Source organism: Sphaeramia orbicularis, chromosome 2, assembly GCF_902148855.1.
Source record: "Sphaeramia orbicularis chromosome 2, fSphaOr1.1, whole genome shotgun sequence".
Taxonomy (NCBI): domain Eukaryota; kingdom Metazoa; phylum Chordata; class Actinopteri; order Kurtiformes; family Apogonidae; genus Sphaeramia; species Sphaeramia orbicularis.
Window position 1 is genome coordinate 8383474 of NC_043958.1, and position 72089 is coordinate 8455562.

Below are 72089 nucleotides of genomic sequence, written 5' to 3' on the forward strand. Positions count from 1 at the left end.
CATCATCTGGTAGTTTAAGCTCACTCTCCATCCCTGCACAACATCCACTCTTTCTAAACATGATTTTGATAACTAAGTTCTGTTTTTTTCTTTGCATAGATCACAATTAGAGACAAACCAAATCAGAGTATTTGTTTTGAGTGACTGTGTTAGGCCGTGAAGAGCCTGTCAGCTGACAGGATGTAAACAGGAAGCTGGGAGACATCTGTTCATCAGCTCATCTCGGTAATTATATTGGTAATTCTCCCTGTGATCTTTGCAATCAGTAGTCATGTGGGTGTAAGATAAATCAATCTCAACCCCCACCTCAACACACGCTAGGACTGGGTTTTATAATCTCTCACAAAGCAGATTATACTTGAACTTTAAGGTGTCAGTGTGAATTAGATTGTATAGAGACCCTGCTTTAATTCCTTAATAATGAGCCCCCTTTAAACAAACGCATAGATACTGCAGATTAAAGGTAATCCCCCCTCTTTAACAACTATTGTTCTCATTATTGTTATTGTTGATGCCTCTGTGTGTGTGATCCTAGTGCCATTTGGCCAATGCCTATTTTTCTGTTTTGCACAAGTGTTAATTCTTCGGGGTTAAGCTTGGCCGTAGCATGTGTTTTCAGCATTAAGCAACACCTTTAATCTGAGATATGAGCAAAAACATAAACACTTCCACAGGGATTTAGTCGCACAATGAATTTAAGCTCAGATATAAACAGCCTGAGGCCAAAACAATAGAGCAAAAAGATTATTGTTGACATTTAACTGGCAAAGATGGAAAGAAACTGGCAACAATACCAAGGGGAATTTCGCTGAGCATTGAATACTCTTGCGTTTGCCACTCTGTGCTTCATGGCCTGGTCTTAGGAGGTGGCATGGTGTTGCCAAAGAGTGCATTTTTGGTGCCTCTGCAAACCAGCATCCTTTTATTTGTGCAACAGTTCAAGTTTACAAAAAACTTTGTGTTTATCTGATTCAAGATTTTTCTGTCACATGCTCATGGTATGAACAAGAAATGCAAGATCTGTTCATGAGGCTGTGCAATAAAAATTAGACGAACCGATAAAAACATAGTCTTATGGAGTGGAGTCATATAAATATAAATTTTAAGGTAACTGTAGTATATTACAGTGTTAAGTGTATTGTGCCATGTTGTTGAGTCATGTTGTTTTCCCTTTGAACCTTATCTGCCTTTACTTATCAAAGTACAAGTAACACACTATCTTTTACTACATGTACAATTTGTTATGTTACTTTTACAAAAGCATGTTTTTAACGTCACTAAAATAAAACATCAGCAAACTATAGGAGCCCTTCTAGTCAGCAAGATTCAGTTTTGTGCCTCCGCAAGTCACTTAGTCCAGGTTTTGTGCAACACTTAAAATGTGGAAGCATTTTTATGATCTTATGATGATCATTTGTATTGTTTTTTTCTCATGCATTCATTCTCATTTGCCTTATCAACATTTACAAGTACCTCACTACTCTTTATTATATTTACACAAGGCTTTTATTACTTATGTAAAACCAGATGTTTAATTTCCGTATTGTAATTCAGTAAAGCAAACTAGGAGCATGTCTAGTCAGCAGGATATTTTGGGATTCTTTCCACTAGTGGTTAATGTTCAACTCTTTGAGGCTGCCACGTTTCAGTACCTCAATGTGAAAACATAGGACACACACTTTTATCCTTATTCCTACAAAAACTCCCACACTGTTGTCTTTCCATTAGATTATCTGAAGCAGCTCCAGCTTTTGAATATCTCCTCTCTGGATGAGGAAACTCTACAGACAGACTAGTTTTACAACAAAAAAAAAAATTGTGGTTTGTCTCTGAGTCAAACCACAAATGGCCAGAGGTGGCAGAAGTAGACACATTTTTCACTCCAGTTCAAATATTTGCATAAAAAAGACAGTAAAAGAAGTAGTATTGATTCATTGCTCAGGTAAAAGTGAAAGTAGAACCCATTTTAACAGCTTTTTTCAGTGCAAAGTGAACTCAACCTCACATGATTTTTCAAGAAAAGTAATTGTCTGAAGAATGTGGAGTGTAAAATACAGATATTTGTTAAAATGTAGGGAGTTGAGAGAAAAAGTCTTAGAAAAGTAAATATTCAAGATACATATAAATACATGAAACAGTAATGAAGGGTTTTTTCTGGTTACTTTCCACCTATGCAATGCTTAATACTTAATACTTCAGCCTTGCTTGATATACTATAGAACAAGGGTGTCAAACTTGCAGCCTGTGGGCCAAAACCAGCCTGCCACATGGTCCAATCCAGCCTTTCAGTGCAAAACATTGTCAAACTCGTTTAAGTTCATGGGGCACATTCAGCCCAATGTGATCTCAAGAATAATAGCATAATGACCTATAAATAATGACAACTCCAAATTTTATTCTGGTTTCATGTGAAAAAAGTAAAATTATATTATGAAAATATTTTCATTTAGAAACTATCTTTTCACAATAAAGTGTGAAGAACATGAATGAATATGAACAACCTGAAATGTCCGTAGAAAAATAAGTGTAATTTTAATTACAATATACTCCTGTTAATGAAGGTTTTGTAAATTTGTGATAAGTTGTGTTAATGATAAGCTGAGAAATAATATTGTTGAAATTGCACTCATTTTTCTTAATAAATCTCAGGTTGTACATGGTTATTCATATTTTCATAATGTAATTTTACTTTTTTCACACTAAAACTAAGAGAAAGATCAGATTATTATTTATGGGTGATTATGCCTTGGACTATTTTACCTGACTGGCCCACTTGAGATCACATAGGGCAGTATGCAGCCCCTGAACTAGGGAAGGAATTGCCTGTTTGCCCACTTTGTTGACTGTGTAGTCATTGTCAGTACATAGCTGTGAACACATGAAGTAGGTAGGGCACATTCCCACAAGGCCTCTGCTCTCAGTTCTCTCAGGAATAAGTGGCTGGAGAATAAAGTCTTCTATGTTCATTGTAACCGCCATATCATCAAAACACAAAGCTGCTTTCAGTGTGCAAAACAAATGCATATCAGTGCATCAGAGGTTAACGCATGAACCTCAAAAACAAACATTAAGTGCTCTGAGGGACACAAAGCCAGTTCATAGCTTTCACAATTGCATCTTTAACATTTAACACCTCTATGACTGTTGCTTGAGGCATGAAAAATTTGTTTTACAGCAAATATGATTATGTCCCAGTGCCTTGAGGTTTCTGTAGGGAAGATATGGATCAAAGGTCTTGAAGTTAAATACTCAGTTACATTCATGTGTTCTCATCTTGAGATACATCAGAGAGCCATTCACTTAAGGGCTTATTTAAAAAAAAAAAAAAAAAAAGATACCAGGAAAAAGAAAAACTATTTACATCATAATTCTTCCATATGTTCAGGTGTTTGAGGTTGTTTTGAGGCAGTTGCCAATTGATGTTTGTAATAATGGTCAAATATTAAACCTCTACAATGTGAAAATCAGGAAATGGTCACTGTGAAAAGGTTTCCAAATGTTTCTAAAGTGTTTTAGATAATTGTTTGGGAAGAAGGGCATTAATAAATGTTCTGTGATGTGTTAATGAGGGCTTTTTCAGGTGTCCTCTGTGGTTGCTTTGTAAAGCTAAAGTATGTGATCTGAAATTATTCCACACATATCAGCAAATATGTTTCAATGGTAGAAAAGTTCTGTCTGAGGTTTTTCCTCTCTGTAAAAGAAGTTTTTCTTCCCCACTTTCTACCTCACACTGGGATTGCTCCTAGACAATTTGTTGGATTCCCTCTCCATCAGACCTCTTTAAGGCCTTGATCTGAATTTGTGATGTGCCTTGAGATAATCAAGTATTATGATCGGTCCTATTTACATAAAATTGAATAAGGAAATTGGGAAACAAGTGATCAGGTATCTTTGTAACGTGTTTTAGGTTACTGACAGACCATTTGTCTGGGGTTTTTCAGCGTATTTTGACATTGTAAAAAATTATTCCCTAGTATGTCTCTAAAGTGTTTTGGATAATTGCTAAGACACTATTGCATTCTCCCTGAGGTGTTTCAGATTGTTTCAGTGTATTTTTAGATGGTCATCAATCCATCATTCATTTATTCATCTTCTGAACCCGCTTTATCCTCACTAGGGTCATGGGGGATGCTGGATTCTATCCCAGCTACCTATGGGTGAAGGCGGGGTACACCTTGGACGAGTCGCCAGTTCATTCAGGGCTGACATATAAAAACAACCAATCAGTCTCACATTCACATCTATGGGCAATTTGAGGTTGACCAATTATCAATCAGTCAAATTTTATTTATATAGTGTCACATCATATCAAAAGTTATCTCATGACACTTTACATTTAGAGCTGGTCTAAGGGAGAAGGGGGGGGATGGAGGGAGACACATGGATGCACAGCAAACTCACTACAGCTGTTAAAACTAGAACAGCTGTTGCAAGTATAATTATCAATAGCTAGAACAAATGTCCAAAACTCTTAATATTACTACTCTAAAAACATGTACTAACAGTGGATCTATTACTACTACTACAGCTGTTCGTAACAGTAATAGAAACCTCCATCATCTATGTAACTATTTAATAAACACTATATGGCAGTAAGGCCACATATTAGCCATATCTAGCTTTCTGTAGTTATCATTTACATAATTATTTAATGTTTAAATATAAATTGAGATAAATGTTTCTAAACATGAACTGATCAATTTTTTTTGAAAATTTCTGTAGTATTTATGAAAAAAAAAAAAAAAAAAATTGCATATACAGCAATAGAACTAATCACATATCCAAGAGCACCATCATCTGGAATGTCATGGTAACAGCACACAAGTTTTTTACTGAAGTACAATGTGGAACATACATAAGAAACGTCAGAATCAAGTACACAGGCTGAACACAGGCAAACAACAAAATACAAACATACAACAGCATGTGGCAGAAAGACTGAAAAACCCTGCATAAATGAATAAAAATGAGAAGATCATGAAAGAGCTAAATCAATCAATCTTTATTTGTACAGTACCTTTCACCCAGATTGGTGCAGCTCAGAGGGCTTTTCACATGATTTATATAATGATGCAACACAACAAAGTGTATTAGAATGATGGTAAATAGAATAATGTAACAAACATACAAAAAAATAGCATAAAGCAAACTAGAATAAAGAGACATATTAGAAACATAAAAATAAACTGGCAGTAATAGAAACAAAAAAAAAAAAGAATCAACAAAATAAATTTAGAATAAAGGAAATAGAATAAAATCATCAATAAAACACTGTAAACCATAAAAGAAAGCACAAAATAGCCTACAATTAAAGTTGAAAACAAGGAGATATTCAAAAAACGTTAGAAAAATTAAAAAATTAAAGAAAAGTGTGCAGGGGCAGGATGCATATACATATAATTATTGAACTGGTCAAAGGTTACATAGGAAAACGTTTCATGAATTACATAACATTGCATTTAAAGTGATAGGCTTGTAAACGTGTTAAATGTGAATTTCTACTGATATAAAATAATTTTAGAACGTAATTAGAAATAGCTTCAAAGATGCCCCTGTATTAAAAAATTAAACTTTTGGAGAATATGAAATTTTGTCCGTAAAATGGTTACTAATGGTACGTTTAAAATAAGTAATCTCAGTGAATAAGTCAAATTTATTTTATTTTATAACATTTACATAAACCTTTTATTTTAAAAACATAATTGTATAGACTTTCCAGAAATGTCCACAAAACTTAAAATGTTTTTTTTTCTTAAAAAATAAAATTGAAAAACTGTTATCGTGCGTCATTGCGTCATTTCCTGTTTTAGCTGCAGCGTGAAGGTGGTTTACAACACGCGAATCCTCTACTTCAAAATAAAATGTCTGCAAAAAGTTTTCCATTATTTTGCACCCGATACAAGTGTGGATGTGGGTAATAAAATACGTAAATGTCTAAAATGAAATACTGTGTGATACAGCGGGTTTGTGGAGCCTACTTTTCTCCTTAATCGATAAAACACCATTCTGCGCATACACGCTGCGTTTTATTTTTATACTTCCGGTTCCGCTGCTGCTGCCTGTGTTAAACGTTTACATCCGGCTGCTACACCACAACAGCCGTTGCTTCCTGTTGGTGATAAATGTAGGTTAGCTTTTAGATTTCAGATAGACGGACGGACGGACAGGGCTGAAACATGGTCCCCGGCGTGGTGCTCCTTCTCCTGGCCGTTTGTTCTGTCTCCGGGACGCCTGCTGCTGATAGGAAACTGGTGTATGTCACAGTGGTGAGTATTGTTGCTCTGTTTTTTCTGATGTTTACTTAGGTTTGACCAGAGCCTTGCGATAGTTAGTATAGAAATCAGCACGTTTTATGTAGACCTTTGTTATCTGTTAAGATGCACATGTGTTTGTACGCGATTTCGGGTTTGTAGTAATATTTTAGGTGTTTCTGTCTATTCGGCATACAATTAATTAAACTGCATGTGTTTTAAAGGCATATTCTAGGACGCCACTGTATTAGACTGACGCTAACGTGTAATAAATGTGACATATACGTAAAAAAAAAAAAACACGATCACACTTCCAGCTACACAACAGACTTGTTTTGCAAGTGTCAAGAAAAAACAGAAGTAAGCTATCTGAAGTCTGCTGTGCTATCAGGTTGTTTGTTTGTTTTTTATTATTGCGAATAAAGCGGAACAAACATTGCATTGGTAACTAATCTGACATATCAGGGTTATACTTGGTGTTTTGAAGAGGAGAAGGTCTGATATAAATCAGTGGATAGGTTATATGATAGAATAATGATAGGAAGTTTTAGTCAGCAGACAGTCAGCTGAACCAACAATAAACCACAATAATACCAAACAAATATAGTGCTTCCAAGACCTGGGTCAGAGCCTAAATAATCAGTGTGAAGGATTTGATAATTTCCCAAAATCTTAGATTATATGCAATCATCATCACATTTCCCCTTTGTTTTCATTTAGTGTGTTTTCTCACCTTGTACTTAAAACAAGTGAGACTGTAATAAGCATACTCTAAGTGTTGAATCTGTAGAATAAAAGTTACGCATTGCTAAGTTCACCTCAGGTAATGTGTCTGTCTGGCAAACTGCTCAGAAAATTTTGTGAACGAGGTGCAAGCCTCAACTTTGCTCTTGTCGTAATTAATCCTAACCAGTTTAGTGGTATCAGCACCGGGGTTAATTCCCAGAAACATTAAAAGAATCATTTAAGTAAAGCCGTGAACATGCGTAAACGCATTTATTTATTACATCTTGATTTTGAACATATTGTCAATTTCCTCAATATTCTCTTTTTAGGTGATGAGAACTTAGAGTTTGATCAAGCACATGGAATCTGTCAAGGATGTGAGAATTGAAATGGCTTAAGGTTAAGTTGTCTCCCTTGTTAAAGCCATGGCATCATGAGCCTAGCATGTCGCGGTGTAAAATATGTAATTAAAGGAAGGTTAGAGGGGCTGCTGACGCCCTGTGAACCCATTGATACTGTCACTGTCCCATGCAAAAGTTGTAAGGTTTTCAGAGCGCAGAACTAATACTGCACGCATTCCAGGAAACTGAGGCTTAAAATGCAGGCTAACTCGATATCCAACCCCAGTTACCCATTAATAGATCACAGTGGGATAAGATTACGACTTTGAAAGGGATAATCCACCCTTAAATAGAGTTTACACACTTTTTCAGCTATTTTGAACAGATCGGTCACACAAGTCTGACCTGTTTTCCACACATGAAAACCAGGAACCTAGAATTCTCTCTGGTTAATGGTTGCTCTGTTGTCATTTTACAAATTGGTAATGTTCTGATATAACCTTAGTTAATATCTTTCAGCACTTAGACAGAAGATGGTTCAAATTCACCAAGATTAAGTGTTCAGGAGTTACTCATATCACCACAGAGGGTGTTTAACATGTGAAGTTCAGTTCATAAATAAGCTTTCCTGTGTAGAGTATTGTCATTTCTCTCAACTGCACATGCAATGAAAACATGCTGATTCCCTTGTTAGTTTTGTTGAATATGTACACAAGAACTGGATGACCAACTGTGAAGCTATGCAATGTGACGTAATATGAATAGGTTTGTCATAGAGTTATCAGTGGACAGTCAATGAATTAGTGTGATTTAATGCCTTCGTTTGTTCTTCACTCACATTTTCCAAACACCAAACCCTTTCTTAAGCCTTCATTATTAATGCAGAGACCAACAATAATTATGTGTAACCTCTGTAACCTTCTTTGTCCAGTTGTTTCGTCATGGTGACCGGTCACCTATCAAAGCCTACCCTACTGACCCCTACCAAGAGAGCGACTGGCCACAGGGATTTGGGCAGCTATCACAGGTACCACAAAGGGTTCTGACTCTTAATACATAGGTTTCATTCCGTTTGAGGTTAGACAACTCTATCCAGAGGTGATGAGTTGGTTGTGTTTTCTTTTAGGTGGGAATGAGGCAGCACTTGGAGCTCGGACAGTTTCTGAGGAAGCGCTACAATGGATTCCTCAACGAATCCTATGACAGACATGAGGTACATGGACTCTCGCCTTCTCTTCGCCTTCGGGCCATATGACCTCACTAGGACCTTTACAGACAGATGATGATCTATATTAATATTTAGGCCAAGGGGCCCTTTTGCCACCTTAGTGTTATACAGGGTTCTTGCTGGCGTGTAAATTCCGAGTGCATCATGAAAATTTAAAGGGAATGTACAGGAAGCAATTCTGTATGTTTTTGTAGTTTACACCCAATTGTCTCTAACCTCCAGCGTCTTTTTCTTCAGATCTTAGTTCGCAGTACAGACTATGATCGCACCCTGATGAGCGCCGAGGCCAACCTTGCAGGTCTGCTCATCCTCGTCAGCTCTTCATACTTGTGATCCAACTTTTACTCTATTCTTATGCATCAATTTTCTGACCTTCATCATATTTCTTCTTTTTCATCCAGGACTCTACCCACCCACTGGTGACCAGATCTTTACACCAAACATCAAGTGGCAGCCAATACCTGTACACACTGTGCCGCAAAATGAGGAGGACGTAAGTAGATGTGAAAGTGTCATTTTTATTAATTTTTTTGGTCCAGTGTGCATTTTTGGCTCAACTCTTTGTCCATCTTATTTTAGCTTCTTTCATTTCCACTGGGTGAGTGTCCTCGCTACAAACAGCTGATGAATGAGACTGAACACTCAGAAGAATTTCTTAACATCACAGCTGAATACCAGGTATAGTCTTTTCTTTTCTCACCCTTTTTTCCCCCTCATCTCTTCACTTTGCTTCTCTTTCTTCTCTTTTCTTCTTCATATATGTGGTTTTTCACTTGTTTGTCTTTCTTTCCTCAGGACTTCATAGATATGGTGAGGACTAAAACAGGACTGAATAAGACTAATGTGGAATCAATCTGGAGCGTGTATGACACACTCTTCTGTGAGGTGAGAGAGGACGCACACAGAAAAACACAAAGTGAATATTAGAGAGGAATTGACAGTATTTGTCATGATTCTACAGTGGTTTCACTCATTGAGCTTAAATTCTTTATCATGTGTTATTAAGTGGACATTAAAGTTTAGCTCTGTACTTAGTGGAAAATTAAGAAGCACTTTTTTTTTAAACTTATATTTTATTGATTCATTTTTGAAATTTTACAACACAGAAATTTAGAACATAGTGTCAGTTGTCGTCCTGTATATTGTTAATTTTTTCCATCGATCTTCGCATGTTGCTTGTTGTAGTCTTATGATATAAGTAAGTCTTTCCATGTTGTGAATTTCTTCTACAATGTCTCTCCAGTTATTTAAGGTAGGGGGTGTCCTCTTTGCATCATTTTTGTGTGATGGCTTCTTTAGATGCTACCAAGGGGATTTCAATCACATATTTATCTTTACTTGGTATGTCTTTTCCTGTTAAATGACCCAAATATAGCACAAAACATGTCCTTGGTAGTTCATATCCCAATATTTTCCCAAGTTCTTTGCTGATATTATTCCAATATTGGGATAATTTTGTGCACTGCCAAAAAACATGCGCATGACCCACATCCTGCTCACCACACAACCTCCAACAGGGCTGAGGTAATGATAGTGACGCTTTTTTGATCTTTAGTGTTATAAAAAATGTCATTATGTTTTTCCAACAAAATAATTTCCAATTTCTAGAATTAAATGTAGTCATTTGACTTTCACATATTTCATAATGAAGCACATTTACATATAAAAAATAGCAAGTGCAACCCATTACTGCCCTCAGATAAGACAGTAGAAATTCAGCAGAATGATTTAGAGAACTGATCATTTTAGGCTATTCATCATGTGCATTGTTACAGAAAGGGTTTCGGAAACGAGACTGTTAGCAGTACATATAGTTCTGAAAAATTCTGTCATTTATCTGTTTCTTTATCATTCTCTGCAAATTTATATGGTGCCTTTTTCTACAGGGCATTTTGATGTTAAAAATTATGCAAACGGAATGTGGCACATAAGTTTACTCAAGTGGTATTATGTGTAAGCTACTTGTGGCCATATTGAGGTTTTTGTGTAGTCTCGTGACTAAACATGACCATAGATTTGTTGAGAAACACACAGACGGCTGGCAAACTCTTTGAGGAACTGTGGCAGTAGCAGTTTCACATCTGTGTTTTTGTCCTTTTCACCATTGTCAGTGCATACATTTCTCCTGGTTTTGTAGAACTGATCACCCTTGGGTGTTCAATACCTACTATACTCAGTGTCCTACTACTGTATATCCACAATATGTTATTTTTCATTGAAAAATACTGCAGTGTAGTTCGTAAAATATGATTTGAATATTAAATCTGGGCCAGCCGGGTCACTGAGTACAGTCACCGGCTAACGATGCAGCGGGAGAACTGCTGACCAAGTGCCACCAGGAATGAAAAGACAGTCAGTCACGTTAACTGCTGCTTAATGAAAACTCTTTATGCCAGTATGTGTGTGTGCCAGGTGTTCTGCCTGTAGTCTAGCCTTATTTTTGTTTGTTTTGGCATTGTGTTTGACTCTGCTGCGTCTCTCCAGTCCCGTCACAACAAAACCCCACCACACTGGGTGACTCCTACTATTATGGAAAAGCTGAAAGTGCTCAAAGACTTTTCATTTCAGGTAAAAGAAGTAAGAGTATTCATACTGTTTGGAAATGTTGTTCCAGAATGCGTAAATGTAATTAACCTGTCTATTTTCACAGATCACATTTGGAGTCTATAAACAACTGGAAAAGAGCAGGTTGCAGGGAGGTAAGTGTGTGTTACTTTGCTCTAGATTTCTTTTGATTACATGTAACTTACACCGATTATCTAGGTTCCTGCGGGATCTTAAAAAGTCTTAAATGTCTTGAATTTACAAATGTGCATGTGACCTCCTGAGACCCAGGAAAGTACAAGTTTTTGCTTTTTTTTAAAATTAAATAATTGCCTATATTGGAAACATCATGATGCAAGAGTTTTTTTCAGATGCATTTTTATTTTTATTTTGTTTTAATGGAATGTCCTTTGCAGTGGACAGTTTTTGTTTTTTTTTTAATAAAGCTATGGAGGTTAATACCATAAAAAGTCTTTCAAAGGTATTAAACTTGATACGGTAGGTCTTAAGTCATCTTGTCATAAACTTGTTCACTGTATTGTGTTTAAATGTGTCTGGGAAGTGTCCAAGCTGCAAAGAAAGTAATGTTAGTCTACTCAGTTACACCCACCCAGACAATTTATATTGAAATTGGGAACTAATTGTCCAACGTGAGTAACCAAGGGGAAGTGCAAATTTAATAATGCCTGTTTGGAGAAAAGATCATTCTTGACCTGGTTGACACTAGTGGAGGGGAACATGTTTGAAATCAATTCAATTCAGAACAATGGGCATCAAGGCGTCAGAGTAAATAAATACCTTTTCCTAAACACTAGAAGTCATGAATTTTTGCCGGTTTGGCTGTGAAATGGGCATTAAATTGTATTCTAAGTAGTATTAAAAAGGCTTTAAAAAGTCTTAGATTTAACTTGGAACCCTGGATTGTCCTGTTTTTCAACGCATCATCATGACAGGTGGGCCCTGTTTCAGGTAGCAGATTTGACTGAAAACTCTGAGATGAGGGACACTTGGGTTTTTGGTTTGAGGAGAAGTCACAAACTGAGTCATTGAGTCTGTTCCCTTAGTGATGTACTATGTGAAGCTAATCTGCTCGTTGACATGCTTTCTCCTACACTTTGTCTCCACCCTTTTGGATGACAGGGCACACATTCATCAGGCTTTTTAGGTTTTGTCAGTCAGCTTACTGTGGTAACCAAAATGTGTCACAGGTCGTATCTGCTTCTTGTCTTTGTAATAAGACTGATTGGTTTGATAAGCTCATTTGTCTAAACATAAACAAACATTGTGTTTTTTTCCCCCAGGTATCCTGTTGGGTGAAATACTAAAAAATTTAACAAAAATGGAAATTCCAAGCCCCCAGAAAAGACCCAAGTTGATGATGCTTTCAGCGGTGAGAATCAGTTAATTATGTCAGTTTTAAGCTATAATTATAGACAAGACTTGACAAACAAATTGGTTTGTGTCTTCCACAGCATGACACCACTGTAGCTGCTCTGCAGGCCAGCATGAACATTTTCAATGGAAGACAGCCGCCGTATGCCTCCTGTCAGATAATTGAGCTGTACAGGGATGACAAGGGGTAAACCTCACACACATCAAGGTTTACTGTGTTTACAAGACTCACAGCATGCGAACTGGACTAATTTGAAACTGATCAAATCAACAAAATGCAATGCAATAACTGTCTTGTTTCACTTTATATCCAGCACTCTGTCCGTGTCGATGTTTTACCGGAACGACAGCTCTGCAGAGCCCTACCAGCAGCAGTTGCCAGGCTGTGCCTTTGACTGCCCCCTAGAGGACTTTGTGAAAATAACAAAGCCTTGGATTTCAGATGACAGGGAGAAAGAGTGTCAGCTTCCTTCTGGGGGAACAAACAAAGGTGAAGAGTAGTGCAATAGTAACTGTTTGCATTCACATGGAAAAAAAAACAGCTGGATGTAACGAAGTGGACATCTAACATTTTCTTTGCCCTACACTTAATCCTGTTGTTGCCTTAATCAGTGAATTTCCCTGTTGTGGGATCAATAAAGCTTCATCTCATTTTATGTAGATTATTTGCAAGATAGTTGTATGTACGTATGTATGATAAATATCAAAGGCATTAAGCCAATCAATTAAACCAGTTATAACGTTATTACTATAGAATACCCACCGTTGACATGCCAAAACATAACTTATTTTACCACTGTGTTCATTCCTCTGTAGAGGTGATCATCAGTCTAGCGGTGTCCGGCTCTCTGCTCTTCCTCCTCATTGTCCTCCTCCTCGGTGTAATATGTTGGCAGAAGGAGCCGGTCAGCAGCCGGGGCTACCAACATGTGATCAACGAGGGAGGAGAGGGGTCCTGACAGACGTATAAACTCCTCCCTCCAAGATGCACAGGCCTCACATCTTGGGACAGCAGTGATGACGACGATGAACTTTGACCATTTTTGTGTCCCTTTTGAAAGTCTCAGACTGTAACTTCACAAGGGACAACTGTGATTTTTGTGTGTCCCTTTTTTGTGCATCATGGGTCCAAAATGATCCTGTTTCTGCTGGGTCGGATGGAAAAGAACATCTTTTATCACTGTAAACTATGATTAGTAATGAGTGGTACAGCTGATTTCTACATGGGGGGGGGGGGGGGGGGCACAGCAGGGAAAACTTTCATTCTTTTAACTATTTTTCATAAACCACTTAATTTCAGTGGAGAACGCCTTTTTGATTAGTGATGGGTGGTCGTATTAGAACAAGTAAGACTTGTCACTTTTTCATCAAAAACATTTTTCTTGAGTATTGATTACTCACATTTGTGGTTTCTATAAATATTAACTCACAGAATAATGGGTGACCCCCCTGCAGACACTTTGATTAAAAAAAAAAAAATCTAAGAATAGCAAACATTGGTCTAACACACAGCCAATTATGATGGTTTCTTAGGTACAATGTGTGCAGGATAACATGATCAGCTGAAGGTGTTTTGATCTCATATGTAACCAGGTCATTTTATTTCCAGTAGGATGGATCTGTATCTATATAAGGGTCTGTAAACACTTATGGTATTGTGTTGATGAGTGCACAGATGTACTCCTTATCTGCATCAGCTGGTCTGTCTTGTGTGTTGGACCATATTTTTGTTCTGTGTGTTTTCATGTTTGAGGCCTAAACACCATTGTGCCTTTTTTTTTTTTTTAGAATATCCAACAAGAAGCAGGGCACTGCTGATCTGATCGAACCAAGTGTCCTCCTCTTGCATGTCTTTAAAATACCATCTCATTAGGTGGCTTAGCTGAGGCTCACCTTTGACTTTCCTGTTCTCATAGCAACACGAAAGAAGACTTGTATAAATCAAGCGTGCACAGATTATTCTGCTGTTTTTCAGCCATTTTAAACTGAGTGTTGTGAATATCTGAAAACACTGGAAATCTGTACATTTTATTTTTCATTAGGATGATCCAATTTGGGCTCGTTGAAACAAGTAATGCCTACAGTCAGAGTAAAGGGCATGAAGGGTTTTTTTTAATGTCAAAGCATCTAAAAAATATAATATATTGCAAAGTATGCACAGATGCTGCAAATGTTCCAAAACAGAGACTATTTCAAGATGTGGTCATTGTATTGACACACTGGACATAAAACAAAGCACATGTCGTCTTAAAAAATATCTGCGTCACGCAAGTATCTGTCAGGATGGAGCAACCTTTGTCCAAACTGTCATTTCAGAATTTTTCATGCCCAACGAGACTATTCATCGAAATGTTATTTTGGGAAAATAAAGGATTTGTCAGCGATGTTTGGAGGTGAACAACAGGAAATCTTGTGAAGTCATTTGCATAACATGCTCTGTGGACTTAATGTTTATGTGTCTTTCTCCAGAAAGCTGTTTTTATTTATGCAAAGAAACCAAGGAAGTTAATTTACATTTCAAAGCAAAATGATTTGAATATTTTGTCACTTTAACACTAAACTGGTTTAATTTCTGTGAAAACTTGTCTGAAAAAGCGTCTCCCAACTGGTGGATTATTTTTGCTTGTTCAGCAGCAGGATTTCACTCATACCTTCTTTATAACTTGGCTGTGTTTTGCTGAAAGCCATCCAGTCTGCTTTGACTTAATTCGGATGTTCCTCAAACTTATTATCTCAGCCACATGACCAACTGCACATACTGGTGGGAAAAATCAGAGGTCAGACACATGCCAGGGAAATGCAGTCAATCTGGTTAATGTTCAGTGCTGAATATTTCACGTCCAGTGACAAATGCTGCGTTGCTTTAGTTTTAAAAACAGTGCAGTAGGCCTTTATTTCAACATGGTAGTGCTTTTCTTGCATACATCATTAGTGATCTGTCATACAGTAGGTTACATTCAGTATTGCCACAGATAAAACAATCATTAACAAAACAATTCAGAATAAAAACAATAACCATTGCTATCTATAGCAGATAGAGCAGAGAACATTTCTACACAAATATCACATTGGAAAGGAAATATGACAGAGTTCTTGCAATTTTATGTAGAAGCATGCACTGTAAATGTTACTTTTTAAACAATAGCTGGACCCAACAGTGAGAACTTAACGTCTTCATTACAATGACGGCCTTAAACGCATCCACAGCTGTCTGCTTCTCACAGCTGATGCAGAGCCAGTCACAATTTAGCTTTTTCATTTGAAAGTAAGAGCTAACATGGTGACATTTACAGATTATTTCACGATGTGTGAAGACTTTAAACTACAAAGTGTCATTTCAGAACATATGGGCACCATTTGTTTCCTTCAGTCCAACAGTAATGTAGATAAAGTTCAATTTTGGTCTGTTAATTACATATGAAATTGTTCCACCAATGACAAATATCGCTCATAAGCTGCAGTTTGTCATGATATACATAAAATTGATATAAGATATATATAAAAAAAAAAAAAACCAAACATGTAAAATGCACTAAACCTAGAGCTCTAATGTCACACATACCGACTCAACATGACACGCTGGATTAGAAATTTATTATCTTGGACACACACAAACACTTAAACATTTCTTGTGCAAAAATATTTTCCTTAAGGAATGAAACCATTACATATGACTTAGTGTGATGGCACATCGATATTTCCTTTCACAAAAGGATAAATAGTAAAATATAAAATACAGAGGATTGCCAGGGAAAATACATAAAATAGGGTAGGAAATGAAATCCTACATTCAGGCACAAAGCCTCTTTTCTATAAGGGATTCATACGAGTGCAAAACGCCTCTCAAAGGATCAAATTAAGCTACACGTTTTTGGCCAAAAATATGCTTCAGAGTCCCTTCCCACTCTTTTTTTTTTGAGTGAAAAATCTCAGTTATATATATAATTATTTCAATCGATTGTACACTGTCCAAAAGGACCCCTCTTATGAAAAATCACATCTAATGTTGGTCACAGTTTCCAAAATATAGATAGATGTGGATAAGCCTGGACAAAGTCGCTGCTGTTGAACATTATGAACACATTCAGAGTTGTTTTGTCAAAAGCAGCTGTATAGACTTGTAATTGTGCAGCTTAAGTGTGAATTTGTAATACTTAGGTTTGCACTGTTTTACCACATTAGTCACTGATGGAGCTTATGGCAGCTTTATCAGAACAAGGCATATCTTGTTTGCAGTAGTTATGGATATTTGTGGATACTGGGAGAAAACTGAACAGTATTTTACTAACAGTATATTGTGGGTATTGGAAAATGGCTATTTTACATGTTGAACAACAGAAAGTCGTGAGTAAATAGTACTGAGGATATAAATCCTGTAGTCTTGGTGATGTACATAACAGCCTGTAGTTAGCTCCTAGCTGCAGCCAATGGCAAATCAGCAATCGCTAATTCCTGTCAATGTAAACACCTCAGAGTGCGAACTGCCAGAAAACAGCTTTTGTGGGTGCATATCCTTCAGGTTCAGGTGGAACAGGCCATAGACATCCAGCATCTTTATCTATGAAACAAGCTTGCAAACAATCCCCTCAAAAATGACAGATTAGTACCATTAAATGTCTAAAATCTTTGACATATGTAAAGACTTTGTGTCTTTCTGCCTGCTACAGATGTTCACACCAGCCATTTTGATCCCAAGTCACAGTTTGACCAGTGTGTGGTGAATATTGTGAATAGTCTGTTGGCTGACAAGTAGCTCCTGCATTAGCCACTTTAGCTTTGCAAGACTCCTGGATGGCCCCTTTCTGTGCAGAACTGAAGAGCGTTTTAACAAGATAATTTACAGATTGAGGGTGAAAGATGACGATTTAGTCCCTGATGATTCCAGTTTCAGAAATCTGACCAAAACATACAACGGAACAGATCCAGGTTATGCTGATTTCCAAAACTCTGGTCCATGTGGCATTTGATTGTTTTACTTCTGGTCCACGCATGCTGGTTAAAGACATTGCGAACAGTTAATCATCAGCATTTTATGTCCAACTTGGTCCTGAGCAATGTCACTCCTGCTTTGATTTAATGATGATGTTAATGAGTCAATCTTTATGACGGTCCGTGATTAATTCTGGGGGGTGCAGAAATACGTCTGCGACCCACAGTAATAATTCTGCGGTGTTGAGTAGTAGTTACTGTGGTGATGGTGGTGGTAGTTGTTGTTCTGCGGGGTGGAGTAGTAGTTGTGGTGGTGATGGTGACTCTGGATGTTTCCGTAGGCGAAGAGAAGCGGGGCTGTGGAGGAGGAGGGCTGGGTGGACGCCACACCTGCAGACAGGGTCCCGTTACGCTGAATGGAGCCGTACCAGCTGGATGTACCCAGCTGAGGGGTGGTGGAGAGGAGGCTGAGAGGTGAGAAGATGAGAGGACAAGAGAATAGTAAGTCATTAGTCTGAAAGGACTGCAAATGTTGACTAGGGGTGTGTATTGGCAAGAATCTGGCGATACGATACAAATCACAATACTAGGATCACGATATGATATATCACAATATATCATGACACTGTTAAAAACACAATTTTTGTTTTTTTCTTTTTTTAAAATGATTATTTCTTTGAAGAATTGAATTACACCCGAAATATGCACAAATACTGAACACAGTTTTATTTGATCATAACAGGATCTAATGCTATATCACAAAATGTTCTTGTGTCAAAACTTAGATTATGTTTTACAGACATTACAGATTAAGATCCTGCTCAAATGTTTATATTCTATTAGTTCATAACTAATATTATAATATTATTTTTGCGCAATCCAAACAAAGGAACTAACATTTGATAGTTATATATGCTTACATTTCCATATGTATATTTTATATATTTTATGTACATTTTATCTTATTATTGCTAAGCACAGTTTGCACAGGGGTGCTCGTTGCAATTTCCTTTCACTATGAGTATACCTGTGCATCCACACATGACAAATAAAGATCTTAAATCTAACATCTGCCTCTCAGACAGTAAAAAATGCTTTTAGGATGCTTCAAATAACCATTATTTAATAAAACAGTGTTAAATAATGAGAAAAACAAAAAACAAAAATAAACCTACGTCATATATGCATTTGAATAAATACCTAAAAATATCAATACAGAATGATGAATTGAAATATAGCGATATATTGCAGAACCGATATTTTCTTACACCCCTAATGTTGACCAGTAGTTCCCATTCCTCTATTAAGAGTCAGTTCATCATCAGAGTTTTAAATATTGCTTATTAGATGAATTTCACACTACAATGAACGAATGATATATAACTGGCTCAATTTCTATACTAACCCTTGTGTGGTGGTCAGATTTTTGTTATTCAGCCAGTGTTCGTGGGTGTGGTGGAGCTGCTGCATTTGTGGGTTTTTAATTCAACATAAACAATTTTATGTTAAAATACTCAACAGATGTTTACTTCATCCCATTTACAAGAACATAAAGAGCATATATGTTTAATATTTGCCTTTTGCCTTTGCTAGATCACATTTATAATTAAAGTGCTACTTATTTTTAGCTTGTTTTTTTAATAAAATGTAATATAATCAAGATATAAAAGGAAAACATTTATAAAAAAAATAATTTCTTGTAATAAAAAATGAAAACGGGTCCCACAGACCCAAACACCATACAAGGGTTAAAAAAACATATCTATAAATATTTGTAGCAATTCTTAAAAAATCGTACTGTAATTTTTTTACCATGTAATGTGCGGGGTTCGTACACATTTTTTAAGGTCAAATTCAAGTACTTTTAAGGGTCATTTTAATTTTTTCCAGCACATCATCATCTTATTGCTAGGGTTAAATGCATATCTACAGGAATACATACATTCATGATTTTTTTCCCCCAGTTTTATCACAATGATGTACATTGAATTATACTATAAAAAATATACAATTATGTTTTGTCATAGAAAAAAGTTTAGAAATTAAAGGAGAACACAAAGTTTTATTCAAAAAAAGGGAGGCCACTTGCCATTCTTCAGACACACTCACACCGAGACAAAGATTAAGATAAAAATGTATCTGGAGTCTACGTAACAATATATATATATATATTTTTTTTTAAATTTCACAAAAGTAATAAAGTCTTGTTAGGTCCTCCAATGACACAGGCAGATTAAAATGTTGAATTGAGTGACCTATAAAGAGTTAAAAAATTTTTAGAGTTATTTGTTATGGAAATATAAATACAAATCCTCTGCAAACCTTTTACAGTACACATTGAAAATCATGAAAAATACTGTAGGTGTTATTTGTAGTAATTTAAAAAAGGTTTCAAAATGGAAGTCATGGATGGTTATTTGCACCTGCCAATACTGGTAGAAACTGAACCAAGAGAAATAATATGTGTGTTTGTGTGTCTGTACCCACCTGCCCCGGTCAGCTCTACTGGTAATGCTTCTGGACAGGTCATCGTCGCTGTCATATCGTCTGGGGTTGTCAAAGAAATAAGCTCTGGAGCTGAAGCTGTGGCTGTTGATCATCCCTCCTGGAGCCTGAGAAGTACAGGGGAAAAAAATGTTCAAACATCCCTCAGGGTAAATGTACAGTCTCGGTTACTGTTTTCTCTGTTCACATGTTTTGTTTACCAGGTTTTGGTTGGGTTTTTGGACTCTGAAGAAAACCACCACCAGGCTTGTTGGCAGCAGCTCCCAGAAGAATAAGATGATGCCAAACATAATGTAGGCTTCACCACTGATTTCCTGCACATCTGCCTGCAACAAACACAAAAAATACCATGGTAAATGTTTCTAGGGGCCTCAATTTTATGTACTTTATGACTAAAATACATTAACCCATAAAGACCAAACATCCACCATTGACCAAAGCCATCTACTGATCTAAACTGTTTAATACCTGTTGATCTGCTAATCCTATCAATGCATGTAAATAATTGGTGTAAAATACAATTTGTCATCTTTTCATGGCCATCAGATATGACCCATTTGAACGTTCAGAGGCTCCGTAGTTACCGTGGACACACCGTCATCTTCTACAACATTGATTCACCAGTAAAACCCATGGAGTTTGATAAATGACAGTAGATGGAGACACATGGCTTATGTTCAGCTGATCATAGATTTTGCTGAAAAAGTCAGCTTTTCTTCAGTTTTCTCTATTTCATATATAATAACTGTTGAATTTACTCTGAGCTTTTTTTGAATATCAACATGACCAGTAATTAAATATAGGAAAATACATGATTTTCACTGAAAAAAAAACAACACAAAAGACAGAGTATAATATTAAAATAAATGGTGGTAAATCACTTAAAAAAGGTTAAATAAAGAGAAAAATTCACACAAAAGTCACACTGGGTCTTTATGGGTTAAACATCCCACCACTTCAGCAACATCACACAAAAATGCATATTAACAGGAATAACGTCTGCAAGTTCTTTACATGACAGCACCACATATGTGGAACAGGAAGCAGAGAGCTGCGGAGGAAAGGTGTGTATGCTCAAATTCTAGTGCTTTTTCACTTGATTTCTACCTCGTGTATCACAAATACCCATCTCAGCCAACATTTGTTCCTTTCATGTGTAATACAGGGTGTTAAAAATGAGGCTGAGCACACAGATGTTTGGCTGGTGCTGGTGTAGAACTCAGAAACCAGTGTGCACTTTTTAATTCCAATCAGTTTCAATCAATATTATTAAAAAACACACCTGAGGAAAAACACAGAAAACAGTGGTGAGACGAATGAACTCAGTCATCAATAAAATATGAAAGAATTGTAACTCATCAATCAATTAATCAGTATTCATTTACAGACTCGGGATGTTCAAGATAATATAGAAGAGTAAATGGATCCTAAAAACCTTACTATAGCTGATACTGAGCGCAGGATAATTTCATTTCCCGAGTCATTAATCAGATAAATTTATACATTACATTTATTAAAACCACGTGAAAAGCACTGCCTTCTTCATTTGACTCACACTACACCATCTATTCTATAATAAGCCCATAGCAAAATGATAAGATTTTTTAAGTCTCAGTAAGATTAATTTAATGTAATTTGCCCACAAATGTGCAATAAGTGCTGAACAGACACCTTCACACCATCTATACATGCACTTAAGTTAGAGAAGAGATACATCATATATCTTATCAAGGTACTATGTGCATTAAAATGGGTAAAGTGCAGAGACTAATGTTATTCTCTATGGGCAAATTTATCTTTTAACCTCCTTAAGAGAATGTTTGCATGTACATACAGTTGCAATTAATTTTTCTACCTCCATTGCATTTCAGATTTATTATAATTTTTAAAATTTAATTGGTGTTTGCAATAAACAGACTAAGCAAGAACAGATTAATTAGTTAGATAAAACTCAACAAATTCAACAATAAATCCTACTTTCAATGACAAATACAGTCTCAGAATTATTCAACTAGTAGGTCATAAGAGCAAAAAGGCCAAACAGGTGCTCTACTTTGTATTCAAGATGAAAGGGTTGAATAATTCTGAGACTGCAGTAATCATTAAAAGTGGTATTTAATGTTGAAATTGGAGAAATCACTTGTAACATTAGCTGTGTTGACCTATTTAAATGATTCTCATTTGATATGTTTATTGCAAACAGCTGCTAGTTTGTACATTTTGCCAATAAACCTAATTTGCAGATGGGGCTGAATAATTTTGAATGTAACTGTAAATATCACATCTGTTAGTTAATTAATACTAAAATGTCCAAGATATGTGACCTTATTACAGACAGTGAAATTATTACCCAAGTAGTTGGATAACAGCTTTAAATATTTATCAATTGGGTCTTACAGAATGCTTCTATATTAAAAGCATTGTAGAATAGAACAGAATATTATTATTTATTATATATCTTTATTTAGGTGGGACAGTGCACATTAATGAACACATTTATACCTTCCATTTCAGTATAAATATGTAAATATGCTGGACTTAGCGTCAGTGCTAATTTTCCTCTGCAGTCCCCGCTTGATAAATAAATAACAGTGATCCATGCAATACAAAGCAATACAGTAGAATAAGTGTCATTGTGTAATTAACAGAATGAAATAGTGGATTTTGTACTGATTGTAGTTACTATGTTCCACATATACTCAGACCATAGCTTAAGGAGGTGTTTTAGACGAGCACTACTGGGTCTGAAGACCACCAGGTTATCTGCATATATAATACTTCTCACTAAAATATCACCAATCATGCACCCAGTTTTACAAGCATTCACCTACATGGATAGATCATAATAATAATAATAAATTTTATTTATAGGTGCCTTTCTTGGCACTCCAGGACACCATACAGTAAACAGGAGAGTATAAAACAAGCAATTAAACAGAGTAAAAAGCGAAAGGCAGGTAAAAAAAATTGGACAATTCAATTGTGGTCACATAGAGAAAGCGGTCCTAAACAGATGGGTTTTGAGTTTGGATTTGAACAGAGGGAGTGAATTAGTATTTCTGAGCTCTGGTGGCAAGGAGACATCCATATATACTATAGATTAAAGTTAACGGGGCCTAAATTCCTCCTTGCCTGACCCTGACTCATTAACCTGGGTAGAAGGAAAATCAATACAAAACGATTCAAATAAAAACCAGATGACTAGGCTGTAACAAGAACAAGTAAAACATGGTGAAATTAAACATTTTAATTGCTTTTTGCTGCTGTTCCCGGTTCCAGATGCTCAGTGAATAAAACTAAATTAATTTGCTGACACTTCAGATTGGACTATTGTTTTACGGTGTTCATAGTTGCATGTAACAGGAGTGTAAGCGCCCACATCAGTAATTTATGCACAACATGCCGCCTTCCCCTGTTGTTCTACATCACTAATGCAATCCTCCTCATGAATATGGATGAGTGGTTTGATTTAAGGCTCCTCACTGGTCACTAACACAGAAGCATCGGTAAAATGTCAAATTTTATGTGCTAACACACCAAAATGTTAATGACATCTTAAAATCCATAGAATATAATCGCGTTAACATGCATTTTAATGTTTCAGACACTGCTTGTGTAAACAGTGTTGCATAAGAAAATCAACCAGACAGGAAAATGTTGCAGTGTTGGTTGGACTGACAGCTGGTATGCAGACAGATTAAAGTAATAATTTGTAATGTCAGATTATGCCCACACATACACACAGCAGACGAGGGTTAGTGTCCAACAATCACACCAGGAAACCCTTTGAAATCTGTCCGTCTCAAGGCCTGAGCCCTGATGTAGGTCACAACATACAATCACACACACATAGAGGGTTATTTATAGCCAAACAAAGCCCTTTACAGCACTAAGCAATGCTCTCCCAAATCTCCTAAGATGGATTGTTCACACACACACACATCCACACACGCACAGGGTCCCTGGCTGCATAAAAGGCTACTTTCTGTTCATGGGGAAACACAGTGAGTCCGGTACCTGATCAGAAACACTGTACCAGCCGTAGTTGAAGGGGCTGGGCTTATCCTGCGGTGACAGAGTCACCACCACCAGGTTGTAGCAGGCTCTGGACGTGTACAGCAGAATCACTACAGCTCCTATGGCTGTGGCTTGGCACACTGATGTCCCCTAGAGGCAGAAAAACACAATTTAGTGCAGTCAGTCACAGCAGCAGCTACTGGCCTGTAATCAAAAGCAGCAGCATTCAATTTTACCTCCTATTTAGAACCAGGTACCAAACTTTTATAGCATCAAGTGAATGGCTTGTTGAAAAATGCCATTTGCTACCAAATTTCAGTACCTCAGTGTGTGTAAATCAGTATGTGACTGTCATAAATTAAGACTTAATAATCCTTAAAATTCTAAATTAATCCTTAAACCTGCCACTCAAAAGTCTGAAAAATTCCACAAATACAACAAATGATATTGCTGTATTTGCTTTGGAAATCTTTGCAAAGAAGTTATCAAATTTTTAACATGGCGGAGAAAGGAATGAGTGGACCCTCCAATAGTTATTCATGAGTGGAGGGGTTCAGGTAGGAGATTCAGTGGCGGAAACGTTAGTCATGAATCATTACCTGGATTGTAACATGGTTAGACTGGTTCAAGGCAAGAACTATAAGGTCCGTTGCACTGTTATTTATCTGAATGTAAGGATTGAAATTTAATCAGACACTTTGAAAAATCTCTTAAAGACATGAATTTGGCCTCCTCAAATACACAGATACCCTCTAAACGCAACACATGCAGAACTTTTTTTACATTTAGTCATGATGTAATGTTAAACAATATCAAGGTTAGTTTTATTTATGTTCACAGTTCTCATATATTTAAATTTTTTTCCCAAAAAAATACATTAAAATGCAACTTATAAGGCCTTAGAAATTAAATGACTTGATGTTGGATCTTTTAGGGGGCTGCACAAACCTTGTCTCCCTGTAAGTCCACCTCTACTTAAAAGAAAACTCAATCAGCTTTAATTATTGAATAAAAAAATTGATTTAAAAATCCATTTAAAAAAAATGTTAAATTCTACAGATGTTTTAGCTCATTAGTTCTCACTCTTGCACTTCTTTCCATGTCTGGTTTGCTATTGTACGATCACCTTATTTATTTATTTATTTATTTATTTATTTTTCTTCTTCTCTCATATTTGCTTCTCATGCTAGGAAAATGTTATTGTACTTTTAAAATGTAAGCCCATTTTTCTGTATTTGGCTGTAACCATTCAGCCTGCGCATACTTTCCTCTACCTGTCATTGTTTAACAGTTTTCTTCCAATATATTAGTACTGAATAATCCATATGATGTTTTATTACGTTGGTCATTTGTCCAGGACAACAGATGGAAATTAGCTACTCTGCTAAATCTGGTGCATGCATCTTGTTCTTTGCAACTAATGCCAATACACACTGTCCTGTAACTACATAAATAAATTCAAAAAAATACTAAATACTAAAACCTCCAGTATGTGATATAACTGCTCCAACATACTGTCATGTATTTGCACAAAATTAAATCCTATGGCTTTCCTGAAACTTTAGACTATTTAACTTTTTCACATCTGCAAAATGACTGTTGCAGGTTTTTCCTCTTATTGTTAAACATCAGATCTAACTAAATATGACTTGGTAAACCTCAGATTTTTGTGAAACTGTTCTAAGCGTATAAAACTGCAAATGAGCTTAATAATAAATCTGAGGATTTGTAGTGTGATGTGTAAAATGAAAAATGTTTTTCACATGGAAAATTGGTGTCACTGTCAAGGTTCACTTGGCAAACCATCATTCACACATGACGTAACTACCTTTGATTCAAGGTAAACGTTGGCGGAGGACATCTTGGCGATTTTGAAGATGCAGACGGCCAGAGAGATGGCACACAGGACGAAAAGGCTGTCGTTGATCAGGACCCGGGCCAGAACTGCATGTCTGACGCCCCCATCGCTGTGGTCAGAAGGTCAGCTTGTTATTACCTCCAACATACAGGCTTTTCATATCTAATAACTGGATTAAATATTCCCATTTTTACAATTATCTGTACTTTTTTAGTCCAGTATCTGATCGTATAAATTGAAATAAGATAGTGCGACTATGGCTCTGAAGCATCTGATGAGAAAATGGGGGAAAATATTTATTTAATCCCTCAAGTTTTCCTTCGGAGTTACTTTACAGAATTAGATTATACTGCAAATTTCATTCCTAAATATGTTATCTGCCTAATAATTGGTACTGGAACTGAAAGAAAAAAACCCCCAAAAAACAATATATCGGTCGATGCCTAGTTCACACTGCAGGAGCTAAAAATGTAACATAGGGAGGAGGCTGTTTTCTGTTTACCTTGGGGATTCAGAGCGCTCCAGAGCCCCTTGCACCAACAATGCGCAAGTTAAATTCACCACCAGGAAAAATATACTGAGACAGAGGAAGAACAAACGCAAAGGAACCCTAGAGACGCACAGGGAAACACAGTCAGAAAGTTGCCAAAACAATCTAATTTTATTAACAAGTAATTAAGATGCAAAGAAAACCTTCCTCACACTACAGTTCCAGAACCAAACATGCATGTATGAACTCATACAGACTTCTACAAATGTCATGTAAAGGATGAAAAACAAGCAGACGTACTTGTATTTATTGAGCTCGGGGGAATACTTTGCTTTGGCCTTAAACATCACCTAAAAAAAGAAAAAGACACACAGAGAGCAATTGGGTGGGGTCTCTTTTCAGAGAAGAGTGTGAACTTAACAGAGGCTGAGGAGATTCCTGGATGTAATTTCAGCTGCACACACACACACAACATGACGCAAAAATAACATACATTTGAGGTTGACGGGAAAAACAAGAAAAGGAATGACAACGCAAACTACTTGGAAATGAAGTTGTGTCTAACAGAGCAGTCAGAAATCTACCACACAATGTAAGATTTAGCTGGATTTAGCATGTTCTACTTCTAAAAGACTCAGGGATCTGCAGTATATCCAGATAATTTGAGGAATTAATCAATTTTTTTGTGTGAAAACTAGGTCTAAATTGCAAAATTAAGATTAGTGCTATACATTTCTTGCACAACAAAACCTTTGTTTAAAGTTATGACCATTTACATCCTTCGAGGAGCTGTTTTTTCTGTTACTGATGCTAGTTACTATCGCACATAAAGAATCACAAATGAGTTGTCTTCATGAGTCAGCCATAACAATGAGAAAACATGACCAATCACTGAAAATATTACAAAATTGAATAAACTCTGTATTAAAAATCTAATATATTTGTGACATCTGATTGGTTAAACACACAATATGAACTGCATGTGGCCTCTGTGTCAACATACTATCAACTTTGACCTAAAAAAACATCCATCAATCTGTACACAAGTCTAGTTCCTGTGTGTGCAGAAGCGGGGACATTGACACTCACCTCTTGAAATGGCCTTTTATCTGTTCTTTGTTTGTCAAATTGCACGTTATTCAGTTACCAATAGGCACAGACAGCAGATTTTATAAATACTTGTCTTTTATTTATGAGACTCCACAAATGAACAAATTAGTGATAAAAATTATTAATATGTGATATTATATTACAGCTGTGAGGAACGCAAGGGTCTGCGTAAACACTTGCACACATAAACACTCCTGTGTGTGAGAATCAGGCCAGAATGTGGTCATTTGTAACCTAGAAATGAAGCAACAGGCCAACAAAGCACTGGTGGTTTTTATAATTTAACATATGGCTGTAGATGTTTCCATTTTGCTGCAGGTGAGGATTTGATTTTGAGCTCCCCAAATGTAACTGCCATCCTTTTCTGTTGTGAGGACGAGCGAATGTAAGAAGGAGAAGTAAATCACAGGTCCGGCCTCATGCCTGACTCATCACAAAATACACTAGTCCCAAACATTTCCACACACGCTTGTTTGTCAGACCATTAACTGTTACAAAGGCCTGACGTTAGATCAGCTTTAAGTTCAGGTGACTTAAATTCTGTCTGACTTTTATATGGGGACAGGGTGGCCTTGGCAATAGATTAACAGGGTTTCTATTCAAGACTTTTTAAGACCTATGTCTGTTCTTAAAGGGGTCATATTTTGTTAAACCTACTTTTATTAGTCTTTGGTTCATTTAGTTGTGTATTTGGACCCTAACAGTTCAAAAAGTTTGAATTTGAACCCTCCAGGTGCTACAAAGTTATCTTTATATTCATTTTAGCAAAAATCTAGTGAATTTCTACAACCTGTTTTATTTCCTTCTTAATTTGTTATGTCTATAACGAGTTAAGTCACGACATTTGCACATATATGGTCAAGACTTCTGACGAACGGTTGTAGTAAAAACTAAAAATATGTCCAAACTTCGAGCCAATTACCTAAAATGTTCGGTTGTTGGTTGTATTAATGAACACAAGTGGCTGAACAGGACAGAAAGGACGGTGAATGTGCATTTAAAGAGCCAGTACTCAAAACAACCTTTCTGGTGTCATTACTCAGAAATAGGGTTGAAGATGGACCTGTGGAGTTGAATTAATGAAGAATTCAGACCCAAGCATAGCATTTACAGTTTATGTAGACCACAGGGAAATGTTTTAAAATGCATAATTCCATTTAAAAAAGCAAAATATCACTCCTTTAAGTCAGATTTTGTCAGATGAAGTGTCAAACTAGATAAAAGTTAAACAAATAGAGACTGTTTTTTATATATAGTAGATGGGAGGAAATACATTGGCTGAATGTGCTTCCATTTTAGTTTCATTACAGTTTGCACATCAGCACATTTCAACACACATTTAAGAACAAAACGTGTTGATGTCAAAGCATTTAACTCCAGATTAGTGGATTGTACACTTTATGTTTTAAGGGGCTATATGTAGCTAGTATTTATAATCCAAACTCTCCACAGTAGGGGGAAGTTGCATCCCATAACGTACTTTAAATATCAAAACCACCAATGAATCAACATTACACATCCACAGACTGAATCACTCATTGAATAAAATATAAACCTCATTATTTAGAAACTACTGTATTATGGTCTGAAGTTTTGTCATAGCTGGTTATTAACATTTGGTCAAAGTAACACTGTGCCATATGATCTACACAAACGGCATCAGCTGATAGTTTACATTACAGCTCTGTTAGCTTAGCTCGAAAACAGACACAGTAAAACCACAAGCCACCCCCATTTTCTGTAGTGTGTGTTTTCCATCGCTGCAGTTCATTCTAAGCAAACTCCATTCTTTTCATCTTTGTAATCTTCTATCATTTCGCCACTTTCTTTGACTCTGAAAGTTGATTCTTTGTAGTTTTCGTTCCATCTCGTCACTTGGCCCCGTGGTGTTAGTTTTCCTCACCATGGTGGACCAGCAAAGTGACTCACATAAATCACCTGTTCATTCAGTATAAATAGATTTCATTCACATCTCTGCAACCTGATACATTGGCATACGTTCAGAACTCTCTTCTCAAAATTCAGTGATAATCTTTACAATATTTTAAAGCAGAAATACTACCTATAACCCATTTAAGTAACACCAGACATCCCTAATCAATATTTTCATTTGGTATACTGTGTCATTATGAGTTTTCTTTGTTTTGCACCATTATTATGTTGTCACAATGTATCATATTATAAAAGTAAAATCAAAATCATATTTATGGCTTAAAATGCACATGACTGGATTTTTTAAACACTTTTAAAGACCCAAAGAAGCTGAGTTAAAAGGAAAATCTCCACAGCTTTGCAATGCAGCCGTTCCTCTTTTGTTGACCAGCTCTCTCTCGGTTTGCATTTTTTTTTTTTTTTTTTTTTTTAACTGTGGCTGAAAATACAAATCTGACATATTACTCAGGCCTGACTGAGCCAGACATAAAACCACATGCAGGAAAATTGTACTCACAGGCCTCCCAACATCAATAGAGATACAGAATTTTAAAGCTCGAATGTGTTTTGCAGATACCCAAGTATATCAGTTTGTCTGTAATTTATGAAAAGCAGAACTCAGTGCAGTTTTTACAAGAAAAGCAAGAGTTTCATTTGTATTCAAAGGGACAGTTTGCTTGCATTGACTGGTCACAAATCAGCTGATGGGCAGCGATGATTATTCAGCAGTCATATGACACCACTGGCTTCAATACCTAATCTCCACTCAGTCGGTCAGACGAGCAAGGAGGGAAGACAGATTTCTTTCTCCTCACGCCCCTGTATGCGATTGAGATGCACGGTGTGTTTGGCTTTAAAGCAGTGATTGAACTGTGCTGCTGCTGCTAATCCTAAACTGTCCTTGGAGTGTAGGTGTTTTGCCAGAAAGAAACAAACAGGTCTTTGACATTTAGCATGGACAGGTGTTAAACAACTGTTACTGACCAGCTGTGGCCCTGTCTCTTTCTTTTCATACACCCCTGTGTCACTGACAGGGACATTTGCTTGAGTCTTATCCACTTCCTGAGAGAACAAAACTCCCTGCTGCACAAGCTTTTAACATTTCTCACCCGGGGACAAGAGTCAGTTTTCAAGTGCTTTCTGAGATTTTCATTCCTCCTATGAAGGGAAGATAAAAATAATAATAAAAAAAAAACCCTGACATAAGTTAACCCAACATGTAGGTCAGCAGTGACCACAGTTTCCTGATTGGACGCAGATGCGTTTTCAAGCCATGGCTACAGAGAATTCTAGATTTGGACTGGTTCTGTTTGCGCAAAGACAGCAAACTCATCCCTTTTCTAAAAAATGAGCACATGCACCCATGCTGAATCTACAGGCCTTCATCTGATTTACTCAACTAATTCCTTCTTTTGTCTTTACAGCGCAAGAAATGTTCAATTGCTAAGTCACAGTGATCTCAGACTGCTTGTAAGCAACAGCCCCCAACATATACTGTTGACTTCCCTTTTCCAGACAAAGAAAAGCAGCAAAGCAGCATTGATCAAAGCTGAAATCTGTGTACATTTGACATTTTTACCCTGAGAAATGACCCAAAAAAATAATTTAAATGCACTAATCATTTAATAGACTGTTCATTTTTATTCTAACGTCACTTAAATGCAGTCAAAATTACAATATGTGGTCTGAATGAAGGCTGATGCCTGTTCAATATAAAGGGAATAGGTCAGAATCCACATATTCACATAAAAATGCAAAAATTGTGTAATAGTAACCACTATTATGAGCATCCGTGATGAGATTTGGGCCACATCCTGTTGTGTGATGCAGTAGCAGATATTTCAACATAATGGATTACAATAAATCAATGCAAACCACTTCAGAGTCAAACAAACACAATAGAATAAGTGTATTTGTGTACAATCAATCAGTTTAATGTGGAATCTAATTCATATAAAGGCCACAAAACTGCAGTGTCAGCTATTTTGCAAAATCAGGTCACTCAGATGCAAACACTGCACACCCTCTCCCACACCTCCCATCTTTTCCTGTCTCACAAAACCTGGAGTATCCATTCCTTACCTGTGTGAAATAGAGGTTAAGCAGGCAGAGTGTGAAGAACTGCAGGCAGACAGGGCAGCAGTAGAGCAGCCAGTAGGCCAGAGGCTGCAGCTGGTTGGCCTGCACCACATTTTTAAAGTAAAAAGAGAACAGGGTCGTCCTGAGAGCTGCCCAGAGCAAACACAAAAACAAAAACACACTCTGGTAGCTGAAGCGCTTGTGTCCGTAGTGCAAAATGAGCCAGAGCTGCAGGTAAACGAAAACAAACAGGAAGGAATAGAGGACGGTGTAGATGGTGGTGAGGCTGAGCTCCAGGGTAGGGGAGATTGCAGCTCCTGGGGACTCCTCTAGTGAGGTAAACAAATGGGAATTGACCTCCTCTCCTGCCGAAAACATCTCCTCTGATGGCTTGTGTTAACACATGGGATGCACTGAAGGAGGCAAAAGCACTAAAAGTGGGTCAGACCTGTGTTAAATTCACCGTGGATAACAAAAAGACGAGGGTATTCGAGTGAAAAATTACGATAAAAGCAGTTTATTCTGAAAAGAAGTGGCATAATGAAACTGCGCGGGGGTTTCAATCCGATGTCGGGTTGAAAAACAGGACTCCTGATGGAAGAAATGAGGCTCGGTTGAAAAGAATAAGAATCAGAGAAAGAAAACAAGAGAGAGGTCCCCTTGTGAATCCCTGCAAAGCTGCTCTCTGCAAAAAACAACTTGAGGGGGGAAAAAAAACCTCCAGATCAGCTGTGATGCAGTTTTGGACCCGCCCCCTTGCTCTCAATAGTGATGGAAACTGGCTCTCCTCAGGCCGCCATTTTGGTGTCAGACTGCGCTCATTTTTTGCGCAGTATAGCTAAATGTGGATCCACAGATTTCGCCCAGTTTCAGAGCTAAGTCTCCCAAATACAACGCACGTCCACGCCCACTTATCCAGCCCGCTGCTTTATTGGTTCCTACCACCGCCCAGCCTCCGCAATTCTCTGATCTCATTGATTCATGATGATGTCAGCTGTGAAAACGCCCGCCCTCTACCCGCTTCTGATTGGCCACTTGTTAAAGTCAAAAATATTCCCTGCTGTGATTGGCTTTAAGTGGCACGTGGCCTTTTTTTCTCAGGAAAAAGGGTATCAAAACAATTTGCTGAAAAAACGTCAAGCTAACCAGAGCGAAATGAGAGATAAATACATTTCCTTCAGAGTTGAACCGAAATCTATTACAATTGCGTCACTGTTGAGACACAAACAGGCGTTGTCGCCCATAAATCAACATGCAACAGTAAATCCAAGCATGCAAAACTGGTCTTTATATTGTAAATAATTTTCACATTCTGATTCTGATATACTTTATTTATTCAATACTGGGAAACTGACTTGAATCTTGCAGCTGTTTAGTGTAGACATAACAATTCAGAATGGTACAATCCAAAAGCAAGAAGACTATATGTATAATATACTAAGTCATAGTGGCTTGTAAAGAATTAATCAAAAGAGGTGAGAGGCTGCAGATAGTTTTTTGTGTTATTTAAATTGTACTGAATTACAGGATTGTGTATTACATTACTGCACTGTGATGAGTTATGTCTATTTTGTATTGTCAAATTGAAAGCTGTGTGACCTTCAGAAGAATATCTGCAGCTATGAAAAAGCCAGTGGGGATCTAAAGAAGCAAACAAAATAAACCTCCTGAGATTTCTACTTCTGCTTTGACCTTGTGCTTTGTGTGAGACTTCATCAGTTCTATTTGTTGGTGAGAGAAAGCAGACTGAGACAACTTGGACAATGATCCACTCTGTCAGTGACCCTGAAACTCAAACACAATACCTGCTGACGATCCTCAAACTCAAGATCACCTCTTAGCAAATGGGAAAAACACCCTAAACAGACTTTACAGGTTTATGTCTGCCCCCCAACCAGTAAATAGAACTGATGAGAGACAAAATGTTTTCAAGAACAAAACCAGTCCAGTTGAACTTCAAAAACAACCAAGGATGGATGACGACCTGGACGAATGAGAACTTTCACATACTTCTACATTCTACTCCTATACTACTTTTTTTTTTTGGACAAGTTAAAAGTACAGACTTTCAACAAGGATAATAATACAGTAATACAAATGAACATAAGTAAATTAAAGTACAAAAAAATCATGGGGATATATAAGGCAAGAGCAAAAATACATTCAAATCCAATACAGTGCAAATAATTAGGCATTTAAAGTTAATGTATAGGAGCAGAGATGCAACCGAGAAGATTCTTTAAATCAAAATAATGAATAACAAGCAATGTTCTGGCTTATTTTCATTGCAGTTTTGTTTTTTGTTTTTTTCTAATTTTCTCTGGGACAAGAAAAACATTTTAAATACGTTTGTAAATCCAGAAAAGGAGGGCTTATTTCTTCAGTTAGCGCACTGGATATATTTATCCAATCATAAAATTATGTTCGTGATATCTGAAACAGATGAGGCCAAATTATCCATATAAAAAATAATATGATAAAACTAAAAAAAAAAAGGAATATCATTATTTTTTTAGTGAAATCCGATTCTTCTTCTTCTTCTTCTTCTTCTTCTTCTTCTTCTTCTTCTTCTTCTTCTTCTTCTTCTTCTTCTTCTTCTTCTTCTTCTTCTTCTTCTTCTTCTTCTTCTTCTTCTTCTTCTTCTTCTTCTTCTTCTTCTTCTTCTTCTTCTTCTATTTATTTTGAAAGGACAACCGGAAGTGTCCGTTTATGTCGGCTCCTTCACGCTCGAGGATAGAGCATCTTTCTGTGAAGATACATTCCTCACATTTCACTGTTCAGCTTGGCGACATGTACCCTCGTTAACTGGCATTTTGTGTGGCCTAAATGCCCCACAGACATATACCGACATGTATTTTCTACTTTTCAAATGTTTACGATGGTGAATTAGATGTTGCAGGTACTTTTCCTCAGCTAATTAACCGCCATCAGGAGGCAGCTAGCAGCCAAGCTAATAGATGAGCTTTACATTTTACATCACTGCAGTAGAAACCTTTTAGGAAACATTCCTTGTACTGTTTTTTTGGTACAATGTGGTAATGGACGTTAAACATGGCTTATAATGCTCGTGACACACGCTGAATATCAACCCTCCTCGACTTTATCAGGTAGCTATCATACCATACGTTTATCCATATCATCACTACTGCAGCTACTGTTATTCGATCATTTTTGTGAGGTTTTCAAAATTTCTGCACCACTCTAAGTATTTTGTGACCACACACATCCTGTTAGATTGTTGAGGCATATATGTGACTTTAACTCACGTCGAGTGAAACGGTGAACAATAATAGATGTTAAATCCTGTGCAAAATGTTGAATTATTATTCAGGGATTATGAGCTCATCCTACTGAAGATGAAGATGGATGAGTATTTATAAAGACACACACACACCAGTTATATGTGTGCAATTACGTCTAAATGATTGTAAAGTAAATCAAAACCCTATAAAAACGTACAGTTGCTCATTTTACATCTACATATTACTAAAATAAACCCTACTAGTAAAAAAGCCTACATTTCAAACATTAATAGAAGCAGTGGAGAAGGTTTCCATCACTGCTTCTTCAAAGTAAATCTGCGTATCATCCACGTCTACAGTGATATGTACTGGTTATAGATGCAAATTATTATGTGTTCATGTCTAGGGGTGTGTATTGGCAAGAATCTGGCGTTACAATGCAAATCACAATCCTAGGATCACGATATGATATATCACGATATATCATGATACTGATGAAAAGGCCATTTTTTGTTTGTTTCTTTTTTAAAATGATTATTTCCTGGAAGAATTGAATTACACCCGAAATACACACAAGTACTAAACACGTTTTTATTTGATCAGAACAGGATCTGATGCTTTATCACAAAATGTTCCTGTGTTAAAATTTAAATTATGTTTTACAGACATTACACTTTAAGATCCTGTTCAAATGTTCATATTCTATTAGTACATAACTAACATAATATTATTTTTGTGCAATCCCAACAGAGGAACGAACATCTGCCTCTCTCAGACAGTAAAAAGTGCTTTTAGGGAACGTCAAATAACCATTATTTAATAAAACAAGTGATAAATGATAATAAATAAGATATACACAATAAAGAAAAACAAAAATTAACCTCCACAATATCTGCATTTGAATAAATACCTAAAAATATCGATACAGTATTGTGAAATGAGATATAATGATATATTGCAGAACCGATATTTTCTAACTCCTTTATTCATGTCCAATCTGCCTGCCTGTCTGTTTACCTTTTTATGGCTTATGTAACTTCATGATATCTTATTCAGCGTCTGTTGGTGGAGTCTTCAATAGATGTTTTCTTTTATAGCTCTAGCATAAGACATAACTTAGACATTCTAGGAGAAAAACACAGATACACTAGGGATTTGGCAAAAAGCAAGTGTCACCAAATGGAACATCATTTTTCACAGCGTCAACAGCTACAAAAATAAGATACATTCATTTGTCACCACTGTATGTTTGAGGTGTAGCTTATCTGATCTTATCTTTAGGCTTTTGTCTCATCTTGAATTTTTGGTTAAATATCTGATAACTAGAAGCACTCGGAGAGCACAGACCCCCCCGATGTCTGTCTGTCTGTCTGTCCGTGTGCAAGATAACTCAAAAAGTTAGGGACGAATTTGGATGAAAATTTCAGGAAATGTTGATTCTGGCACAAGGAACAAATGATTAAATTTTGATGGTGATCAGGGGGTGGGGGACACTGATCTGCCTTAGCGGAGGTCTGCGCTCTCTGAATGCTTTTCTAGTTTGAATATAAACCGAAAGAAAAAAAACATTGTTTTGTGAAACTGTCACAGTTTTTCTCAGTTTCTTTTGGTGCATTTTTCAGATACAAACTGATCACTAATACACATCATAAGAGCAAATTCTCATCACTTCGAACCACATCTGTGCAGTTTGGTTGTGTAACTTCCTGCTCTTTCTTACATTATATATTGTTGTTGTCATGTCAGTCAATGTACATTATACAGGTTCACTGTGGAATAGTCCTTCACCCAAAACATTCAAACCAGGGGTCACCAACCCTGGTCCTCAAGAGCTCCTATTCTGCATGTTTAGATGTATCCCTCTTCCAACACACCTGATTCAAATGATAAGCCTATCATCAAGCTCAGTTGAAGCCTGATAATGACCTGTCAGGTGTGTTGGAAGAGGGAAACATATAAAACATGCAGGATAGTAGCTCTTGAGCACCAGGGTTGGTGACCCCTGATTTAGACAATACTTCATTGCTCGAGTATTTACATGCAAAAATGCTGAATTAGTTTTCATCATTTGTTAAGCAGATTTTATTGATTTTTGTTACACGTTTATTGTAAATCTGTCCCTAAATTGATTGAATGCAGTGCGCAAAGATGTCTTATCCAACTCCTGCAGATGATGCCTCTGACATGCATGATAATTTCTTCCACACTGCATCACTAGAGATAAGTAGTAAGGATAAGTAAAGATACTGTACAACTCTGTCTTATGTTTGTTTGTTTTGTTTTTTTTTTTACTGTAAATGTGTAATATTTAACTGTTCTATTGACAACATGATATTGACTATCTTCTGTCATAACCAATAATATAAGGACTTGTCATTTTAATGCCACTGACAGTTTCATTGGCATTCATATTTGCTGTTAACACTTAAACTAAGCATTTGAACAAATTACACGCTTTTACAAGTAATCTAATGTGTTTTTCACATGGTACACATTATTTTGATAAATGCACCTATTGTTCTTCAGACTTTAATGATGACTGAAGAAATGCACCTGAGTGACTGAGAAAAACTGTAACAACTCGTAAAGGTCTGAAATCTGAGCTGACTACATTCTGCTGTTGTTCGTTCCACTCCGTCTCCTCCTTTTTGTGATGTTTTCAATATTTCTGTGCCACTTTAAGTATTTTGTGACCATACGCAATCAGTTAGATTGTTAAGACATGTAAGTACTTTAACTCACAATGTTAAATCCTGTGTAAAATGTTATCTTCATCCCACCTCTTGCATGTTTCAACATGATGGTCTAATTAATTTTGGAGATAAACAGTTCAGTATGCCTCAAATACCCCCTAGCGAGACCAAAGATTAAGTACTTAGGCCTCATTTTTGCAGATTAAATTGGATTATTTGAGGCCAAAAATTAAAGTATAGACAGGAGAGCTTGAATGGCATTAGGCACTTGTGAACGCATGCATTTGTATTAAAATCTGAAGAAGAAACAACTGTATGATATGTCAGGTGGCCAACTTTCACTAGAAACATTTCCTTGTGAATGAACTATTATGATTGTCCTGCAGTCAGGTTGCACACACAGCTCTGTTTCTCCCTGTGTTGTTTACCCTTTTTGACAGCGTCACGATCACATTTGTTTGTCTCACAGGGAACACAACACAGTGGCTTCTCCAAGATGTGGCTGTGTGTTGCTGTTTTCCTGCTGTGGACAAGGTCAGGAGGATGTTCAGAGATGGCCAACACATCAGACCTAATTGAATACACAGCTGCAGACTTCTATGAGAAATTGTATTCTGGGAAGATGATGTTTATCTATTTTGAGGGTCAAGGTAGGCTGCACACTTCACCTTCTATATTTATATTGTACTTTTTACTCCACCACATTTGACATACGCTATATGGACATAAGTTTGGGAACATATTAAATTCAGATGTTTCAGTGCCAACAGGGGACTCGGAAACAAAATGACAATTACAGTGACAATTTGGCAACAAATATCATGTCAGACTTTTTTTATTTGGTCATTAGGGTTAATTTTATTTAAGTCATCTGAAACATAAAATGCGGACAAGTTTGTTGTCATGTAATTTTACACAATATTGATATTTTGTGTGTGCTATTTAAGAAATTTAGGTTTAGAAATTGGGTAAAAACGTATGTAAATTAACAGTGATGAAGTATACTCAACTAATTCAGACCTATTTAAGTACAACTGTATTTTTTTTTTACTTGATGAAGCTCTTTATCATTTTACTTGATATTATCTTTTTTATGCTAATTTATACTTTGAATTCAGTTATGTTTGATTTTATTTATATAGCCCAATATCACAAGTCTGAGATTCGCCTCAAAGGGCAAAAAATAGCATATAAAACTTCTTCTCCACGTGATCTTTGAAGCAAATAATGTACTTTTTACTCTACTACATTAGTTTGATATCTAGTTACTTTTTTGACCACAGTTTTTCATCTACATCTTGTCCAATAAAAACCTTCACTTGTAATGAAGCAAGTCTGGTTTATTTTTATGCCTTGGCCACCTTGGGGCCGAAGGGGTATTGTAATCATTTTGTCATCTGTCTGTCCATTCAACAACATAATTGTATTATCTGAAGAATGCATTGACATATCTGCACCAAATTTTGTGCTGTGAATACGTCTTGGCATGGAGCAGAAGCCTAATTTACACAAAGACAGTCTAATGTAAACCATAGGGCAGTAACTTTCAACAGAATCTTGCACTATATTTGGCCGAGGGGTATTAAAAGTGCACAGCACGTTATGTTATTTACACAAGTAAAGGATCTGAGCATATTGCTATGTTTAACAGTCATCCTTCAGTAAACAGCAGCAGAGGTTCTCATTGAATTGAACTGATAATGATAATGCTCTATCAATGAACGTTGAGATAAAACAGCAAATAGTAACTGTCATCATGATTTTGATTTGCGGTCACTTACTAAAGATAACATGTCTCCGCCTCCTTTGTCTATAGTCTCTCCGTCAATCTCTCTCTTCCTGGTGGAGCTGGTGCGCTCGGCTGAGGCCCTGCAGGACTATGGGGTACTGGTTGGCAAAGTAAGTACCACAGGCCTCTATTTTAATAAGCACATAATTTCAACAATAATGTATAAGAAGAATGACAAAGTTATGCAACAGCTGCTTCAGAATTTGGGTAATAAATCATCACCAACTTAAATCTGAATAGATGAATGTTTCGGAGATTTGATTATTAAATATAACCAGTGAAATTATATTTCACTGCTCCTGTTCTGACTAAACAGGCATGAGGAGTAATTTTGTTCTTTCTGTCTAGGTGAACTGCAATAAAGAACCAGTTTCTAAATACTGCACAGAAGACAGAATATTGCTAACAGCTTTCCTCTTCAGGTTTGTGGGTTAGACATGAAGCATCAAATTAAGGCTAAACTAAATTTGGATTTGTACGAAAAGTAAACGATGACTAACTGGAGAGCATCTGACTTTTTTCTCTCTTTGTCAGAAGTGGTAAAGAGTTGTTGAGCTTTGATTTGGACACTGTGTTTGACGTCAACGCCATTGTCTCTGAAGTCCTGTTGTAAGTAAACAGCACCGCCTCGGTTATAATTCCTTTTTTATCTGCGTCCATCTTAACAAGCTTATGATGCAGCTGCTGTAATAAAAAAAACTCCTCTGTCTCTGCTCTGTTCTGTGTTCCAGTGCAATACTGCGTGATGAGGTCAGGTATGTCCACACGGATGCTGACCTCCTGGCCATGGAGAAGACAGCCAGAGGGAAGAAAGACATCGTCCTGGGCTACGTCAGCAGCCTGGGGACACAAGGTATGAATACAAAACTGCATAAAGATAAGATAAACTTTATTAAACTAAAGGAGAAATCTAGTTGTGATAGCAGCATAAAGAAAACAGGAGCTACCAAGTATTTTCACAAATCTAAGTCAAATGTATACATATTTGACAGTTTTTGTTGATGTATGTTGAGTTTAATATTTTTTGGGATTTCTTCTTTTACGTCCTCCTTAAAGGCTCTCTTATTTTTTAATCTGTATTGACTAAATGGAATTAATTTTCTGGTTCATTACTTTATTGACAAATTGATCTTTGGATGTCAGAAGAACTGTCCCTGTTGGCGATTCTAGCACCCATAGTCTGACAACATGACTGACTTGTTGACTTAAATAATTAAACAGATTAATTATTTTGTTTCTGCTGATTGTGTTTTTTAAGAGCACAGATCGATAATGGAGACGGCGTATGTGTATGGATCCAAGTACCAGTTTATTCTTATAACTGGAGGCCCAGTCCTGAAACATTTAGGGTGACTACTTTCTTTTTCTGTTTTACTGTGTACTGTGTGTTTTTCTGTTGTCCATTTGTCTGATTTCACTGGATGAGATATCCTACCAATGCTCTGAGGGAATTCCTTCAAATTGGGCATCAACATCCACTTGGACACAAGGATAAATTGATAACATTTTAGTCGTCGTCACTTTTTATAGTAATAACTCAAGAATTCAACCACTAATTAGGACTTAATTATACGCAAATGCTTAATTGGATAAAATGATTGTGTGATTACAGTTAATGTCCAAAAGTTCAACTTGAGTGTGACATGAGAATGGTTTGCAAAAACCCTTTTCTGACCCTTATTCATTGTCACAAGTCAAGAACAGAAGAGAAAGAAGCTGTGACCATATTTCCCAATGTAAATATATACGGCAATATTAAATATCCATATTTACAATGTGGCTGCAACTTTGTTTTCTATTATGTTTCTCATTGAACTTATTCACTTTACAGTACAGTTCATTTTATTTACATACATCTGCATCACATATGCAATATTTTCCTCCAACAGTTTCATGATCAGAACAATCTGTACAATTCTTCACTATTCATATCATAAGGTGACGCTTCTTGGTTTGTATTTATTTACTGTCTACATCTCTTTCTTTCAGTGTTAACAAATCCTCTCCGTCCTCTCAAGTGTGGTTCCTCCACTGTAGAGTTCACAAAGGGTTCATGAACCCACCGACCCCTGAGCGCTGCCCTTTGACCCGCATGAGGAAACCTCTGTCCGTCCTCAGCCTCCACTCTTTCCTGCAGCTCATGGAGGCTCCATTAGTTGTAAGTGTGAAAAAACAAACACATAAATTTGGTGCAGACTTCGAATATATTTTTTTGACACTTAGTTTTTGTTAGTTATTTATCTTTTTGTCATACAGAACATAACAAACAACAATCGGCAACAGATAATAGACACAATCTAATAGTAATGATAATTTAGGTTACAGTTATGAAATGGCAATCAAGTTACCTAATTAATTACAGTTTTAGAGCAGCAGTTTATATAGAATTCCACAGGACTATGAGACAAGACTTCGAATATTTTATAGAATATGCCCGGGGTATGTGAATTTAATTCATAAAATATTCTAACACCATCTCCACTCTCAGTCTGAGGTAAATGAGGACCCCTCACAAGTGCAGCCACCCCAGTTCCCCTACCAGCAGACCCCTCAGGTCTTCCTGTTCTCACGCCGTGAAACAGAGCACCTGGACCGGGACACGGCCGTTACTCTGGCCTGGAGGCTCCGTGGCCTGGCTCTGCTGTTCCTCGTACACAGGTAAGACCTATAGCCACAGTGGTGTATGACTATAATTCTGCAGTAGAAATGAACTTTTATCTGTGATTTTTAGGGACAGCCCTGGAGTTCAAACCCCAGAGGATTACAATGCTGCTTATAGGCTCCCAGAGAAGGTATTGAGGTCACATGTGTGTACAGAAACATTACTCTTTACTTTATCAAGTCTGTTTTTTCTTACTTGTGTTTTCTGTACTTGGAGGGTTCGGAGGTGAAGTATTTGACCTTACACAGCCTTGAAGATTTGTTGGAGCTCTTCACAAATCCAGATACAGAGGAAGAGGAGCAGGAGCTACAAGGGATGGAGGAGGAGGACGACGAGGAGGACGAAGAGGAAGAGGATACCATTTTTGGTAAAGAAGCTGATGATTAAAAGAAAACAATCAGAATAAGGGTCATTCCACACCAATTCACCTAGATTATGTCATGGATTAAAAAAAAAAAAAAAAATATATATATATATATATATATATGTATATATATATATATATATATATATATATATATATATATATATATATATTATTAGCCTCATAGTACAATTGCAGAAGTCATATTTTTTTCAGTTCATAGCCAATGATGAAAAATGAATCAGCAGGGTTAGGAGAGTAAAGTTATGCAGATATCACAATTTGGCCAAAAATATGACTTAGGCAATTATGCTATGAGGCTAACGTTATGTGAAATCTCTTTTTTCAGGGGATGAGGTTTAAATTTGTAGAGAACACTGAAGAAACCCAAGGATAAGTTGCTGAAATCAAGTGAATAAAAGCATATTTTTATCCCAATGAAGATAAATGACACATGTATATACATACCCCCTAGTTTTCACTTTATTGCAACCCAATTGTGCATTAATATATATATAGTAGAATATAGTTCTACTACATCTGGAATTTGGCAGTCCAAGATCTTGCTTCAGAGCTGAAAAATTCACATTTTGATTGCGTATTTTCCCAAGTTTGTGGAATATCCTTGAAAGTCTTTTATGGGAATATGTTCATATTTGTAGCAGATAATGCAAATTTGCCATATGTTTTTTTTTTTCCCCAAGAAAATCCATGACATAATGCAGGAGGACGAGATGTGTTGAATGGTATCACCCGAAAAGACTCAGATGATCAGAATGTAGCAAAAGATGGAAGAGAAGACAAAAAGTCAACAGTAATAAGTAAGAAAGATGTGGAAAATAATGCATATTACAGTTTTTTTCCTGTCTCTCTCCAGGCCAGTTGGATGATGAAGTTGCAGCATCAGTTTACCAGGATAGAGGCAACTTGTTGGACATGGATTTGTTCACCCCACTTAACACTGACAACTTCCACGAAACAGTTGCACAAAGTGGCCTGACAGTGGCCCTGTTCTACCTCAAATGTAAGTCACAACTAAACCACATGGAAGTCATTACGTAAGCAGGGTTTCTGAGGGTGCTTTAAACATTTATCATGTCTTAGTATCGATTCTGACAGACATTAGAAATGAATTGAATCACGAAGTTTGGGCAATTTTATTAAAAGGGAACTTAAGGAAATTACCTCTTAAAAGTAATTCTTGGACTCCAATTTTCTCTCATATACTCATATTTGTACTTTTTTTTTTTTTTTTTTTACAAGAGATGAGATTATGAGATATGAAGCATACTATAGATATTAAATTTAATTTGTAATGATCTGTAAAGTAATAATGATGACTGAGGAGATGTTTTAGGGCTTGATTTTTTTTATTGATATCCTGTAATTTTTAATTTGTGCTGAAATAGAAGTGGATCGTATTAATTGTAGATTGGATTTTCACCACCAGGGGATGCCGTTTCCATGGCTTTCCTCACCTCCTTTGCTGAAGTTGCAGAAAGACTTGAAGGTAAAGAGAAGAGCATGAGCAGGATCAATTAGAGGAAAGTCTTTCTGCATCTTTTATTCTATTTTTTGGAAAAAAATCTCTCCAGATACTGGTGTGGATGACGTGCAGATGAGTGCAGTCGACTGTGGAGAGTGGACCGACCTCTGTGCCGCTCAGTCAGGCAGCTCCCGTCCACTTCCCTTCCAGCCCATCACAACTTTCCCTGCTGTCTTACTGTTTCGACCTGAGGAATTAGCACAGCACTACAGAGGGATGCTGGGTAGTGAAGCTCTGCAACGCTTCATCATGTTGTAAGTTAAGTTCATGGGTCCTGAATCAAGGACCTAGAATTACCAATTAAATTCAGTTTATAAAGGTTTTTCCAACAGAATAACAAATAAAAATCACCATTAATACATTGTTTATCAGGTTACATTGCTAGCATATTGGCTCTTTATGCGTCATTATAAAGCTCTTATTAATGCCTGATTCAGTATGGTCATATTCTTCAATTCCAAGTCCTATAACAGTCTTCCCTCAAATTTCAAAGTAAGTAAGGAAATCAGTCTTACTTTTTTAGGCCTGTGCTGAATAAAGCATGAGCAGTAATTAGGGATTGAGGTAAAACTCTAGAATATGGTCGTGTGGAATAAAGTTGCATGACCTGAAATCATGAGGAAAAATACCAGAGTTTGAAAACATTCCTTCTGCAGCTCTCTTATCTCAGTCCACATCAAAAAGAAAAGAGAAGACACTTTTCCAAGCTTCTGTCTCAAGCCACATAGTAGAACTGTAGAGACACATCCAAAGAAGTGTTAGCAAACTGCTTACCTGTATGAAAACACCTTTGATTAGCTAAAGTCTGCTTCACAGGCTTGATTTTCCACAGCCCAAAAACACATTCCACTGAAGTGGGTGAAACTGTCAGACCACTTAAATTACAATATGTTGACAGCTCATTGTGGAGCTTTTGCCAAAGTACTGCAGCTTTAAGTCACATAAGGACTTTATAATGATTAATAAATTGCCAGAATGCTACTAATATGTATGATAAGAGTTAGTTAATGTCAAATGTCACTTAACACACAATCAATTTTACTATCAATGAAAAATAAGCTGCCGGGTGGGCTTGTATTAATCCACACTGAAATCCAGCTGCAGCTAGACTCTTCATCAAACTAAATAGTGAAATAATTACAGGAGCTGTTTAAAATATTCAGTAATGACCCAAATTATCATTAGAGAATTAAGAAATAGCCATTTGATGCATTGAGTTGCAGAGATCTGCAGTGAAGTCTCAGCCAGGCCTAGGACATCATTGTTCTTTGTGCCACTAGAGTGATCAATGAACCACTTTAATCTGGAGTCTTTGCCTGAGTTCGACATAGATGTACGGTGCCACTCACTGTGCCAAGTCTGACCTCTTTTCACTCATGTTGAAGGATATGTAGTCTCTGAGAAGGACAGTGGTGGCTTTGGCAACCCTCTACATCCCCCTGTAGAAGTGAGTAGGTAAAAAAAAATGTGAAAGCCCCTTCCTGTTCCAGTCTCCAGTACCGACAATGACTATAAGAACATGTGCTGCCTGAATAAATAATATATAAAGGGTAGGAATGTGTGTTTTAGCTCTGTAAATATATTATAATTGCTCCCTAAACACAGTCAAAAGTCAAGGAAAAGCCAAATAAACTTTAATTTTCCTTCAGGGATTTTTGTCTTGGATGTAATGCCAGAAAGAAGTCCCTGAGAACAACAACCTGCGTTAGTGTATTTCTAGTTTTATAGACAGCAAGATTGTGTAAGACTGAAAAAAGAGGATTAAATGTTACATCATATGAATAAAATGCGTTTTCGTGAGGCCACCCCTGACACTTCTAATCAGTTCAAGATCAACCACAACCTTAGCTACTCTTGTTTACTAGAGAACAGTACACATAAAAATATGCATCTGAGCTATTCCACATGGAGATGTGTAAAACAGCAGTAAGCTGTTGGAAAAAGAAACACTTTGAATTTGAAGGCGGTTATAAAGAAGATGGAGAAACAGCAGGACTTGATGTTTTCACCAGTGTTTCCTCAGCCCAGGAAGTGCAGACTTATTACTTCTATTGTTGTGCGGTCATGTTTCTTATCACCCGTGACACTTTTCCACATCCCCCTCCCTATTTTTATCTCATTATTTCTTATGACTCTTAGAACAGCAGTCTCTCTGTAGCAATGAGAATATCTACTTGGATAAGGATGAGGACAGTCTGTACAGAATCTTTAGTGTACAAAAGAAGGTTTTCTAGCCTCTGGAATCACTCAGGATTAGATTACTGACTTTATATTTCATTAATTCAACCTTTATTTAGGTTCAGAATACTACATAATCCACTTAAGACTTCTACAGTTAAGGTAAAAACAAGAAAAGGGGTGAAACACCAAAATGCGGTTGGTAAACCTAAAGACTAATCAAATTACACAAAACAATAGTGATTAAAATCAATAGAAGGTAAGTCACTAACGATATTAACAAGTGGTGTCAGGCACAACAAACCCCACCCCTCGCATGTATTGTAGCTTATTTTGGTATCAATCCAGCTGATGTCATCATGTCTATGCGTGTACTGATGTCAGCATATCAGTTGCCTCTATATGTGCTAAGTTTGAAGTAAACTGAAACAAAATTGTTGGTTTTATAGACATTTCACCCATTTTAAGTTAATGGGAGAAAAAAAGCTTTTAAAAAATTCATAAAAAATGTGGACTTTGACCTACTTTCTCCAAAATGTAATGGCATTTATTCTGGGTCACTGGCAATCTATAAACCCAATTTGATATGAATTCAACCAACAGTTCTGCTGCTAGAGTGTTAACAAACAAACTGAACCAAAAACAACAATACCCCTTGCCTTCCCTGCAGGAGGAGGGGTATTAATCAATAAAATATTATAAATTTAATGGGAAAATAATCATCTAAAGTAAGAACAGTTGGAAGTAATATGCATTTGTAAATGAAGCATGCATAAGCTGTTTCTACATATTTAAAAATGTCCATGTGTCTGTGTCTACTATTGTTTTTACGTAGGAGTCGTCAATCTTCACCTGTGCATCTGTCCACCGAAGCTGAGGTGACTTCATTCCTTGAGGAGGAGCTCTCCGGTTACACACCTGAAAAAGTGTTGGCGCTGTTTCAGATACACACACATGCAGGTTGGATGTTGTTGTATGATGTCATGAAGAATCCAGCAGTACAGAGAATGGTAGTTATCATCTGTCTTCTGTGTTGTATTCCCTGTATGAATTGTGCTAACATTTGGTCTTCAATTTAGTTTAGTTTTATTACCTTTTAAATGATGTTGCACCCTTAGTTTACCTTCTATTTTTTAAATGCTTTGTTTTATTACTTTCAGTGTAAGTTTTGATTTTATCTAATTCCAAATGGGACTCCTTTTCTGTCTTACATCTTTTGCTACCATGATTTCAGCTGTAGATGGATTGGCAACATAAATACATTAAGTACTGCCGATGTAAAACTGGCACAGCAAAAAAAAAAGGAAAATAGATTTCATATCCTCCCAAAATAGTGCAAAAATGAAAACTGATGGGGCAATTGTATGATTTTAGCTCATTTTAATCAGTTTAGGTTTTTCTAAATCCTCATTTTTATTTATGTATCACTTCAAAAATGTCCACTTCTAGTTTTGTTATTCATAGTTTACTACAGTTTTACTTGAGTTCAGAACAGTAGGCTGCAGAATGTTGATATTTTGTTGTACTTTTGTTGTACTTCCTCCTCAAAAACCACAGGAAGGACACTGGAGGACTGTTTTTATGTATAAACCAACAGATGACTGGCCTGTTTACACTGTCCTTTGCATTGGTGTCTGTTAACATTTGTCTGTGCAGGTGTATCAATGTTTGTTGAAGCAGCAAAGTCTTTGAGAGGGGAGCTGCTGACTGGACTGCTGACAGATGGGCTGGCAGAGAAATGGTAACAGCTTTGAATTCACGTCATTCCTCTTTCAAGGTTGTCCCTCGTAGCCGCAACCTCTGAGCTCCTCTTTTGGAGTTTGGAGACATTGTAATTCACCTCAAACCACTTTAAGTGTTGTAGTCTAGACGATTATTCGGAGTAAATAATTACTTTAAAACTCCTCTGCTTCTTGCAGTAACAAGTGAAGTAAATAACTACATTTTGGGCTTATTACCCATTACTTTGATTTGTGTGAAAATAATAGACTCATGGAAACCAACGCAGTCAATTCCCCTAATGACCTGTTTGATCTATCAGTCAGCAACAGCCAGGCTTGTACAACAGGTAAAGGCTTTGCTTAAAGAGGAGGAAACACTCCGTCTAAAGTGTCATCAGTACAGTTATAGAGTGAAATACAGGCAGAACGGAACACACTAATGGTCAGGTATGTTGTTGACGGTATGAGTTTTTCACCTTCAAACAGCTCATAAGCAGAATACCAGTATGAAAAATTGAGACGTGGGTCTGTAGACGCCTTTTCCAGCTATACTTGTAATGTACTCATCACAGTCATAATGGGTGGAATATACCATGGTGCCAAAGCAACGCTGTAATAATAATAAAACTATGTATGTATTAATGAGAGAATTGATCCAGACATATAAGAGTAAAGCAGAAGCTGGTTTCCAGCAACTAACTGGAAACATAATTCAGTTACTTTTCATACAAGTAACTTATTTTCAGTATTTTACATACTGGTACGCTGTCCATTTTAGGATGTCCTCATTGTCAGAGTCAGGTATCAGGAAAATGTCATCTGGTACCAGGAAAAAGTCATTTGGTGTCAGGAAAAAGTCGTCAGCATCAGACACCTGACTCAGCTGTGTTCATCACTAAAACACGACAACGTCTGATAGACAGCACAAAATAAACTAGCGAAGCAAACATCACATTTTACTGCAAAATATGAGGAAAACATTTGCAACTGCACTATTTCATTACAGCGCTATGCATGCACATATTTCTATCTGTCTAAAGAGGCTAAAAGCAGTCTTACCGCTATTAGTTGTTGAGATGCTCATCGGCTTCTCAGTAACGTAAGGGTGCAACGTTGTTGCGTTTTAGTGACGTACACGGCTGAGTCGGCTGTCTGACACGGACAGCCTTTTCCTGAAACTTTTTTACCTGATACCTGATGACCTTTTTCCTAATAACTGATGACTTTTTACCTGATACCTATGAGGATGTTCTAAAGTGGACACCATATACTGGTCTGGACATATAATATGTTTGTGTTTTTTCTGTGTATGTGTGTATGTGTGCATGTTTGCGGTGCAGGGCTTCGGACCACGCTGCGGACCTCCCAGTGGTTTTGGTTTTTCCATCTTGGAGGACACACACTCATCCCTCTGTGCTGCCTTTGTCCTCGACTACTGAGGACCTGATAATGCACATAAACACTGCACTGCTTCACCCACTGGTAAATCAAACCATATGTATGTTATCCATAGACTCTGCATTATAATCTTGTCTCCTAGTCTTCAGATGAAACAAATGTCTAATTAATGTTTAGACCAACTGGAAACAAAAATGTTCCAGTCTTTCCTTCCAGATTCAAGTTTCTCCTCATTTACACTCCGTGGAAAGAAATATCTGTAAATAAATTGCGCGTTTGTGTGTAAATTCTTGGAAGAAGCAATTGTAGTATGTCACAGATAACAAGCTCCATATGCGGATCCCATATGTGTGGAGTTAGAATGTGGTTTCCTCAGTACATCCAGGCTCAAATTATTCCGCCATATCTGTGTTTACATTTTCTCAAGTAAACAATTGCGATCAAGTCATGGAGAACCACTCTATATCTGCCTATATATAATCTAATATTGTTTCATATAAACAATTTCCAGTGAAGTTAAATAAAACCGATCTATGTCTGTCTATGTCTAATTTGACTTTTTAAGGGTTTCTCTTTCTGCACAGCCAACCATAAAAAAAGCTTTATTTTCGACAAGGACTTAAACCGACTACAAATTCTCCCTTTTGGTGGTGCTGTTGTCCATTCAGTATCTAATCAATACTCATGTTCAGCCTTTGTCTTGCAAAGGTACTGACAAAATAAATACAGCGTCTGGTTACATTCTTAGAGGTTTGCTCATATTATTTTGCTTCTCTTTGTAAAATAACTGCTTCCCCAGGTATATTTTGTGCTGATTTTTGACAAAGCCATTGCAATATTGACTCATTGCAGTGCAGTAGCATCAGCAAGCATGAAGCACAAACTGGGCTGGTGCCACCTTTTCTTATTACATGTTTTTATAGTAATAACTGGGCCCATGTTTTCTACTCTTGTTTGTCTCCAGCCTGAGCTAATGGTGGAAAACCTGCCGAACTTCCTCTCTCTCGGTAAAGCTTTGCTCCTGCTCTTTGTGGGAGAAGAGGAGGATGAGATCGGGCAGAGGCAGAATAAGGCGCTGGTGGAAGAGCTGAGAAGAGTCGTACAGTTGGGAGGGGGAAAGATGGAGAGATTTCTGCCTTGTTGGATCCACCTGTATGTGCATCAAACACTCAGTACATCAGTCATTTAGTCCAACGTATTTTCCAAAGCCTTAGTATGGTCATGGCTCTGTAAATCAGAAATATCTGGATTCACCTTAATGCACAGCTCCATCATCCATCTTGTGAACACACACAGAAGACAGAAACGATTTTATGTCAGACCAACACGACCAGTTCATTTATTATAAAATTACTGCTTCGTGGAACAAGTGATGTTTATTTTCAGTGTCAGTTGATTTGACTATTATTTTCTGAATGAATGGATGTGTTGTTTGGTTTAAAAAAATGTTAGTCAGCGTTTCCAAGAGTAAGATGTCTTGTTGGGTCCACAACCCAAAGGCATTCAGTTGCTCACTTAAAGAAGAATAAGTTAACCAGAAAACATTCATACAGTCGGGGAAAAAAATATTAGACCACTCTTGTTTTCTTCAATTTCTTGTTCATTTTAATCCCTGGAACAATTAAAGGTACATTTGTTTGGACAAATATAATGATAACAACAAAAATAGCTCATAAGAGTTTAATTTCAGAGCTGATATCTAGCTATTTTCCATAGTTTTTTCATAATAACCAAAATCACTTTAGTTCTTACATCAATAGCTATGATATTGCACTGCCAAAAACAGTGCTTTTAGGCATTCCATGTTTTCTGTTTTTTCTGTTTAGTCACATGACACACAGAGGAATTAGTACTTGATTGCATAGCCATTGTTTTTGATGGTTTTTGATGGTCTAATAATTTTTTCCGTGACTGTATTTATAATGCTGAAATCAGAGAACTTTTCCTCTTTTCTTCAAATTACTCTCAGTTAAAGTAGTTTCATTTAATGTTGACGGTGTCAGTAACAACTAAGCACTCAACTGTTGCAACTTTAAACTGACTTTTATTACAAAAATAATTTCCTAACAGTTAAAGTGTGATTGTATTTCAATAAGAAGTTGATTTGAGACCAGTGTGTGATTTTTTTTTTTTTTTTTATGTCAGTACATTTCAGTCTCATATCCATGTCGTTCCAGTGGCCGAACTCCAGCTGGCATACCCGTCCTGGGGTCGTATCTAGGTGGCCTGCCCCCCCTTCCTGCTCTGGTCCTCACCCATCTTCCCTCTGGAGGAGAAATTTATCAGTACCCCCCCAGGAGCCCTATAGTGGCCCTCTCAGTCCTGCAGTGGCTGCAGAGGATCGAAGACGGGAATGAGTCTCCTGCAGGTAAAAGGGCAGCATTGGTAGCAAAGAATATAATCTAGAAAATCAAAACCTTACAACAGGTATGGAATGAGTAGAGGTAAAGACAGGTTACAAGATAATAGTCATATTAGTGAGAAGACATTTTTAAATATTTGAACCAATGTTTTCAGCAAAACCTTACACAATGTAAGTAGTGGGTAAATACAAGCAATGATAGAGTAGAAAATGGTCAACAATGCTGACATATTGCCTGATTTTTTTTTATTTTTTTTTTCTCCTGGGGCTTCCATCCCAGAAGCAGCAGGGGTAGCACTGAGAGAAAAAAAAAAATCATTCTAAAAACACCCTCACCTCAGGGCTTTGTTGAAGTCATTTCCTTTCTGTTTACTTTAATTGCTCCTTAAAATAGTCATTACAGCTGCTCCTGCTGTTAAAATGATCTTCAGGTTCCAGATGATGGTACATCTGTTAAAAACAAACCAATAACACATACCTACCTGGGTCTGATGTATTCTATTTGACTTTATTGTCTATCCATTATACATACATAAAAAAAAAAAAATCATTACTAAGCAAATGACCAGATAAATAAGTATGCATTGATCAAAGCAGATAAATGTACAGTTGGATTTATGGTTCTGTGCAGAGGAAAGAGGTCATGCTCTGTTAAGCAGTAGTGATGCTCAGAACCGCAGTGATGGAGTTCCTACAGTACCTGCAGTGATTGCTCTTCTCCGTGCAGTGATTAGGTGTCTATCTGCAGTGATGACTTTCCAAGCCAATGTACAGATTACATTTCCACTTTGTTGATGCTGCTCAGCTCTGGAGGTGCTCTGCTAGATTTTGTTTCAATACCAGATTTAAAAGGATTGCATTTTTGGGATGTATTTATAGTTATCGATAAATGCCATCAACTTTAAGGAGACTGAATGAAAAGGGGTTTTGTCCTTTTGTCCAGGAAAGTGAACAGTGCCTCTGTTATTGCTATTTCTTACTAAAGGAGACGATGATGACTTCAGTTGGAAAATGTAATAAAAAATGAAACACATGGTGAAATTGATGTGACATTTACCAAGGATGACACGACGGTAGATTTTTCCGATAAGAGGCGTCCTGTCTGTCCTCCTCTCTAAAATGTATAGAGGTCGAAAGGAAAATGTTATGCTTCATATTAATTTCTCATCATTTATGCTTCAGATGTCACACTGATAAAACATGAAGGGTTCAAGCTTTTTTCATTTCTTTGTTTTAATTGTCTAAGCCAGACCTTCCCGCTTGTCTTCACTTCAAGACTCAAAAGGGAAATTTGGTGTCACTGGGTCCAAACTGACAAAAATACATCATGAATTGCCATAACATCTACATTTTTTTACTGACTCTAACATCAAAACAGTTTTGAATAAGTGCACTTTGCGGCCTAAACTCATCCTTGCGTTTTTGTTTCGATATATTGCAAGGGAATTAGGAATCACAGAAGTCACAGGGTGCAACTTCACCCATAGTGACCTTATTTTCAGATTATAGAACCATCTCTATATAGATACTTCTATGAAACTGGTCCCTAAAAACAGGACATGGGGGCTAAAAATTCAAGCCACATGTAGAGTTATATTATGAAGTGAGTAAGAGAACCTATTTTTCAGATAAAACATATTTTTATATTATTTTTTTTACATTATATTTAATACAAAAATCTGCATGTAACACGGTCAAAAGGACACGAAAATTACATGGTACTATTTTTTGGAATATCTCTTTATTCTCTCACAGGTACATTTTGGGAATTGAACTAATTACGCAAGGCAGAGTGTTTCATAAAAATGACCACTATTGCAAAATCATTCACAATTTATATGCGTTTAACTGGGCAGGTTCTACATGTAACACAAGTGGACACGATGGGTTACATACAAAACCTGGAATGAGACTGCCAATTCATGAAAAACCCGCATGTCTGGATTAGAAAAACCACTAGGATCGACAAATTTAACTCAGTGTCTTTATTTATAGTGGTATATAAGACAATTTCAAGCTATGTTTTCCAGATCAAATGCACTGACACCTAGGTAGTTTTCCATGTCCAGTTTTGGTCCAATTTTTGGCCCCAATATTTTATGAAAAATTCATCAATATGGGATGGCTCAGAGCAAGAGTATATGTTTTTTTGCATTTTTCTGAGGTTATCATTTGGTACATCCTGGGGGGAAATACATCTAAATTTCTCTTTTATTATTGGGTCTAAAAAGCTAGCAAAGTGTTAGATACCAAAATGTACCCAGTGTCATAGAAGCACACATATACAGTACATAACTATATCTTAATCCTCTTTAAATAATCAAAGTGTGTTTATGTCAGAGCATTGTTATGTCACAAATGGAGACCCAATAAAAAAGAGTCTGTTGCGCATTCTAGGTCTCAGCCCTGTGTTTGGAAAAGGCATGTTAAGGTTTGTGCTAGAAGCTGTGACCGAAACAGCCACACATGATAAACACTAGGCAGTCTATAGATGAAGGTGATGATTGTTGTCATCTGTCCAGACTTTCAAACCTCTGCTGTTTACCGCCATTAACCTTTAACCTCTGAACTACTGAGTTTGTCGTAGATTTAGCCAAGATTAGATGCTGGTCTCGCTGTGTGACTTGTGACTTGTCATACGTCTGTGTCGTCTGGCACATTCCATCCATTCTTAACTACGAAACTGGAGACGTTCAACCTTCAGAGACCCAGAACAGTTTTATGGCTCCACTTTTTACTTGCGGACTTCTGTTTTCACGCCAGCACTATTCATTTTGTCTTGGAATGTTTTCACATCACACAGTAAATTAGATTCAACTGGAGCTGTTTTTATTGGGTCACCAACTGTCAAAATAAAAGATAATAAGAATGATATGATATGGGGGTGTAGTTTTCTAAGTAATTAAATATTTATAGAAATTAATCTCAAACCATGTGGGAAAAAGCAGAGAAGCCTCAGTCGCACAAAAGAAACAGGACAAAATGATGAAAAATAATGTGTCATAAGACAAAAGACATTAAAATGATAGTAAAGCAATGTAAAATATGTAAAAAGACCAAAATGATGTGAAGCTGATAGACCAAAAGGATGAAAAAGAAACAAGATGAAAACAACTTGAATGACATAAGTCAAAAATAGTCAAGAACAACAAGAACAAGAAAACAACATTAAAGACATGAAGCAAAGACGATGTAAAAATGAAGTAAGAAATTATATAAGATAAAATTTATGAAAATTACGTAGAAAGGATTGAAAAAATAACAAATTATGCAACAATATGAAAATGCAGCAAAATGACTAAAATATGCATTAAATTCAGCATTGTTCTGAATTGTTCGTAAATCATTTTATTATTTTGTTGTTTGGTCCCAAGGACACATAGAATAGATTTTTTTGTAAACCACTGACTTGGAGAAATCGAACCAAATCATCTCCAGCATGTGACAAGCACACCATAGCAAGAATAAATGAACAGCAATTATTCTGAAAAGGAGCACTAAGTGTCATCAAGTCATCAAATGGTCTTAAATTCTAATTTATCACGTCTTCATTGCCACAAATATTTTTATCCCATTCCATTTATCTATCTTTTCCATTTCTTTTCTAAACTTTGCGGTCCAACGCGTTCCCTATAATCACATCAGTGTCAAATGATGATCTTAATGGTTACCCTTGTTGACTTATAACCCTGTTGTATTTGTGTTGGATCTCTACAGGGATGTTGGGTGAGCAGAGCTGGCCTCCTGTCGCCAAGTTCTACGATTTCCTTACAGTCATGGACAAGAACGACCCAGACTCGGCCCGGCAACAGCAGCCTAAAGAGGCAGTGGATCAGGAACAGAATGAGGGAGAGAAGGAGGAAAAGGAAGAGGTGAATGTGGGAGACGGTGTGGTGGAAAAGCAGACTGATTTTTACTCCAGCTCTTCTCCTCCTGACCCGAAACCTAACCCTCATTCTGAGCTTTGACAGTTGGGAGAAGGCACTGAGCCGCTGATAAAACCACACTCATGACTGCTATTTATCCTGATTTTTGCTGCACACTGGGATTTTCAGTCTGACTGGGTCTGACCACTGTTTTTTTTTTTTTTTTTTTTTTTTTTAATGGACCTGCTGCACCTCATGTTTGGACTTGTGTGGCAGAAATATTTGGACACTTTGGTTAAACATGCTGGACCACAGACACTCTTATTTGTCAGCTGAAGTTGTTTTTTTCTCACTGTTCACATTCTGTAGATTTTTCATTTCCTCATAATTCACTCCCATTCCTGTGTCTCTGTGTCAGTCAGCCTGATGGGATAATTTTTTTTTGTTTTTACAGTTCAGATAAAAGCAGACAACAGCAGGTTCACACCCTGAGTGGCGCAGTTTAGCATCAAGCTGGTTGCACAACAAAATAAGGTATTTGGGAAATATATACACACACTCAGGGGTTTTTAGCTTTATATTTATATCATCCAAATACCGGTATACTGTATAAACTCAGTGTAATCACAAAAAAATGTATTTTGGCATTTTTTAAAATAAATCAATATAAAAAAAATACAAATCACCAAACCCATTATTGCTTTCACCATCACCTGTAATATTGCAATTCAACAATGAAGTGTTTTTTGAATGTGCCTATGCCAGAAGAAAAGCAAGTTACCTAAAAGGAAGCTAACCTTTCTGTTTATGGTCACGCTGAATCACAGTTGATCCATTAAACAGTGTTGTTCCCTATTTTTTTTGTATGACGGTGCATAAACATGAGAGATTTCTTTACATTGCACTAAAGTTGTCCATGTTTCAATTTCTTAAATTTGAGTATAATGTAAAAATGTACAACCTTTGCATTTTTTTTTTTTTAACAAATACTTTAACGAACGATATTGTATGATATGGTATCACATTATACTGCGTCATACCGTACCATACCATACCATACCATACCATACCATACCATACCATACCAATCACTTGGTACCATATCATAATGTAACACATCCTACTGTACCACATTATACCATATACTGAATCCTACCACATTGTACTGTACCATATCATTTCATACTGTACTGCATTGTACCATACAGCACCATATCATGACAGATATATATCATATCACATGATATTGCATCATCATTACCATATAAATGTTTGCACATCCATCCAGTGATTTAGAAGGCCAGAGCAGCCAATGCTTCAGACCATTCTTGTACTATTTTTGTAAAGTAGATGAAGCCTGTTATGAACAGCAGCCCAATGCATCCCCGTATAATCACATTAATGTGTTTATAAGTGCTTTTTATTGCCGTCACTTTCAGGCAAACCACACTCCTGTTCCCAGTATTTGATTTTTATCAGGTCAGTTGTTTGCTTTCTGAATGGTGACCTGCATTGCAAACAATTCAACACAATTGAAATGTGCGTCAAACTGGGGCTTTTATTTCTATCAAAGATGTGAATCCAATGCCAAAATCTTAGATCAGATTGACTCTCAAACCGACCTTCACTCAGATTTAACACGGTCTGATCTTCATAAGCAGCGCTCTTCCTCTGATGTCATTCCTGCCCGTTGTTCGCAGCAAATCACTAAGTGCGTGGAAATCATACTGATTTTTTTCAATCTTTGTTTGATTTATTTCCTGGAAATGTCTTAAAAATGAGCATTATTATTTTTCCCATCAGTCCTTGTACCCTGTAATGAGCCAAGCATCATGGGATTGCTATGCAATTTTTCCCAGCAGTTGAAAAGTAGAAAGAAAGAAGCTGTTTTTTCCAGATCAATGTTTTAATTACTGTGGAGGTTTTAGTTGTGGTTTCTGGGAGCTTGACTGGAAGTTTCGGTGGATTAGTGTGTGAGTGAAGAGGGAACATCCATCCTAAACCAGGAGCTGAAAGGTCTGGAAGCCACTTGTATTGTGGTTTAGGGCAGATTTTCTTTTTTCTTCTTTAATAAAATTTGCAGCATTTTGTCCATTAATCTCAATAGTCACTAGTAATTTTATATATAGTCATAATAATTTCTGTTTAAAGAACCTACTCTGCCAAAAGTATCATAGTAGCAAAAAAACTAGTAGCCTTAATTAGAACCAAAATTTTCTTGTATTAAGCAAAAGTAGATCTGCCAATAGGATAAGCACATTTTGCTTGGCTAGATTTATTAGGACTAAACTCAAAGTCTATCTTAACCCATAGAGTGTTATTTTTGTGTCAGTTCCCAAATGAATTTTCCTCTCTATTTAACCTGTTTTAAGTGATTTATCACCATTTATTATCACATTATCCTCTGTAGTTTGCATTTTTCAGTGTGAATCATGTATTTCCCTCTATTTAATTTGCTAATCATATAGATGTTTCTAAAACCTCATAGTATATTCTAAGGTTATTATATCAAATCAGAAAAAAATGAAGAAAAGGTGACTATCAAGAAAATATAACATTAATTGAACATAAAAACGTGTCTCCATCTATTGTCATTTGTCAAACTTCATGTGTTTTACTGGTGAATCAATTTTATAGAAGATGACAGTGTTTCCACGTTCACTACGAAGCCTCTGAATGTCCAAATGGGTCATATCTGATGACCGTAATTGCATTTTTCACCAATTATTTATGTTTGTTGATGATAGGATTAGTGGATCAACAGTTATTTAATATTTTAGTTAGTTAATTAGACTTTTGGTCAGCAGTGGATGTTTGGGTCTTTATGGGTTAATGTTGAAAACTCCAATCAAATCAGAAGAAAGTAAATGATTTCTACAATAGGCCTAAACACATTTTTTGTAATACAGAGCAAACCCCATAAAGCACACAATGGTAGGGAACATATGCAGTTATAAGGTTGAATTTGTGAGTAATTGAGAATTTACTCTTTTTCTCTATAAGTATGCACTGAAATATGAGAATGCAGGACCATTTATTTATCTAATGCTTATTAGTGAAGGGACAAGTATGTAACATAGATTGTTGCCGTAGCATTTATAGCCTAGGCTCATTTGCAATCCCAGTGCCTGGCTGTTCTTTTAAAGGAGTGATGTTTTGCCTTTTTAAAATGAAATTATGCATTTTAAAACATTTCCCTGTGGTCCACATAAACTGTAAATGCTATGCTTGGGTCTGAATTCTTCATTAATTCAACTCCACAGATCCATCTTCAACCCTATTTCTGACTAATGACACCAGAAAGGTCATTTTGAGCACTGGCCTTTTAAATGCAAATGAGCCACTTCACACCCTGCCCACTCCAGGTTGTTGACTGCGCTGCTCTATTTTGTTTAGCCAGTTGTGTTTGTTAATGCAACAGCTGAACATTTTAGGTAATTGGCTCAAAGTTTGGACATATTTTCAGTTTTTACTACAACCGCTACTGCTGACAAACAATTATGTCCTACTTGGAGAAATGTTGGTCGGAATTCTTGACCTTATATGTACAAATATTGAGACATAACTAGTTATAGACGTAAAAAATTAAGCAGGAATTAAAACTGGTTGTAGAAATGCACTCAGTTTTTGCCAAAATTAATATAAAGACAGCTTTGCAGCACCCGGAGGGTTCAAATTTAAACTTTATGAATTATTAGGGTCCAAATACACAAATAAATGTACCATGTTTAGGAAAATATCAACCCTTTAAGGTCAATATTTTCAAGTCCTAAAACTATGTAAGAAGATAGCAAATGGATAAACAAGACAAACATAATAACGTAGTAATATATTTATTATCCAGTCTTAAAAAGTATGTGACACTGCTTTTATCTGGTATGGCCATGTTTTCAGTTGTAACTTTAACTAAATATTTCCAGTCACTGTTCATGAGATTGCAGGGATTCATTTGTGCCGTGGGATAGTTTATTCCTTTGCATGAACTTCCTGCATAGAAACAATCTGGTTTCTTCCAAGGCGGTTCTATTGGATTAAGGTCTGGACTTTGACACAGCTGTTCCAAAACACACTACAGGGAATCTTCTATAATTTGGTACCAGTCACTTGGAATCAAGGATGAACTGGTTACACTTTGGTGACAAAAGGTCAAAGTCTCTGACCATACTGAACATGTTTTTGGCCATAACTACAAGTAACCCAGAGAACTGCATGAAAAAAATCATTATGCAAGTTTAGAGGATGCATTTGATTGAAACTGTTTCATTTTATCAGGGTTTTGCTGAGGATTATCGTTACATTTCTTTCTGCTGTACTTGGAATTTTCCATAAATCAGACGACATTTGCAGTATAGTTACAAACTAGTTCGCCTACATTTTCCTGACTCGACAAATGCAAATACAAGTACATTTGCAGACTCTTAGCTCATCCTTAGTAATTATAGTTATTATATTATTGTGTTATACACTCCAGTGAGCTTCAGTACTTGTGTGGATATCTATATGTTGACATGCATAAAACATTCATTTATTTTGCCTTCATTGTTTAAAATTTAAACTTCCTACTAAGCCATTTTCATGGCTTATTGTGTTGAATTGGGACGTCATTGTTATCTTTCTTTTATATCTTAATTTGGGTCTAATTCTCACTGTTCTTTTAGTAAGTTTTGATTGTCGATGGCAATTCTGACGTGAAAATAAACTCATCAAACATTAAAGAATTCAGTGTTCCCTTCAAAAACATTTTTGATCATAATTAAAGAAAACAGTCCTGAAATAACACTGGAATCCAGTTTTGGAATGGGTTTCTCATTTGCAATATTAGGCTTTACTGAGCACTGTTCAGACCAATCAGCATCAAAACTAAAATGAACAGAGTAGAACCACATGATTTCAAGCCAAAGCCAAGCTAAACTGTGTGTGTTTGCTCACCATCAGTTGGACTTCACTGCGCTGTCTGTTTGGCTTTTAGGTTGTTTATTTCTCCAGGGATTAAATCTTGAGGTGCTGTGTCAGTTATCCTGTCAAAAAGACATTTGATATTAAAAGTATTTTTTCCAGAGTTCTGAGCTTTAGAGCTTATCTAACCTAAACTCATGTGAGTCATGCATGGCAGTGCCAGTGCTGGACTGAGAAATAAATGCTGTCACTGCTGTTCAACAGTTTACCTTCCTGCTGCTGCTGGCACCAAATCCAGCAAACCGACTCCAAGAAAAGAGTCAAAACATGACATAATGGTGTGTTTGGGTCTGGTTACAGACTTATTTTAGCACACAGAGACACAGTTTGCCAAATACGTGGAGAAATGCTTTGTGTAGCTTCAGACCCTTTGATTAATAATGACAAATTTAAGCAACAGAGGTCTGTGAATGGCAACATGAGGTAACCGTTTAGAGGACTTCATTTCCCAGAATCACCCTGGGGACTTGCAGATTTATCCCTTTTAGTTTGACCTGGTTGAGATTTGTGATTGTTTAGATTTTTACTGTAGTTGAGACTCACAGGAGCAGAAGTGCTGCTGTTGTTCGTCATCTTTTCTGGGTCACACAGGCTCAGAAATATCTGTTGCATTATCTTTGCGGTAAATGTCTTGTGGCCTGCTTACGTCTGACCGCTCCGGTTGATCCACCGGTTATACATTCAAACAAATGCAGAATAATTATATTTACTGCAGCCTGGAGTCAACAGAATCAATCAGTAGGGAATGGATTGTGCGTAGATCAATTATATAACTCGATTGTGGAGCAGCCACACACCCACGCGTTACGTGTGAGCTATGATATTTGTCTGCACAGGCCACTTTATTTTATTTTGTGGGGGACAGTCCAGACACACTGATGCCTTAAGCGCTGTGTTCACTGGTGTCCTGTACAGTTTGTATCATCATTTGTTTATTAAAAAAACATGCAAGTCTCCAGGATTCTACTGAGCCTAGATAAATTAGAAATACAAATGAATGAAAACGGTTTTGTAAGTGTGTTGGCTCATGCAGAGATGGCAAAAAAACGCAGTTTTACTCTAGTAGAAGTATAGATACATGTGTGGAAGTAGAAGTACTGATTCAGCTTCTATACTACAAGTTTTGGAAATGGGGGAAAAAATTGGCTCAAATATTGAGGATTAGCTCATCTCCAATGTGTAAATAAGTTATAAATGTAAGAAAAAAAACAGAACATTAAGATGTTTAGATGCCTTTTCTCTGTAGTCCAGTCTCCTTTATTTTGCCTTGAAAACATTTTTTTGTTTGTTTTTGTTTCATTGTGCATAAAATCCATGACCAAATGCACCAAATGATCTTTTTTCCATGTTACTGTCCCATCAATTTAGATCAAAATCAGTGACAATGCTTGAAAGGTGCACAATGATGCAAAATAGAAAGTAATGCATAGTTCCCTTCAAATGCATAGAACTAAATAAAGTATGAAGGCTTAAAGTGTGAGGAATGTGCAGGCATTTGTCTTAAACCTGCAGAAATTAGTGGCAGCTCTCTCCTCTTTGTCCAAAGCAAAAGATTCAGTGTAAACATAGATATCCTGATGCCATCTTTTAGATTTTGGAAGAGTAAAGAATCTTTTCCAAGCTCATGCGTCAAGTTTTTAACCCTCATTAACATTATCTGGGGGTAAAATTCTTGTTTAATTTTCAGAAATACAATTTACTGTAAAAGTGCTTATGCAATTTTTGTCCCACGATATGAAAGAGAATAGTTAAAAGATTTTAAAAAAGTCATCAAATATAAATATGGAGACTTTAAACTCTACTGAAGTACATTAACAAAGTATTTTCACATAGTTAATTCTCATCTCTATTAACAGATACTGAGTGAAAGTAAAACCACAGAAGTTGAGAAATGGAATTGTTTTACATCAACAATGTACATTCTTCTTGCATATTTCACAGTTACATAACACAGACCGCAGTGACTGATCTCCAGGAGCTGTACACATACATGTTTGTTTGAAGGCAATGCCGGCACACATGCAGGCACGTGAAGAAGGAATCTGGAATGATTACAAGGCCAACATACGCAGTCGCAGAGTCTTTGTGGCATAATAACACACAGATGTGATTGTGTAAGAATGCAACAGTAAAGGTCTGGTGACGGGGAGGCAAAAACTCACAGACGAAAGAGGTTAAAGTCTAGGTCAGTTGCTTAATTCTGGCAATTTCTCTCTGATTTTCATTACGTATGTGTACCCTGTGTGTGTGGGAATCCTTTCCAGAATTGTCATTTTTAATCTGTCAGCTATAATTATCCTAAAATTCCTTTGGGGAGTTAGCTTGTGTGCTCACAAACACACCCGGGTGTTGCTTATTTGTTCCTGCAAAACAACAGTACACACAGAAGAGTGCACATGAACTGTATTTCTTACTACTTCTGACACCTTTAACCCATAAAGACCCAAACATCCACCATCTACCAAAATCATCTATTGATCTAAACTGTTTAATCCCTGTTGATCCACTAATCCATGTAAATAATTGGTGTAAATACAGTTTGTCATTTTTCATGATCATCAGATATGGCCCATTTGGACGTATAGAGGCTCTGTAGTGAATGTGGAAACACCGCCATCTTCTACAACATTGATTCATCAGTAAAACCCACGGAGTTTCATAAAAGACAGTGGATGGAGACACTCTGTTTATGCTCAGTTAATGATAGATTTTGCTGAAAAAGTCCCTTTTTCTTCAGTTTCCTCTATCTTTGATGTAATAATCCTCAACTTTACGATGAGCTTTTATGACCATCTACGTGATTAGTAAATTAAATGTAGAAAATACCTGATTTTCACTGAAAAAACACAAAATACAGAAGACAATATTAGTATAAATGGTGATAAATCATTTAAGGACAGTTAAATATAGAGGAAAATTAATTTGGAAAGTGCCACAAATGTCACACTGGGTCCCTATGGGTTTACATAGAAATCGTGATGTTTCTCTTGGGATAGATATGCAGAGGTAGAAAACCTAGTTGCAAGTTCAACATTTAGAATACATCAGATGTGTCAATGCATCCCAGAGGTACCTTATTTTCTTCATCACTGGGTCTTTTTTTAATTTCACAATAGGGTTGCAGCTAACAAATATTGGCAAGTAATCTCTAAGTTATTTTCCCGATGTACTATTTGGTTGGTCTAAAAATATCAGAAAATGATCCCAAAGTCCACGATTTCCTCAAATGCCTTGTGTGCTGTATTACTTGAAGATATTTAGTTTACTGTCATAGAAGAAGAAAGAAACTGGAAAATATTCATATCTAAGAAGATAGAATTGGAGAATTTTCACTTGAAATGAGTATCATATTATTGTCACACACTTTATTAAATAACTAATCAATAAATTGAGTAATTGTTGCAGCTGTAATCCAAAATATGAGGATAAATCTTGAGTTCACACAACCACATCCTGTAGTACAGACGTTCCTGAATCAATTTTATCAGTGTTTTAATCAGTTGTATGCTTGTCTAGTTTTTCATCAGCTTTATATTCCTAAAAACATCTCGAAACAGTACCAGCCCAGATATCTCCAGCATAATCTGATGCATAAAATCCACAAAATGGTGCATGCAAATTTCCCAGAATGCAGGAAATAACGGGTTTTTGATGTTCGAAATCTCCTGAGAAGGAGGAAACTCAACACCCTTGCTTAATCTGTGTACAAACACAACCTATGCCCATGTGTATAACTCTACCATAAAGAGGAATGCACATGCAGATTTCATTTTTTTTCCATGGGGGAAAGTCCGCATTGTGGTCGTCAGGAAGTCATGATGAATTGTGACAAATTTACACTGTGACGTAGTCCTGATTTCTCATTATTAATGCGTCCAATTTATCATCTCTTGAGGTCAATGCGATTATTTGTCCTGCTGACACACGTTGTTGCCATGGGAACCACTCTAGGCCATTTCCTGTCTATGTACCACAGGGAAAATGGGAAATAAGAATTAAACCTAGGAAGGATTAAGGGCAGTTAAGATAAGACCATCTTAAATACAAATGTATATTCTTTTCTTTTTTTTTTTTTAACTTTTCTTTTTTCCCAATGCATTCAGGCTCTTTCTTTCACATTTCTGAACATTTCATTATATCATGTAACCCTTCTGTTATTTCAGTTGGCTAAACTGCTGTATCTTGTTTGTTTGATAATAGCAAACATGCCCCCCCATTTTATTTTCAGTTAACAAATAACACAAAAAACCCACACAAATATCTGTATTTTTCTATTAATATGTTTAATATCTCATCGCTACTAATATTCCTGTTACCATGGGAACCCCTTGTAGCTATTTCCTGTGCCTGTGGCATCAAGGTAAAATGAGAAATGGGAATTAAACCTTTAAGAGATTAGGAACACTTGATGGGTTAAAATAAGACTAGCTTTCATTTTTCATTTTTCCCTTTAATATTTTCTAACATTATATCATCAGAGGGATTTGTGCAGAAGCTGCAGGTAGTGATTTATTGGTTCAAGTGCAATGCAAGGCTGTGGTGGCTTTTTTGTTGTCATCTAACTTATTTAAATATTATTAAATTGTATCTTAAAAAAACAAAAAGCAAATTAATAAGATATTAAATATTTTAAAAAGTGTATTACTAGTAAAAATGTGTCTTTGGGCTACTGTTGTGTCTGCCTCTGCACCTACCTAATTCATATAATAATAGGGAAAACCCTGCTGTGAGTGCATAATAATATCACATACGCTGATGCTCAGTGGAAAAGCTTGAGACAAAATTTATGAAATTAATGGCTCTGTGGTCATTTCAGCTGCCTGTTGGTACACGTTGATACAGTCAACAGGAATCTAATGTGTGAGTGCGAGTGAGCAGTCGACCAAAGAGGCAACTAAAAGCCTTTATTGGGTTTGTTATTCAATTCTGGGAAGAGGGCCACATCAGCCAGGATAGAAGAGTAGATGTCAGGAAATTTGGTGTTTTGCGTAAGTGTGTGTGTGTGTGGTGAGAATAGGTAAGACGGCTTTGGTTAAATCCCTTCTCACTCTTCCAGGATTTGATGCATTTTTCCCCTCTTACACTTTCGAACCCAACATAGCCGGTCCTAATGCAGAGGACGGTGGAAAAAAGTCAAGACGTTGTTGCTTGCTGACATTCCTCAGCTCTGAGCACCCATAGAAACACCTTTTAGCGCCTATTGGAAAGCTTAACAAAAGCCGTGTGTGTGTGTGTGTCAGCGGAGATTTTAGACAAACAAAGGCAGTGTGTGTTTCAGTCACACAGAGGAAGATAAAGTCAAACTGACAGCTTCTCTTTGTTCCCGTCAGAGCCAAATACAGAGTGAGCTTTTCCTCTTTTGGCTGTTTTTTAACAAGAAAAAGCCAGAATCCATGTGTTTTCTTTGGACTATCACATGTCATAAACCCTGTCAAAGTCAGAATTGCATACCTAGAATTAGTGCGACCTAACCAAGTATAATATCAGGTCCCACTTCAGAGGGAGCTGTTTGATTGGATTAAGAGATGCTGGATGATGAAGTTTGAGATTTTGCAGATGTGTGTTTAAATGTCAGAATGATTAAAACCCCTGTTACGCAAACTTAGCAGAATATAACAACTTCCTCTAACAGATCTTTTCATTTAAGAATGGGTTACACATAAACATCCTGTCTTTTTTTTTTTTTTTTTATTCCAAAAAACATAAACCTCGAACGCAAAAAAGAAAGAAAATAAACAACATAAAACAATATTCAGTGGATGAGGGATCACTATCTTTTCATGCATTGGACAGGTTTTAACTCAATTTTAGTAGTTTCAGCCGCTCCATAGATGTTTTATTTGCTTGATGCAGGAGAATTATTTCCCCTTCTGAAGTAGAATTACATGCTTTCCATGACCACAGGGAATGTCTTCTAACAAGAAATGAGAAACTGCTCATCCGTTAAGGTTGAAGCATTTGTTGCAGCTGTAATTATCCATTGGAAGGATGTGAACTACACCAATCAGCCATAACATTATGTCCACTGGAACATTCTATAGTGAAAGTACATGAGGCAAAGAGTGAAGCAATGGAAGTTTGGAAATCTGTCATTGTTAATCTGTATTTGTTCTCTTGGTTTTTATTTGTATATTATTATGAACACAAGATACAGGGTAGGTAAATTAATTTAATCTGTCTCTATACATTGTGTAAATCTTGTAAAATGGATGTACAACAAGCTATGTGTAATATATTTTGTTTAAAATAAAAAGTTTATCACAGAAAAACCCATTATGTCCACTGAAGGCAGACTGGTATTAATATTGATTATGTCATTACAATGGGACCTATGTGGGTTATATTAGTCAGGTGTTATTTGTCCAACACCTCCCACAGATGCTCAGTTGTCCTGAAATTGGAATGTCCTTGCAATGAAATAACCAATATTATTACCACTTGTCCTATTAGTGGTGAGAATGTTACGGTTTATTAGTGTTCTTGCTGTGTTAAAACCAGACTTGTTTTTGGCAGGTGAGTACATGATACCTGAAAACGGGGCCATTAGTTATGTAAAGAATTACAGCACAAAATGATATGTAATATTATAGAGTAGATGTAGTTGTAAAATATATAATCACATTAAAGGTACTTAATGAATCCCAATATATTTATGAGTAAACAAGCAAGAAAAATACAGTCAAACTTATTGAATATGTCTAAAATGTAGATATAGAGATAGATTTTTTTTTAGTCTCTGGGGGAAATTCAGTGTTCATCAGCTTTAAAAAAAAAAAAAAAAGAAAGAAAAATTTATTTGTTAGGTCCCTAACTAAATATTTTCCTAAACTTCATTTAATCAGAACTTGGATGTTTCCATTTATATCCATTAAAGCTTTAGGTAAAATTAAATTTGATTTCCCTGAAGAATTTTTCCAGAACTTTACATTTACTCAATATTATCATTTGCGACAAATTATTTGTGTTATCCCATCTGATATTCTTATGTGCAGCAACAGCTTTTTAATCATCAAAATACCATGAAACTGGGTGTTCACTTATAAAATATAATTTCAAAAAGCAATGAATGTAAGTGGAAATGATTAAAATGAGTGATTTTAAAATTCACTTCATTACAGTTTCATTGTTAATGTCCACTTATTGTTTAGACTGAAATCAGTTAAAATGTAATCAATACATGTTTAATTTGATTTAATATTTATTAAAAGCCTATTTTATTTAATAGATGTTGACTTTATTTTTTTTTTTCCTTTCAAAAATGATGCAGTGTGATCGTTCTGTTCAAGCTTGGAGGAATATCTAATAATCATAAAATAAGAATACTTTAAATCTCATGCGAGTCATTTGAATAACTGTTGATTTTAATGACTGGCAGTTAGTGATTGATAACGTGTTTCCTCAAGATAAGATAAGGTCGGTTAGAGTCAACATTGCCCTACAGCTACTGCACGTCCCTCATACTGGCTAAGTGTGTGTGTGTGTGTGTGTGTGTGTGTGTGTGTGCATGTCACCTGAGACTGTTTGACATCAGATATTTTGAGATCTGCAGATTAAACTACAGTTTGCGTGTCTTTCGTTTGTTTTTATCTGAAACTCTGAAGTGAAACAGAGGCAAACAGGAAGTACTTGCATTGTCATAACAGTGTACAGAGGCAGAGGTCACAGTGGGACATGTCAGAGGCTAATGCAGAGTCAGCGCTTACTAATAATGCGAGACGAATACAGTCTGGGAGTGTGTGGGCGTCAGAGAAGTGTGCGGGGTTGTCATTAACCGAAGTTTCTTTCACTTTTACTTCTGTGTACAAATTAAAGTTACTTGTGTTTTCCCACAGTAATATTCACAGTATACAGTTTTTTATTAATTATTATATGCTGATAGAATTATATTGTACATCTTCCAGTATTTATTGAGTTTACCATAATTTATTTAAATCTGTGTACTTAAGGAGAAAAATAACTCTTGTTGTGACTCAAGACTCTCCTCAGAACCCTGTTTAAAAACCCTCTTCTTTTACTGCATAAATGTGACCAAAACTGTGTTCAGAGTATGACAGGAGAAAGGGCATCTAATTAAAAGACAAAAACAATTGACTTAATCATTTTTTTATTGTGGAAAACAATAGAATCTTGCATATTTTTGAGTATCAAAAGGAATTTTCAGTTCATCTGGAGAGGATTTCAGACTTTGGTGCTTCAATCAATGGGAGGACAAGCAGATGAAGTATTACTTTATTGAAGAGAAACCTGAATTATTCCCAAAATGTCTCTTCTTGAGAACATGGCTCTAACAAAGAAAGCACCTTAAGACTTAACAACAGGATTACTAGACCCATTTTGTGTGGGGGGCATATTTAACTAATAATAATAATTAATATAATTAACTAGTACTTCTTAATTAAAGTACTCTTTGCATGGTGCTAGTATAAACTTTGCTGATTTGGAAATTAACCCACGTCTGGGTTTCTTGCAGCTCATTTGCATGTATAATCAAAGTCTGATTTACTGATGTTATTCCCCAGTTCTGATGTCAAGGCTCAGCACTTACAGGTACAAAAATGTTCCTGTTATGCATGTGACGCATCTCATGATCTTGTGAGATTTCCCTCTTGGGGATTCAAGTTTGCTCTTTCAGTGAATATCAATGCTATATCGTTACATGACATGAAAATTTTGCAAATCCAACTAAATCACCTAAGTGTTGATTCACGTGGGAGTCATATTATCACAGGGTGTGTGTGTTTGCTGTCATTTGCGGTGGAATTTATACAGACATGGCAGGTTTGCAGAGGATTAAGATCACAGACGACTTCTGCAATTATAACAAATGTCCACAGGTTCACAAGTAGAACTAGTCCCATGCAAATAGGGCTTAACAGTGTTTTTACACCCGTTTAAAGTTCATATTTTGGTTCAGCAAGATTTTCTTTCAAAAAATTTGGAAGCAGATCAATATGTCTTGTTATCATCATTTACATGTGTCGTATTTCTTTCTGTTGATGGGTAGCTTTTTATAACTTTAATTATTACCTCCACCAAGGAGGTTATGTTTTTGCCAGGGTTTGTTTGTTTGTTTGTTTGTCTGTCTGTTTGTTTGTCTGTCCGTTAGTGTGCAACATAACTCAAAAAGTTATGGACAGATTTGGATGAAATTTTCAGGGTTTGTTGGAAGTGGGATGAGGAAGAAATGATTAAATTTTGGTGGTGATCGGGGGTGGGGGGGCCCACGGGGGGGGCCACTGATCAGCCTTGGCGGAGGTCTGCGCTCTCCGAGTGCTTCTAGTTGAACCATATTTCATTTTGATCTGGCTGACTGTTCATTTTATTTGCTTTATGATCCATAGGAGTTTTTCATGCCTGCAAATTTTGGTCGAATTAAACTGGAAAGTCTGCAAGTCAGACACATTAGAAATGTGAGATCATCCCAAATCTACTTGGTTCAAGAATTTATATTGTAGACCTATACAACTGCTAATTCAGAAATGTTACCCCATTTATTATCTGCAATTACATTTGTAAATACTTCAGTGTGAAGGAGTAAAACACAAAAAAAGACATGCCTTAACTTGAGAAGAGTTGATGTTGGCAGATGATGCACAAATGAAACGTTCAACACCAAAGACTCACGAACAAATGGTTCAACTATTTACCCAAGATTAAGCTATTTCATAGTCTGAGAGATCACAACAAACCTCAGAAAACTGTAGGCCCCTCTTGATTTGACTGTCATTGTTCATCAGGAGCAGTGAATGACAATGTGTACATGGCAGAGTTACGAGGAGGAGCCACTGTTTGCCCAAAAGAACATTCTGACTGTTGACAGTTTGCTAAATCCCACACAGACAAGCCAGATGACTGCTGGAAGAATGCTGTGTGTATGCAGGACACCAAAGTAGGACTTTTAGCCTCAGATGAGAAGTGTTATGTTGCGTGCTGACCAAACACTGCATTCCTGCATCAGAATGGTCCAATCTGTGAAACATGGAGGTTTGAGTCTTATTATTTAGTCTCTCTTTGTTCCCTCTGGACCAGGAAAATGACAACGCTTTCATCTGCAAACTCGACAGAAATCTTACACATGTAATAAGACAATGATCCTGACCACACAAGTTGCGCTACCAAGAGCAGAGGTATTGTATTGTTCTGTAATGACCAAGACTTGACCTTTGTTCTGTAGAAATGATGTGTAAGGAACTGAAAGCAGTGGGGGCCAAACCACTTCCCTGTTGAGACTGTTCTGTAACAAGGAACGTGTTTAGCATTTTATTTTTATTTATCTTTATTTATCCAGGATTATCTCTTCTTCCAGGGATTCCTGATCATAATCCCTGCTGGGAGATGTGCAGGGCTGATAGACAGCCACTGTAAATGTTTAGTTGAAGTTTTTGCTGAAAACGGGGTCTGACGGCAGAGGTTGACATACTTCTACCATGCAAAATATTCAAGACTGGATCATTTTACACAATAAATAAATGAGTACGTTTATGTTTTGTCTCATTTGTTTAATTGTGGTCCTTTTATTTAGATTTAGGACTTGGGCATGAAAACCTGAGGATGTTTTAGGTCACATTTACGCAGAAAAAAAGCAAATTCTGAAGGGGTCACAGTCTTCGAAGCTCCAAGGACCATTTACCACGTTCCATCCCTAATGTACGTCGCATTAACTGACCTTGAGTCTCTTTTCTCTTTCATTAACTATGAGAGGCTTTTAGACCCAAACCTTAAATGATGGATGTTTGACTTTTATTACCGTTCCTTTGGCTTTTTCCTCTTATCTCAGGTCTCTTTATTGTTCTTTTATAAGTTACCACATCAATAAAGGGCTGGTTTGGTTCCAAGAATAAGTTTTTATTGAAAACGTATCAAGCTTTAAGAAATAGGAAAGGTAAACTCAGCTGTAAATCTTTGTGATAAAGCTTCAAAAGTGGAAAGGTAAACCTGTTAAATTCTCCAAACATGGGCATATTTTCCTTTTAGTTACAATGACAGATTTCGGCTGCCGACACAATGAAGCAGTCTCACAGTCATATAGGGTGTTTTTAGATTTTTAGACTATAAGAAAATAGATCTGCATTGTTTGCATTTCAAGTTTTGGTATGATTAATGTTACTCGCTCAAGTGCAAAAACAGTAAATTAAGATCGCCCGATTAAGACCATCTCCGCTTGGAAGTTTCCATCTTCAGCGGTGGATAAAACAGACTGTGTTTTTTTCGGAAACTAATTGGAAAAAAGGGAGTAGGATGAGACCCAGATTGAGGAAGAGCAGAGGTCAGAATTCCTGCTGGACTCCAGAGACTCCAGAAGACACTGCAGACAGAACACAGAAGTAAAGAGGACATCATGAACTTGAAGTTGAAACAAGATCTAGACCCAGGATGCAATAGTTTATAATAAAACAGTTTTATATAAGAGGGCCAACATCTGTTTTAGATGTCAATAATAAAAGGACAGAATACCACATATTTGTGCATAATTGGCATAATAGCCAGCATAATAGTTGGCAGTAGAGTAGTTTAAGAAAAGGGTTTTTTAAGAATTGATAGTCAAAGCTCAAGAGAATATTTTAACTGGTGCCGTGGTAAATGGGTACTCTTTTCCTTCTGAATTACTGCAGTAACATCTGAATGGCCCAGATGTTTCCGGGCAGTGGGAGTATGGTAGTACTTTGCTGAGGCACATTAATTAACGCCATTAGTCTTCTAGATCTGGGTCTCATCAAAATATTTAATCTCAGGCCAAAAGAAGCTTTACACACCAAGATAATGAATTGGTCCGATCACACTGGGGTTGGATCATGGAAGTGAATGCATCATTTCGAAAATATTGAATCTTATTACTCTTAACAATTTGCAGTTGTTGCTGTACGTGAGAACATCCATCAAACTATAGAACACAATGAAGTGTTAATGAAG

The 72089-nt window shown here is 36.6% G+C and overlaps 3 protein-coding genes across 4 annotated transcripts; 2 read left to right on the forward strand and 1 right to left on the reverse strand.

Moving 5' to 3' along the window:
• The first annotated feature begins 6079 nt into the window (after window positions 1-6079).
• acp2 (acid phosphatase 2, lysosomal) lies at window positions 6080-14880 on the forward strand. The gene is made up of 13 exons (XM_030151359.1): window positions 6080-6266; window positions 8250-8345; window positions 8445-8531; window positions 8784-8844; window positions 8948-9039; window positions 9126-9224; window positions 9342-9431; window positions 11031-11114; window positions 11197-11245; window positions 12392-12480; window positions 12563-12669; window positions 12797-12972; window positions 13299-14880. The coding sequence occupies exons 1-13, from the start codon at window positions 6177-6179 to the stop codon at window positions 13439-13441; spliced, it is 1263 nt and encodes a 420-aa protein (XP_030007219.1). The 5' UTR covers window positions 6080-6176; the 3' UTR covers window positions 13442-14880.
• A 476-nt stretch (window positions 14881-15356) lies between these two features.
• On the reverse strand, window positions 15357-32293 carry gpr137c (G protein-coupled receptor 137c). Its single transcript, XM_030151355.1, has 8 exons — window positions 31406-32293; window positions 26582-26631; window positions 26294-26401; window positions 25762-25900; window positions 23934-24083; window positions 20117-20242; window positions 19899-20023; window positions 15357-17878 (listed from the first exon to the last, which is right to left on the reverse strand). Exons 1-8 carry the CDS (start codon window positions 31778-31780, stop codon window positions 17599-17601), a joined length of 1353 nt encoding a protein of 450 aa, XP_030007215.1. The 5' UTR covers window positions 31781-32293; the 3' UTR covers window positions 15357-17598.
• txndc16 (thioredoxin domain containing 16) lies at window positions 22957-55873 on the forward strand. Of its 2 annotated transcripts, XM_030151345.1 has the most exons (21): window positions 22957-22961; window positions 29804-29809; window positions 37804-37987; window positions 39154-39236; window positions 39475-39548; window positions 39661-39735; window positions 39858-39979; window positions 40385-40475; window positions 41116-41284; window positions 41615-41784; window positions 41858-41918; window positions 42005-42155; window positions 43030-43176; window positions 43603-43662; window positions 43748-43952; window positions 46712-46836; window positions 47533-47617; window positions 48938-49079; window positions 49960-50147; window positions 51173-51363; window positions 55075-55873. In XM_030151345.1, exons 3-21 carry the CDS (start codon window positions 37834-37836, stop codon window positions 55323-55325), a joined length of 2544 nt encoding a protein of 847 aa, XP_030007205.1. In that variant the 5' UTR covers window positions 22957-22961; window positions 29804-29809; window positions 37804-37833; the 3' UTR covers window positions 55326-55873. The 2 variants fall into 2 exon arrangements, with proteins under 2 accessions (XP_030007205.1, XP_030007199.1); XM_030151339.1 differs by lacking the exons at window positions 22957-22961; window positions 29804-29809 and adding an exon at window positions 34118-34509 and having other exon boundaries at window positions 37807-37987.
• Window positions 55874-72089: the final 16216 nt, after the last annotated feature.

Bases quoted from the DNA above. Each gene is read 5' to 3' on its own strand.
- acp2 (XM_030151359.1), top strand. From the start codon at position 6,177: ATGGTCCCCGGCGTGGTGCTCCTTCTCCTGGCCGTTTGTTCTGTCTCC. The intron at 8,532-8,783 runs GTACATGGACTC...CTTTTTCTTCAG, and splicing joins AATCCTATGACAGACATGAG to ATCTTAGTTCGCAGTACAGA. The intron at 8,845-8,947 runs GTCTGCTCATCC...TTTTTCATCCAG, and splicing joins CGCCGAGGCCAACCTTGCAG to GACTCTACCCACCCACTGGT.
- gpr137c (XM_030151355.1), bottom strand. From the start codon at position 31,780: ATGTTTTCGGCAGGAGAGGAGGTCAATTCCCATTTGTTTACCTCACTA. The intron at 24,084-25,761 runs GTAGTTACGTCA...TTCTGCCTCTAG, and splicing joins ACGTTTACCTTGAATCAAAG to GGGACATCAGTGTGCCAAGC. The intron at 17,879-19,898 runs GTGGGTACAGAC...CTCACCTCTCAG, and splicing joins AGTAGAGCTGACCGGGGCAG to CCTCCTCTCCACCACCCCTC.
- txndc16 (XM_030151345.1), top strand. From the start codon at position 37,834: ATGTGGCTGTGTGTTGCTGTTTTCCTGCTGTGGACAAGGTCAGGAGGA. The intron at 39,736-39,857 runs GTAAGTAAACAG...TCTGTGTTCCAG, and splicing joins ATTGTCTCTGAAGTCCTGTT to TGCAATACTGCGTGATGAGG. The intron at 41,785-41,857 runs GTAAGACCTATA...TGTGATTTTTAG, and splicing joins CTGCTGTTCCTCGTACACAG to GGACAGCCCTGGAGTTCAAA.